At 39.9% G+C, this 56,699-nt stretch overlaps 1 protein-coding gene across 1 annotated transcript; it reads right to left on the bottom strand.

Moving 5' to 3' along the window:
- Positions 1-4,010: 4,010 nt before the first annotated feature.
- On the bottom strand, positions 4,011-55,513 carry WDR20 (WD repeat domain 20). Its single transcript, XM_063118068.1, has 4 exons — positions 55,208-55,513; positions 20,954-21,136; positions 16,208-17,488; positions 4,011-5,423 (listed from the first exon to the last, which is right to left on the bottom strand). Exons 1-4 carry the CDS (start codon positions 55,469-55,471, stop codon positions 5,370-5,372), a joined length of 1,782 nt encoding a protein of 593 aa, XP_062974138.1. The 5' UTR covers positions 55,472-55,513; the 3' UTR covers positions 4,011-5,369.
- Positions 55,514-56,699: the final 1,186 nt, after the last annotated feature.

The following is a 56,699-nucleotide window of genomic DNA, read 5'->3' as shown; positions in this document are numbered from 1 at the left end:
AATCTCTGTAACAAGGAAAATAGTTTGTGCATTTCTTAATTTTTATGGTACAACTTAAACTTTTCAGAGGATGAAATGTTAATGGACCTTGTCTGATCAACAATGCTATACCAATTGAATAGCTAGATGTCTGTATCCATCAACAAAAGCATTAGAAGTGAAAAACTGTCATACAATTAGACTCACAGATCCAAAGAATAAATCTTTTTATAAATCAATAATCTTACAGGAGTTAGATGGTACAAGAATAGCCAAGACCTTACCTTTTTCAAGCCTGGAGGCTGCAGAAAAGCCACAGAAACATTCAAAGGGAGCATGAACTAGAACATAATCCATGTAAACTTTATATTACATAAGTGCTGTATTTCTTCTGTTTTATGGGAGTGACAGTTCTCTTGGGCATTTGGAAGAAGTTGTAAAATGCTATGGATTGGATTCAGACCTGCTTTTCCATGAACAGCATGGTTTCTTTCGTTTTTGGTTGGAACTAAATTCCGGGGAAGGATTTTCACCAACTCTCCCTTCCCCTCCTTTTGGGGAGGGAGGGGGTCTCAGTGACAAGGAACTGGCAAAAGTAATCTCTCCTGCACACCCTCTTCCTTTAGCAGGAATGGCTTGTGAGCAGAGTTCCACTCATGTAGCCTAGAGCTCAGTTTATAAAATGCTATTGATTGATTGCATTTTTATACCACCCAATAGCTGAAGCTCTCTAAAAGGTTTCCATTCCATGAGTGGAAAAGTATCTTTTAGCAGCTTGAAGCCAATCACGCAGCAGCTTTAATATATCACAAGTGTGATGGCTTTATTCAAAGCCCGAATGTTGGGCGCAAGATCCTGGGTTGAGTTCCTGTTAAAAGACAGACACACAGACTCCACTTGGAGAAAGTGCAATGCATTTCGAAAAGCAAAGGGGTATAAATACTTTAAATCGTCTCAACCTGATTTCCATTCCAAATTTATGAAAGGATATTAATACTTTGCAGGGCTACATGCTATATTCACCCGGTAAAAAGCAGCCAGGTTCTGGCTTTCCAAGATTCTGAAGGTTCCTTCCAGTCAGACAAAACTTGGAGGGATTTAATATCGACAACACTTTAGGAGAACCCCACGGTCAAGCGTCACATATCTGTACCGAATTCATTCCCTGGCATTTCCAGTTTGGACAGTTTCAGGTAGCAGGTAATGGGAAAGGCCTTTTTCTGCCTGATATCCTGGAGAGTCACTGCTACTCAAGAGTAGAAAATACTGGATGGATGAAGTAGTCTGACTTGGTATAAGGCAGTTTCTGTTCACGCGTGCATAAACGACTGCAGTAAGACCTCGCATGTAATTATTCCCATCCAGCAGAAGCTCTGCACTGCATGAGAAACTACTTCTCATGTTTCTCCCACCCCACTGGCATCTTGAAGTTAACTTACCTGGCAGGTGCTTTTAGAAAGGGGAGGGGCAGCTCAGAAATCCTGCTGCTTTGAGGTATGCATAAGCAATGTGGGTTAATAATGACACACACAGCCCCTATTCCTCTAGCATGGCTCTTTCTTTCTTGTGCAATAAAAGTTAATGTAAGTTGCATCACATGGTATCAACTAAAAGGCACGGAAGGTAGCTCAGGGCTGGATTGTGTATGTGTTCAGCATTTGCATGCAAGTGTAGAAGAAAGTTGGCTGATTTCAGCTTCTAGGTTTTTGTTGTTTGTTTTTGTTTTTTAAGTTTCTAGCCTGCAAAGTTAGGTCTACCCTAAATACCCTGCATTTAATTTCTTACAGCTGAGATGGGACTCCAGAGTCCTGCACATGCGTTTTGACAGCTCCCTTATAACTAGCAGAAATAGAATGCCATACACAGTGAGCACAAACATACAAGTTTGCTCTCTTCTTACAGGTCACCGTTCGGGTTTTGAGTAGAATGTTTGCTGTCTGCAGCAAGGATGATTTATCTCAGCCTTCACCAGCATGGCACCCTCCAGTCTTGTTGGACTGCAACTCCCACAATTCCCCACCAACAAGAGCTGTGCCTGCTGGGAATTATGGAAGTTGCAGTCCAACCTGTCTAGAGGGTGCCAGGTTGGGGAAGGCTGATTTAACCACTTAGTAAGAATCTAAGGGATTTCTTTTTGAAAGGCCATTTTTCATGGTTGCTCTCCATCAGCTGAGAACTCCGTTCAGCAAATACAAAGGCTAGCATAGGCAGGGGCTTGCCTTTGACACACCACCATGATTCAGATAGAGGCTTTTAAGGAAGGGATAGGATTCCCAGGCACAAACATCTAACTCAGCCTTCCCCAATCTGGTGCCTTGGACTTCAATGCCCATCAGCCCCCCTCAGGAATGGTGAGAGTTATAGTCAAACACTGGAGGGTACCCAAGTTGAGGAAAGCTGCTCTAGTTCCTTGTCTGAAGCACATGGATTCCCATGCATTTGAGATGACCTGCACTCCCAACTTCTCCATTTCATCTCCTAAGAACTTAAATCCCATCACAGGCCTGTTCTTCACTGCAAAACTCTGTCTCTAAACTTCTTTAACTTGGTTACCAAATTGTAGAGATACTTTGTGAATGGTTCACCTAAACCCTTTCCTTAACTACTACATGCTCACACAATTAAAATGAAATGTATGTGTACATATGCACACAGAAATTATTTCAGAAGTGACTATGCAAAACAAACCTTCCTTATATTTGGGTTACATGTAAGTTTATACTTCTGTGTTCTTAAACATGACTGTTAGTACTTGCCTGAGGCAAGTAAGAATCTGCTCAAGTTATCAGGTAAGGAAGATTTTGTAAGTTAAGAATCTGCATTCTTCCTCTCCCTACTCCACCCCTCTCAGGGTATCACCATGCCACAAATGACCAATTAAATCAAATATTGGCAGGTAGGCCTGTGAACACAAATTTTTGGATCTAGGCTTTGTTCCCACCAGTGGAAATGGGGAGTGGGGTGGGGGGAACTTGCTAGTCTGGGGACCTCCCAAACAAGGTTTTGTAGGGCACAGGGGAAATTGCCTTCTCACCTTCTGTCAACTGGATTCTTCCACAGAAATGACTCCTGTGAAGAGAAGCAACCATTCATCTAACACAAAGCCTAGATCCAATCCAATGTGTGGCAGCTGAAATAGCTTTGTCGTTGAAAACTTGGATTATGCAAAGTATCGTGATGCTGTTGTTTCCCTATTTAAAACTCAAAACTGATTTTAAAAATGCCCTTGATTACAATCCAGAGAGCTCCTTTGGGCATGTGAACGGGCTGACTTCCAGGGCAATGTATGTCCACAATCTGTTTTTGAAATTGGGTTAAAAAATGATTCACCCTACTGTAAGAAGCAGGGTCTTAAAAGATGTAGATCTAGCTGCAGAAGTCTGGATCCAGCAAGCAGAATGACTCATTGCAATTCTGACTTTAAACCCTTACAGCACACATATCTATGGACCTGTTCAGACAAGACGCTAAGCCATGATGGTTAAACGTTTGAGCTAACCATGATGCCTTAGAGTGTTGTGTGAATGGCATTTTTTCCTAAACATGGTGGCTGCATAACTACGCTTTAACCATGCTCACTAACCAATTGCTGCAAAGGGGTTAGCGGCCCTATCCATGTCTTAGTGTGTTGTCTGAACAGGCCCCAGATATGACAAGCTACTTTTGAAGAAGTCCAAAGCCTTGGAAGAGTTATATATACCTAAACATGCTCTCTGAATTGTAGCCTTTGTGGTCCAGCATTTTTTCAAGGGGAGGAGAACGTTGCAACCACAGGTATTCAGATCATTCTACTTCTTTCCCAGTTATGCCTCAGAGCTTGCTGCCATGTTATTTACACAAAGGGACTGATGGGAGAGAAGAGGGGAAATGATTTTGTCTTATGAGGAAGTAGCTAGGAAAGGCTTAATGCCTCTGCCTGTAAGTCAGAAAGACAGGGATTTTGATATCAGGAGAGAAATATCCTGCCCCATAGTTCCTGTTATCAAACAGACAGCATTTTCTTCAATGAAAAACTGGAGGGGATTCTACAATTTTTAGTGTGTTCAAAATCAGTTTAATAGGAACTAATCAAGCAGCAGTTAAGATTATGTAGATTTTCAAATCTATCCTCCAACACAAGGCATCAATTTTTCTTTGAAACAGGAAAATTGCATACTTTGGCACATTATTCTGTAGTATCAGCCTATTGCATTGTGTTACAATAATTTTAAACCAACATTTAAGTGTCTCTACTAGCATTAACATATGCTAAACTATGCATTCCTAGGATATGAAAATGGCTAGTACCACTGTTGAATGACTAACATATATTAAAAAAAACCCTAGGCTTATTTTAAGAATTCATGTAGTGTTCTAAAGATTTTAGTCAGAGGAAAAAACTTTATAATAAAGTGCAGGGGAATCACATTTCCTAATAAAGATAAGCCCAGTTAAATAACTAGTGAACCTGACCTGAGTGTTTTCAAAAGGAATATCTTCTACAAGGATTAAACCATGTCCATACCAAAAGTATTACATTCAAGAAGTTACATCAAAGTTGATTTAATTTAAACAGAACGTAAACAAAACTGCATATTCAAGATAGTTTAATATGTATTTTTTTTCTGGATTAGAAATATCACTTTCTTAAATGATGAAAATTACTAGTGTAATGACTGATTTCCCCCCAAATTGCTGAATTACATTATTTACACATATAATACAGATTGATTGTAGTTGAAAACATTATTAAAATAATCTTTTTAATAGATACAAAGGATCTCTTTTCTCCATAACATAGCTTTAGAGGATGTCCAAAAACATCCATTTAAAAGTAATTCTCTACTAGCATTAAGCTATTTAAGTGCAAACAATCTTTTTAGAAAAAAAACCCTATGATTGCAGCATCCATCTTCCTGAATTACATTTGTAAAGCCAGAAAGTAATGACTTTCATTTCCCATGAGAGCATTCCAGGCTAACCATCTCTGGTTAAAAAAAAAAAAAAATCAGTGCAAAAAAACCCAACAGTGAAATTCTAATTTATAACACCATTAAACTTACTTGGATTTAAGAAACATTTTATTTTACACGTGTATGTGTTTGTATGTATATGATTAAATTACACTGAGAATTATAAAGAAACTGGAAAAGGTTTTACTACTTTTAATGGCAACACCAAAAGAAGCATTTTTAAGCAAAATTCTTCTTTGGGCGAGCAGCCTAAAAATATTAGCTGTAAAAAGAACTCATTACATTATTATTTTGTAAAACACTATGTGATTCACATAACTTCAAGTTTACATTCTGCCTTTAAGAACTGTGGTGCTCTCTGGCTGAACAGCAGCTCCTGGTTCCATTGTCATTACTTCTTGTTCTGTGTTCAAAGATTTGCTAGCAGGAGTGTGATGGCTATACTACAGTTCCACTTGGAGAATTGGCCTGGTTTTGGGATGGCAATAAACCCTGCAAACAAAGCAATTTACATTAATCCAGCAAGAGAACCCAACATTTACTTTTCTAAACAATTAAGTTTGCAGAACTTTTACTGCACCGTGTATTGACATACGGTACTTATAACTGATAGATCACACTGTTCAAAAGTCTTATGTCAATGATTTCACTCTTCATCTGGTAGCTTTTTAGTACAAACCAACTTCCAAGTTTTCCCACATGATAATAATTCCAAGGGAGTAGCAGTTGTAGTACATTGCAGCAAAACCAGGAATCCTGTGACACCTTGGAAACGAACCCTTACTGTGGCTTGAACTTTCATGAGCTAAAGCTCACTTTAGATGCATGAAGTATTCTTATGCATCTGACAAAATGGACTGTAGTCCACAGAAGCCTATGCTATATTAAGTGTTCATTTTTAAGATGCCATGAGACTCTTGGGTGTTTTCACACTATTAGAGAATGTGACAGGAATATACTGCAAGGATTATATTTTAGCTTGTATCATACAAAACTTCTGAATTATGTTCTAAAGCTATTCTATTAAAACACTAGGAAAACATAAGAGAGCTACAGCACATGTTTGCAACCAGAGTCCTTTACTGGGAGAAGATAGTTATCCACCAGTGTCACTCTTGCTTCCAGATTTCTGGTGCTCTTTGTGGTGTGTTGTTTGTACCCATAAAGCAGAGTTACTCATGAGTAATCATCCCAGATGGAGATGCTTGTTCATGAGTGGGTCTTCAGCCCGATGCCTCAAACAGAAAGCTCTCGATTGCCTCATATATTCCAGTAACAGAAATTGATGCTGCAGCCTGTTGGACATTCTTGCAAACAGAACTAAATACTCCAGACTGCTTTTTCTAACGACAAATGAAGCCTTCCAAACTTCAGGATCTATTCAGCCAGCAGATCCAACGCCAGTATGCCATTTATTTCGGACACTGCATAGAAAATCCCAGGGAATTAGTTTGTCTTTAGTGAGGAATTCACTTTTGTTCTAATAAACCTCACTGAGAAGAGCTCTAACATGCAACTTCACTAAGATTTGATGCAAACGGTACTGGCAGCCCAATCATTTCCCATCAATATTTTAAAACCAAGTTTTAGTAATCACAGATATTTCACATATTCCTTTATCAATGTAATTTGTCTTCAGTGTATAGCTCAAATTTGGTTTGCAGACCTTTTTCTTAGTATCCTGCAAATCAGGTAAAGTCAACCTCAAGATCCAAGTCCTATTGAAATGTAGAATTATATCTTCAGAGTCTACAGGAGCTCTTTCTGGCTCTGACCCAAATATCGAGAAAGGGCTAATGAAAAACACTTCCTGCTCTTGAAACAGGAACCTGTAAAAGGAGCACCTGTATTGGAGAAGACAAGTCATCAGAACCTGATCTGACATTTTCGTTCTCGACAAACCTCTAAGCCAATTTTAGCCAAGAGGATATTTGTGGTAGAGGCACAGAAAAGATAGCTGTTCCACACCATCCTCATTTTAAGTCCAGTAGCTAACATCTGTTTTATTAGGCATTCACTTGCGATATTATACCATTATTCACTACACAGGGTAGTGTGCCTTGTAGGGCCGTCACAGAACTTCAGTCACAGAGACTAATGTGTAAAACTGCTGAAATCAAGTGGCAAAATTAGTCATTAAGGAAACACTCACTCTGAACAAAAGGTATGACAATCAGAGAAGTGAAAAAGTAGCAATCAAATGTGAAGTCGAATCCAAGCCATATATAAAGTTGACATACATCATGACAGCAGCTTACAAGAATAACCTCCCCAAGGTCAGTTCATATTGGCAAAATAGATAACTGACAACCCAAATGTAGCGAAAAATGGAGGGCAATAGGGATTTTCCAATGCAAATTAGGAAAATCCCCATTCACATAGGGAAAAAATCAAATTACATCAGAAAATGTTGTGATGTTGTAGAGCTGGGGTGAGCAAGTTTTGGCTCTCCAGAAGTTTTGGCTTAGAACTATCATCATCCCTCATCATTAGCTATGCTGGCTAGAGCTGATGGAAGCTGTGAGTCAAAACTTCTGGAGGGCCACAAGTTGCCCACCCCTACCCTAGGGAGATTAATTTAGCATGTTTGTCTTGTATTTAGTAAACAAAGCTTTTAAAAAGTACCCCATTTTTTTGACCCAATACACCACAAGTATTTGTCCATCTACCTTAGCATTCTAATTGCCAGCACGCCCAAAGCCTTTCCTATCTCTGCTGCCTGAGATCCTTTTACCAGAGATACTTGCCAGGGATTACACCTGTAAGTTCTACCATTATGTAGAGTGAGACAGTCACCTCAGGCAGATGACTTTGGACATCACGAAAAGGCAAGCAAATTATTATTTAATGTTTTATTATAGTATTTTTTAAGCCAGAGAGGAGAGATCCTGGTGAGATTTTCTGCCTCAAGTGCCAAAATAACATGGCTGGCCTTGGGTACTCTACACCTTGACATGGTGCTATTTGCTCTCCGTCTTTGGCAGCAAAATGTCTTGGGCCCAGGCCAGTCTGCCACTAAGCTATGGGCTTGCACTTGTGGAACACTCAACACAGCCACAATCCATAACAGCCGTTGTAGGCCGGTCCTCCATGGTGAGTTTTTTTATAGTCAGCTGCCAATGACTATAGTCACTGCCATAGTAATGAGGAATAAAGCTTCCATATTCAAACGCAATAACAGATGCTTGGGCACAAGGATAATTCAGCGAACAGTGAACAAATTTCAATGACATTCTGATTTCATTGTTTCTATTACCTGCCAAAAGCCTTTGGGATGGGGTGAGCTGTGAGTTGTCCAGGCAAAGATATAGTCAACCCAGTCAGCACAAAGCACCATATTCCCACGGTTGTGTAATTCATCTAGATGTCCATCCCATTTTTGCAATATGATTTTAAACACTAGGCTTGGATCCATACGACTGTGTGACTATTTTACAGCTCAAAGGACTTGCATTATTCCGACATTCCCACTCTGACCACACACCTTACAACTTGGGGCGAGGGGTGGCCAAACAAAGTGTGCAATAAGCCATGGGTGAGGTTGCCTATTTAAAGGAAATAAAATTCTCCTAGTTACTCGCTGACTCATTTTTTACAGGCATGTCAGATGAGCATTTGAAAATTGAGAACTCCTGATACTCAAAACTTATTTTAGACTCATTCAGCCAAGTAGTTCAAATATTATGAGCTGCCTCCCCTCACTTTTCCATATAAGTATTATAAGATTGTTTTTTATTGAACCTAAGCAATTTATTCACTCGGTGGAGCACGCAAATAATAGATGAGTAACTGTGTTGTATAAGGTAAAACTATTCAAGATAGCCAACTATTTTATGAAATAATTGTGTAAGTGTAGAGATGTGATAAAGGCCAGGGGAAAGGTTGTAAAGATTTTCCTGAGGCCTTTCCCCCCCACCCCCATTTTTCCTGTGCAAAAATATTGGATGGGAGGGGGGGGATTTAAAAAAAAATCTTACTAACTTTTAAAGTATTGAGTGAAAAGCTTTTTAAGGGCAAAGTTTTAAAATATTGTTTTAGTGGCCCTTTACTTCCTCAAAACAGTTTCTAATAATTGAAGAATCTACAGTATTAGGTATTAGATAATTGCCTAATACTGTTAAGCGAGAGACAAACATTACTTTTTAAAGAGAACTGTAAAGAGTTTGGGATTGTATATAGTCAGTTGTACAGTCATCTTACTGTGGCTTCACTTTGTTCCAATTTTTGTTTGTATTGTTTCATCTTTTTCTTGGTAATGCTACACTGCAGACAGGAGACTGTTTCCAAGATAAAATAATAAAAGCATCATTTTGTTCATTACATGTTGTTTCTTTTTTAAGCTCTATTTCTCACCAGCAAAATCAAGGTTGTTTGATACCTTAAGATGCAGCGGCTTGGTGCTCCACTGAATATAGCCATTGTTTGATTAAACTGATGGATTTATACTTTTACATTTAAGAAATGTAGCAAATAGCATCTTAAGTTATACATAATGCATTTTATGTTCCTAGTTTTAGAACAGATAGGAAAATGAAGCCAGTATCCAGTACTGCTGCTGCACCTCAGCTCATTCCTTTGCACCCACAGAACCAGCTGTCATAGAATCATAGAATCAAAGACTAGCTGAGTTGGAAGGGGCCTACAAGGCCATCGAGTCCAACCCCCTGCTCAATGCAGAAATCCACCCTAAAGCATCCCTGACAGATGGTTGTCCAGCTGCCTCTTTAATGCCTCTAGTCTGTGAGCACTTCGTAAAGCAACCAGGGGAAATGAACAGAAATGCTCATTTCTGGAATGGGACAGTCTGGCGGAGTTCCCTTCTGAGAGCTCTGCTAACATACCTTGTTCCAGATGTCAGCATTTCTGCTCATTTGCAATTTTTGTGAACCGCCCAGAGAGCTTCAGCTATTGGGCGGTATAGAAATGCAATAAATAAATAAGCATGCCCAAGATATTTCAAAAAGCAGTCAGGTGCTCTCGCTCTCAATCACATGCACACACCAACCATATGCATGGCAATACCTTTCATTGGTGCAACTTTATTTATTTAACACATAGGCAGCCTTTCAAATTTTTACCTGGTAGAATAAAAAGCTAGCCGTTTATGTCAAAGAACATAATACAATTTGAATCTGTTCACTGTGACAGTAACTTAAGTCTTCAGATGCATTCCTTTGCACATGCACAGAGCTGCAGTGCTTGAGGAGATTCTTTGACTCAATAAAGTTTGCAGGAATGGAAGTGGATCATTCCCTTGTTTAAGGAAAATATAACAGGTTGTACAATGAAACAATATCAAAATGTTTTATGCTTTGAAAATCACTGTTAACTATTTCTTTTCAAATGCTTGGCAAATAAGGACATGAAAGCGATATGTTCAGAATAACTCAAGTATTCTTTTTTTTGGGCAAAACAAACTAATACTTAAAGGTTGAAAAAACAGCAAGATTCAGACAAAAACAACAACACCTGTGCAATAACACACAGCAACCAACCTGGAGATAGTGAGGGGCTTATTCAGCTATCTGAACAAAACGATAGGGGCTAACTGCTATAAAGAGATAGTATTCTGTAAAAGTTTTTTTTAATACTATCTTTACAAAAATTAGGAATCCTAAAATCCCATACATTTACATGTAAAGTAATTTATTCTTCCAGACTTCCTGAAGAAGTCTGTCCCACTCCAGCCCCAGAATCCACTCACTTTCCCATTTGCAATAAACACTCCTATCTAGTAGTAGCTGGGACACTACGTTCTAGCTATGTTCAGTGGATAAGGAATGTGTTGTATGACACTTCTACTAAAAGGTCTAAACCCACAGGATGAATGGATATATAAACATATTCTACCTCAACCAGTAATACCATTCACATGTCCAAAGCATATATATTCATGTAGGATATCACCAAGGCATGGTTAAATTTAAATAAATATTGGGATGGTGCTTCTGAGTACAAGTGTTTCTGCTAAACACTTGTACTCAGAAGCACCATCCCAATATTTATAGAGATGAGCTTTTTCCTCTTGTTTGTTAACCTGGTTTTCCTATTTCAAAACTAGGAATGATCAATCTAAGAATTAAACCGAAGCCAGAACAGAGAATCTTTATATAGTTTCGGCTATGGGGCAGTATATAAATGTAATAAATAAATAAATATGCCCTTCCTGAGTAATGCAGACTGGAAACACAAATTATTTGGCTGTGAATAGGCTGAAGACAAGGTTCCATCTAAAAGTCAGCAGGTCTTAGAGAAGGAACTTCATTTAGCTGCCTTCACTTCGTGCATTTTGATACTGCCTCCTTAAAACACACAGCTAGCATTTAACACTACTTGCACACACCACAATATTAGAAAGCAAAGGAACTGGGTAACTAGAAAACTGAACAGAACAGGAGGTATGGCTTTGGAAACAAAAGTAGATTAATTTTAAAACTCATCTTGAAAGTACCAACTTGGGGAAGACACCTTCAAACCACTACACTGCATGTTTCAGATGTAAGATATGGTCTTGCTTAGGAGAGAACACTGAACCCAACTGGTCCAACCTAATTGGAATTAAAGTGTGGCAGAAACATTTTTAAGTATTTGCAACCTGCCTGACCAAATGGGTATAACTGGTCTTGGATTTTCTATTTAGGCACCTGATTAAAGCAAGGTGTTGGCAAATGAAAGAGCTCCTGTAGAATCCAAAAGGGATCAATTCTCCATTCCAATGGCTCTTTAATGGGTTTACATAACCACCTTAACCCTTGTTATTTTATCCAAAAACACCACTTTAACCAAATCCACAGCATATTCTTTCAGCTAAGTATAGTTTAACAATCCAGCATGGAATTTATGACAGTTCAAAACAACATGCGTTATGATGATAGATCAATTGTAGAAGAACTCTAAGCCAACATTTGAAGTAGGTATGAAATACCCAAGTTATCTACATTTTACTGTTCAGTCAGACTTTTTATTTAATGTCAGTATACAGAGGACAACCCCAGTAAATTATTCTGTAATGTCAAGTATTTAGTAGGGTTCTTCAGCTGAAACAATGACATAAAACACTAAAAAATAAGCAGTATGAAACCAACATGATTTTTTTAAAATTATAAATATACCAACAATACTTATTAAAGCTTCATTATTATTGCAACAGTCAATTTAGTTTAACAATTTGTCATGTTAGAAAGGCTCTTATGAAATTTATTCAAGTTGTCAAGAAATTAGATGGACGTTTATAAAGAAAATACATATGAGTTTTACTGTTGATTTTTCACTATATTATTACAATTTTGTACAGTATCACCTAATGTGTCAATCTTAACAAATTCATGTATACAGATTCATAAATGCAGGGAAAAAAACCTTGCTTTTAAACTTTACACAAGTTATGTGACAGTAAATCAGCTGTTTTTTCTTTCTTTCTTTTAGCACAAGCAGGCCAGGAGTTACTCTAAATGCAAATTTAGTAGCTTGAATGTGATAGAAGGGAGACATATATATTTTTTCAAGTACATAACTGAGTTCCAAAAGATCAAGCAGTACTGAAAACTCTTTAGTAAGAATCTTCCCCTCTTAATTTGGGCACCCACATTATAAGGCAACCACTCGCTCCTGGCTTCACAGAAGTAACCGGACCATTCTTGACCAAGCACTTTCTTAAAATGGTATAAATAAGCTATATCCATATTTCAACAAATTACAAAACTCCTGATTGCAGTGTGTTTGTATTTCAAGATGTTTCCTTTTATAATACCAAACTAAAGATATTGAATTCTCCCAAACCATCCCTGAATTCAAAATAATGTCAAATCATATAGGATAGTAGTTCCCAACTACACTTTATGCTTCAATTGCATCCAATAAAATGCCCTTTGCCATCGAAAATGTAGTAGTAAGTGTAACCTCCTCCCATTTACAAATATAGTAGCATAAAGTGTCTGTTAAATATTTTAGCCAAGACAAAACTCATTTAAACATGATGCTGTACTACAGTTGCTATTTATTGGAAAACTGAAGGATGTTCTATAACTGAATTCTAGATTTTCTTTGTACAATGTAGTTCAAATCAATTTTCTAAATTCCATGTGCATTTTGTTGTACAAATTGGTAACACATTATTCTGGAAAGGGTATACGCTGACATTTCATTCAACTATTCTTTTGTAGTTGGCCCACTCTTACCATGGGTTTTCAGGAGAAGTAATGGCAATTTTCCCTGAAGTTATAACAAGTGGTTGTTGAATGTAGATGACCTGGGTAGATGTCCCAATGAAGGTAACACCCTTCTGCCAATGAAGATTTAGCTGTAAGTGCAACCTCATCCCATTTTCTGACAGAAATCTAGGTATGACTACCATTACAAAAGAAATGCAAGAGACTGCTGTCTCTTCCAAACTAACAATGTAATTGGGGAGGAAATGGACAAGAGATTTATATGCATCCCAGTAGTACAACATAGACTTTTACAAAGTTATCTGAGAAGTTTTGATGCCTGCAGAGTAGGCTGTTCTAATTTTTTGCTGTAATATTAATACGCAACATGGGCTTCTCCCACATTATCTACTGAACACAGTACTTTACATTTGAAAGGACACAAGGAAGCTCAAGACATGATGTGAATATTAAGGAGGAAGTCCTAAGGCTTGTAGTGTGAGTCTTCTTACTCCAAATTGGCAGTATATCCCTCTGCCCTATGGGTTCCCGATACTGAAACTACGTTTAGATACTCCAGCCAAGGCAAGTAGCAGCCAAACAAAAAAACTTATTCTAAGAATTGAGTGTCTATTCTAACCCTATTCTTCTGTAGAAACATACCACTTGCTATCCTGACTGCTACAGTCTAGGCCAAAGACAGATAGGAGAAGGAATATGGTAGGGCTGGCTCAGTAGCAGTAAGGTTTCAGACTGCCCAACTGGTTGTGTCTCTGACCCATTCTTTCCTCAACCTGGACATTTGTGACCCTCCTATCCAACTTAGATCTTCTGGCAAAGGTGGAAAACCATTTTTAGCAGAGGAAAATGGCAATGGAAGCTGTTTGGAGGATTTGTCAGAGACAAAATGGCAACACAAAAATAGCAGCTTTAAACTCTTTAAAAACTTAACTATAGGGTTAGGTAAGACAAAATATGCAGTGTATAACCCAGGAGAAAGAAATATGTTACCATGTATGTTTCTGGAGATTCATTAAATAGGTATAGAGTTTAGTTAAGTGCTTTCCTATAAAACAAAAAGGATGCTTATTAACACCTTTCCGGCACAAAGACCTCCTCGGCTAGAGCCCTGTAAACATAACTTGCTAGTTTAGGCCAGCTGAGTCAGCTCACCAACTGCAAAAATAACAAATAATAATAATAATAATAATAATAATAATAATAATAATAATCCCATTCTAAGTAAATACATCCTAAACAAAATGGCATTTACATCAGTGTGCGATATTAGTTTTCAAAGACCTAGTGAATAGCATCAGCATGAAACTTACCTTTAATTAAAGATTTCCGCATTGGCCAAATATAGAAATCCTAGCTTTTGGTACTGCATACTCTATCTCTGAAATATTTGAAATGTGTTCCAAATCAAATTCACTGCATGCAAGTTGTGCTTTACTGGCACAACTCCATTATAGAACCTTTAACTTAATTAATAGAAATGGAAATAGCCCAGAGGCTAGTATTATGTTACTTTGGAATACCATACTGATTAAGCAGAGGAGCAATATTTTTGCTCCATGCATAGCCCACTTCATCAATGCACATGTTTAATGTTACTGCCAATACTGTCTGCCCGCTGCACAGACTGATAAATATACAAACATTTCCATGATTCTACCAAATAGGAACAAATAACAGTTTTGTCATTTATCCTTACAATTTGCTTCCCTCACTCCATGAAAAACAATGCCATATATTTCCCGATTGTCTATCCACGATAAGGCATACAGGAGAAACCATATTTTAGAACAAGTTTATAAAACATCACTGAAATGTTGAATTTTTATTACATTTTAGAGAAGTTGTGAAACCTTGCAGTCATATTGGGCTTTGATTTCTAGTTGAAGATCTCTTCTTGCATTAATTTCCCAAAATCTGTGCACCCTGGGAACTCTCAGTGACACCTTTCAAATACCTTTAGGGCTGACCTTCAGGAAAATATCAAAAAAGTGTCCATTCTACACCTCCAAAAAAAGACAACCACCAGCCATTAAAGATACCATCACTAGTTTATCTACCAGTTCCCATGTGCCTGCCTAAAACATTCCCATGCATACATCAGTCTTTGTTTCCAGCTCCAGCCCCACTGTGTTGGATTCTGTACCAAAGGATCCCCCAAAGCCTTACAGGTAGCTTATTCTCTGAGGAGGATGAGCCCAAGACGACAAAGTGCATGAGAAGAAGCCACCTCAAGGTTCTTTTGATCTTGGCCATAGACTGCAAATCGCTAATAAATACTGAAAGCAAACCAAACATTGTCAGCATAAAGTGCTAAAAATTAAATAGCTAATGTCAGTTTTGTTCAACAGGAAAGAAAACGTTACTACTGCCACATTTAAGCCTGTGGATTTAATGGAAAATGCATGAGTTAAAAAATACTTTTTAACATGAAAGTACTTTAAAGTGACAGGGGGAAATTAGTAAGGGATACATTCCACTAGGGGACTTTAAAATGACCTTACACATAGAAATGGTTGGAGTAGATTGATATTAAAAGTCAGAATATTACAATGCATATTTAATACCAGTTTATTCAAATTTTAAATGGAGACACTACAAATTGTCTTGATGATCACTGAAGGAGAATTAAAAGTTTTCAGTACTATGACTAGTTTTTGAAAAAAGTGAGAATACATCCTGCTTTATGGATTCCTGCCAGATAAACGTTCTAAATCAACTGCCCAAATGCATTACAGCTTACCCAAGCTGTGAACGTATTATATTCCTGAATGCCCTTACAATTTAACCCTCACTAATTGATTTTTAGATTTGTCTCAATCATGTATTACAAAAATAGCTTTGAAAATATAGGAAAACTATCACTGACACTTTGGATACACAACACATCTCCGGCTGGAAGGCAACTGTATTTCAAAAGGACTTTACCCGGGCCAGACACTTCAAATCGTTCAGAAATATGGCATGCAGTATCCAAAAGTATGGCTCTGAGGAAATAATTTTTTACATTAAGCATAAAGAAATTTTATATTCAACATTCAGTTATGTTTTGAGAAAAACTACCTATTCAAGTTCTACTTCTTTGATGCAGCATTAAGGATTAAAACTTACCCCTTTACCAGGCCTTGCCCATGTGCAAATAAATCCCTCCTGACAAGCAGTGACTATACAGTCTTCAAGAAAAATTAACACAGTCAGTCTTTCGTGTGCTATCTTTTTACAGATAAGAGGCTCTAACAAAGGAACATCCTCCATTCTGGGACACAGAGACGTTCCCAAAGTTTTTGCTGGGTCTGTTTTGGTTTTAGTAACTAGGTTCAGTTTGTCACTGCTCTTACTAGATATATGTCCCATACTATGGTTTCTCTTGTGATCTTTTTCGTGGTGTCTTTCCTTCCGGTCATGTAGTGATAAGGTTGCAAACTTACTAACACCAGAGGCAATGGCACCATCCATGACACTGCTTTTACTGCCAGAATTGGAGACTGTAGAATGTGGAAGGCTATTTGATCTTGGAAGAGGAGGGGGCACAGAGTTTCCAGGTGTTGTGATGCTGTTTCCATTACTTCCTGGGTTAGCTCCACCACTTCCTGCAGGAGGACTTGTGGCATTCATGACATTTGTGTGTGTCCTTGCCCTTGAGAGGGGCTGATGTGGGAAGAGGATATCTTCTGTTAGGTCCCATAAACATAGCTGTGTGTCTTGGCCTACTGAACCAAACCTGTATGTTACACTTACTGGGCGACTGTCTGTAGAGTTCCTTTTTGATAACCTAGACTGCGTGCTATTTGCTCGATCTCTTCCAAAATGAAGAAGATCTTGGAAATCCTCATCACTGCCACTAAATTCCATTGGATCACTTTCTTCTACACTAGTGGTATATGGATCAAAGGCCACAACACTGACCCAGGATTTGTGTCCATGGCCTCTAGCTATCACTCGACAGTCCACAAAAGACCAGACAGTCACCAAATCATCCTCTCCACCTGTTACAATGTATTTTCCATCTGGGCTCCAACACGCACATAGCAGTCCTCCGAAGTAGCTTTTCATTGTACCGTGCAGTTCTACTGAATCAAAGTTAAACACACGAAGAAAGCCATCCTGGCTTACGCACGCCAAGAATTTCCCATCTGGGGAAAAAGCAAATTCATTCAGGGCACCCTCACCTACTGTCCATTTAAGCAAAGGGTTTCGTGTAGATTTGCTCTTGCATGTGTGGACTGCAAAACTTTCTCCTTGTTTAAGTAGCTGATAGTGTGGGGCTGTGGTACCACAATTGTGTTCCACATTATACAAGTACATATTGCCGCTGGAATGAGCTACTAGGAAGAGACTTTCTGAGCCCGGCACCCATTTTACACAAGTTACTCTGGACTTGTCTATTAGTCTCTGAAAAACAAAGGAAAGAAAGGTACACATTAGAATTATCTTAGTTTTGTAATTTCACTTATTATTAATTTTGTGCAACTCTGCATTTAAAATATGAAACTATTCTACTTACAGAAAAGAACCTTTTAAAACTTACCCATTTACCAGGAGTTGTCCAAGTGCAAATAAATCCCTCCAATAACAATTTTAATAATAAAGCTATTGTTAAAAAGTGTACTTTTTTAGCATATGGAGTAAAAATAAAAGATTCAGCCAGATTTGTGGTAAGCCTCCCTTTAACACAGTTTAACAAAAAGAAGTAAGTCAAGCTCAGGGAACTACATTCTGCAAATAAAAACTACCCACCTCTTAAAAATCTGACTTGGATGTAGAATATGTTATTTTTTAAAACCAACTTAAGACATTCACTGAATTCAACCTTGGAAAAAGGGAACCTAGTTTGAAAGATCCACAATTTAGTACATTTGCTGTACTAAGATATAATGACTTTACTATACTGAAGAGATAATGGGGGGAAACAAGTTATTGCAATAGAAATAATTGTGATTTTAAAACTGAGCATACTTTGCAAGAAAATTACTTTGAGATTTGACTGGAGGTTGGAGTGAAATAAGATCCAATATTTGGATAAGTCAAAATCTTTGAGCCAATTAACACATATTATATTGCTTTTGTCTAGAATGAAGAATCTAGACATTCAAGGTAATAAGTTACAACTGATAGCAGAAAAGATTTTGGAGTTTCCGATTCTACCTTCCATTACCTGTTCTGGGTTCTTATGAACAAATATTGGAATTTGGCTTGCATTCTCATTATTTTAGCTTATAATAATGGTATTTCAAGTGGATTTTAATCATTATTCTGCTAACCCAAGACATTCCAAGTATAACAAAGGGGAGAAAACTAATGACAGTAATACCAGTTTCTTGTGACCAGCTATAAAACTATGTCCTTCCCACTCCAGAATACTGGGATGCAATGATAGTTGGTTGTACTACTGTGGACGGTTTTTGATACAGAGGCTTCATTTGGGGCAAATAATAATTTACTATAATCATTGGATATAAAAAGCTAAATTTAAGAATGAAATGTGACAACCCCATCTCAGCTCTTATCCTCTTTTGTCTTATTTGATATAGGATATACAGAAACATGACAGGTTGTGCACAATGCACAACATCATTGAGAGATACAGCAAAAACATGCTGCATTTGTACAAGTGGGAGTTGGTAATACAGATACCGGCATCATGTCTTGGAAGAAGACATGATCCTAATTTGGTGTGATGTGGAGGAACACATAGCAAATAGAAGTGTGTGATAAGAAAGTCAAATAGAAATACGAGATAAGGAGCCATAAAGACAAGTTTGGACGGGACTGTTCTGAATTGTACTCCAAAAAGCAGACTGTAAATATGTTAATATAGAAGCTGCAAGAGTCTGTGAAACAAATCAGTCTTATGACCCGAGCAAGAGTTATGACCAGGGAGGCAGGAAACAATTTTAGATCTCTACAAATGTGCAGGGCTTTCGCTATGAGAAGCCAGTGTACCTTGAAACTCCTCCAAAAGAGAAACTAATTTGTGAAAGAGTGTTTATTCTCATGTGGGTAGAAGATAGAGCTTAATTTCTACAGTCATATTAGGTGGACAGTGGTGGTTTATACTGTGTTTTACTTGCTCACTCTCTTGAGAGCACTTCTTGGAAAGGCAGTGGCTTAGATTATAGGATAACCTAAGGAAGTTCAAGGAAATAAAGGTTTCCATCCCCTCTTTCATCCGGCAGTCACTCCCTGAAAAGCCTCTCCATAGGGTAGGAGGAGGAAGGGATGGGTACAACTTTCTTTCACGAATTTCCTTAAGTTAACTTCTTACAATCCACCCCAATGACCTGGTTTGCATGATCACTATGGCTTAAGCAAGCTACGGCGGCTTGTTTTAGTTGCAGTACGTGCCAGGTACAATTTGCATAATCATAGCCCGAGTGCAACTTGTCATGTCATTCGAAGCAGGCAGCATGGCTTGTTGGAAGGTTAAACATCCCTCAAATAATCCATGGATTGTTGTTAGGTTGTTTGAGGGATGTGTAACCCTTCAACAAGCCATACTGCCTGGGTAGGACAACATGACAAGCCACACCCAAGCAATGATTATAGAAATTCTGCCTAGTACGCACGATGACTTGTTTAAGCCCAGTGATAGTGCAAATCCGCTCACTATGTTTATATATTTTATAAATAGATAGAATACTATACTCTTATCTAAGGCAATGCCCATGAAAAACCTTGCCTGCCCCAAAGTCCACTGCTCATTCAACTGCACTATGACAACTCTTTTGTCTATCTAAAGCAAGTTCTGGCATTCTTTGGTTTAGATTGAACTATGGGGAATCTATGGGGAAACTGATGATTCCGGCTTGCATTTTGGAAAAGGCAGAGGAAGGAGTTTGGTCATAATTGCCTTATATTTCTGATTAAAACTCCTTTGCAGTAGATCATCATTCAGTGGATAGGATTAAAAATCACTTTTAAATAGTACTCTGTGTGTGTTGAACAAGAGCCTCTCCATATTGCATGGCAAAAAAACTTTTGAAATTGAAGGGTTGCAAAGACGAGTGTGCTTGTTCAACCTAAGAGATCGAAGAACTCACTGAGTTCAAGCTGATGGGCTTGTGTAAAGGAGCTCGTTGCAGGCAAACGTCTGCGAACTTAAGCGAAGGAGCTCAAAATTAAACCTACTCTGCAAATACAATAGCTTCAAAGTAAACTACTGGTATCTGACGCAAGAGAAGCGCAAATTGGATAATGGTTTCATTCCTTGATTTTGCTATTTTAAGGAATGCTCAGGCTAAGAGAATAGTCATCTTTGCTTCTTTACTGACTTCCTTCAGTTTTGGAGCAGACAAAATGTCCAAGCACCACTCATTTTTTCTCATGCAGGCCCTCCCAATTTCTTTTCAATCTGAGTTAACTAGGATTCATATGGAATTTACACCAGCATAGTTTGCAAACATGCCCCTAACTATAGTTTCAAACTGTGGTTTGGCATGAACTACTGTTAGTGAAAAAACAGGTGCACACAGAACGTTGACTATAGTTAGCTCTGAAAGCTAAAGGGGGGAAGAGAATTAGAATGTGCACAAGAGAGGAAGAACATGCAAGTGCATGAGTTTAGGAGATGGTGCGGATCTAATGAAGCTCAAAGGCAGAATGTACTATTGTATACAACACCATACAGGTCTCCTGCACCTAACATTAAGCGAAGGGTGAGAGGCTGGGGAGTAGAGAGAATCACATTACAGTGAAACAATATGTAAATTAGAAGTATTTTCCTATTCAAAGGATTTTCCTGTATCCCTCCAAGCAAACTACTTCTAAGAGTGGAAAAATAAGTTAATACGTACACGGGGAACTTAGAAAAAGTATACAAGTATGTCTGCATGCACCAATATTAAAATATCAACTTACTTCCTCATTAAATAGTTTGCTAGTTTCTTTTTTAATAGGGTCTATAAGTTGCACCTGGCCCGCAGAGAAGCCCACTAGTAAAGAAACACTTTCTGCTGTGGCTGTTAAATGATTGAAGTCATGACACGTAGGTTGTGTTCCTTTGTATATCCTTTTATCTATTGGTTTACTCAAGTCAGCAGCCTGCAAAAAAGAGTGAAAATAAGATTAGAAGTGAGAATACTGTATTCCAGGGTGCTTTATAATAGAACAAGTATAATGTTCGTAGCACATATGGCAACGCTACAGTTTTAGAAAATGCTTGAAAGCCAACTTTAAGTAGACTGTTTGTAATCATGTCCTAGGGATGGCAAAGTCTAGTATTCTCATGCATCACTACTTTTCAGATCATCAGAAGGCTAGAATGTATTTTGCTAGACACAGACTGACCTCACAAGCAGTCAGGGTTCATAAAAATATTGTCAACCAATTACAGAGCACATTCATTTAGGGAAAGAATGCATACTAATATATAAACTGACATTACATGCAAAATCAAAAGAGTTTCAACATGGTGTGGGATATCTCTACACCTTGCAAGAACATTTGTTCATGTAAAAACTAATGGACAAGTATTTTACTACACCTTGATAAAACATTTGGTACAGGATCCAGATGACCTATGAAGTTGCTGGCAGGTGGCCACCCTTGATTTACTGCATAATGCAAAATGTCCCAAGAATGTGTTGCACCAGTGTTTTAAATGCTGTGCCAATAAACTTCACACCCCTTACCAAATACACTGGTGATATAATCTCTGGCCTTTAGAGTCATTCTGAATAATCAGCAATGAAATAAATAGAGCTTTTGTTTGGACAAGGGAGACCTGTGGGTTTCAATATGTACTGCTATGAACTTCACTGGGTACTCTTGGTAGGTCACTCCCTTTGTCTAATGACCACTGGCCATGCTGTCTGGGGAATACTACCAAATACTGCTCACAATGATCAAATTTTGACATCAAAGATAAACACAAATTAAAAGCTGAAATTAAATCATACCCAGAAAAGAAAAGTATTTTAATGGTTCTTGAGCTTTTTCATTCCAATAAATAATAAAAGACTCCACTTTTCTATAAATTGAACCTCTATTAATCTCCCTTCTCCAATTCTTATATTAGTCAACCTAACCATAGTAATATATGACCCTAAGACATCAATCATTAATTGAAGGTGGGTTGACCTTCTTCCCCTTTTCATTACCCTCACAAGCAGCTATGCCCACAAGATTGAGGGGGGGAGAACTACTAATGGGTCCTTAGGGAGTGCATAGCCCAAAATTATACTGATATTCAGCACTGATGACCAAAATCTTATAATCTTAGGCAAGTCCAAAAGATATGCAAAATGTCTGCTCGCTCCAAACCATACCTCCAGCATTTATCCACAGCATGCTTATAGATCTTATTTAGTCTAATGTTGTTAAGTACCATCTAAACATATGCTTATAAAAACTTTCCTTAATGTTCATGAATAGTGTGCTTTTGAGGTTGATCTTCCAAATCCACTACATTACCATCTGCTAATATTGCTAAGGGTGCAATACTAAGCATGTTTAGATAGAAAAAAGTCCTACAATTCCCAGCATCCCCAAGCCATTGTATTGTCAAATAATATGCATTATAATTTATTGATGTTAATGGCAAAAAACCCACACCCAGCTCTTAGTTTACTTTTAAATATTTGCACTAATTCGTACCTGTGCAATTGTGCACTTTGGGCTATGGGGAAATGCACATTTTGGGCTGTTTTATTTTTGATTATTTTGTAGACATTTATTTGTGCCACCCCTTTTTGATGCACCCGTTTTTCCCTCTTCTGGGTATAACTGTGCAAGATTTGGAAGGTAGATCAGTGTCTCCCCACTAGGGGGAACTATGTATGAACTTTGGTCCCGATCCTGGAAACTTCCAAGGGTTTATTAGTGCCATCCTCTTTTTGGTGCACCTGGGATTTTCCTTCATCCAGGTTTAATTATGCCAGGTTTTGTTGTTGGATCAGGTACCTCTTGATTAGGAGAGGTTGTATGTTAAGCGTTGTCTCAATCCTGCAAAGTCCCAAAGTTTTATAGCCACTTCCCCTTTGGAGTGCACTTGGGATTTTCACTCCTCTGGGGTAACTGAAATTGTTATGTGTTTGCGTGTATATGTGTGTGTACGATTCAGCATTTTAAAAGGTCTTAAGAATCAAATGTGTCACAGATCAATCACAGTTGAATTACAGTAAAAAAAATGGAAACATGTCATGGGTATAAGCCTAAATTAGTTAGTTTCCTAAGAGTTAGTATATATAGGAAACGTGCAAACATCAGAAAAGCTGCCCAGATAACAGCTAATTAAGTGTTACTCTGATTTTTGTGAGACATTCAATTCAGCATGGATACATTAAGCTTTTTAACAAGGTTAAAAGAGAAGCCATTCATTTGCTTAATTTAAACATGTTTACATTCTCCTAAAATGCAATACAAACTGCCAACAATTTATTTCGAACAAATTAATGCTGATATGATTGGCCTAGGAAATTATAGCTTATTTTGCACTACAGAATCAATAGCAAAATATCTGAATGGCTGCAGGGTATAGTCTGAAGGCACATAATATAACTACCTTGCTACAGATAAGAAGGTCTGGTCAGTGCATGGATAGGAGATCACCAGGAAACCCCTTGTTTCCTATATGTGATCAAACACGGACCTTAAGTGACCAGATACTGGGAGCCAGCAAGTTGGTAAACACATCACAGGCACTGTGATTTAATATCTAATTTGAGGAAAAGGATAATCAAATATTTACTCTGTAGACAGCATTTCCTTCTACTTTATTGACTCAGGCTCAAGCCATGCCTAAGCTACATAGGACCTGTGTACATTTACTTTTCCCTCCCCCAACATGTGCATTGGTCATGCCAGTTGGGGATGGTGGAAGTTGAGCTCCAGATGTATTGGATCACACCAGATTGAGTAAGACTTACAGAGGTTTCCTCTCTACCACTTTCAGCTCCACCCAGGTTTATTTTAAGCTTTTGTGAACTGTGCAATTTCAGATTTTGTTGATAGAGTATGAGGACTGACAACCTATTTTCAAGATACCATGTAATTAATAAGGTTTCGGTATGGGAATTCTTCTTCACTATTTGAAGCAATCTCTAACTTTCTTACAAGTTGGATCTGATGGTTCCTCGTGAGGATAGAAATGTGTTTGTTTGCTCAAGATGCCCTCTTGAATTACCATTCTACAGCAACCCACAACACTCCATCCCATGCTGTATGTAGGGCCCCTGACACTCAATAGTAGATGGGAGGAACGAAGGAGCTGCAGTGAAGAGGGAGCAAGAAAACCCCATTTCATGAATAGAACTCTACTCATGCTTCTGGCTCCAGCCCTAGGACTTTTGATAGCAAGAGTTGGATTAGAAGCACTGGATGTTTCATTATGTCTAAATGGTCGAAATAGGGTTTTCAAAAGCTCCAAATTACAAAGCCTTTATGCCCTCTTTCCCAGGGCCAGTGCCAGACTATTTTGCGCCCTAGGCAGGTGAGCTGCTTTCACCCACCCACACCCACCCCAGCGTACCTGGGCACTGGATGCCATCTCGCCCGCCCAGCCGAAGTGAAGCCAAGACGCTGGGGGGGCGGCTGGGGGGGGCGGCAGGGGCGGCTTCGGAACGGCGTGCCCAGCCGGAAGCTGCTCTGGGAGAGTGACTTCCGGGTGTGCTGTTCCGAAGCTGCCGCCCCCGCCCCCATACCCCAGAATTCTGGCTTCGCTTCAGTGCCCACCCAGCCGAAGTGAAGCCAGGATGCTGGGGCGGGCGGGCGGCTTCGGAACAGCGCACCCGGAAGCCGCCCTCTCAGAGCCGCTGTGGGAGAGCGGCTTCCGGGTGCGGCATGCGGCGCTCCCCTTACCTTGGCACTCTAGGCGGCCGCCTGAGTGGCCTCTATGGTAGCACCGGCCCTGCTCTTTCCTGTTCCATAATACAGCAGTGACTGTTTTAGCTTGGTGTCTGAGTCCAAGCTGAAAACATAGTTTACTTCTGAATTGCTGTGTATGTGACAGTAGATAATATATTAAAAGACCAAAAATTAGGAGTCTGTTATAGCTAGACACACAGAAGGCAAGCCTTAAGTAGAACAGAGGCAGCAAATGAATGTAATTAACAGTTGGCTTTTACTGCAGTAAAATCAGTACTATTTTATTGCAGTATTATTTTCCACCTTTCCAAATAAATTTCTGAACAATGACAATTTTATCAGATAGCAGGAGGAAAGGACAGATAGACCTGGCTTTCGTAACCATTGTGGGAGCTGAAACAACTTTCATCCATCACTTTTGCCATGCTGAAGAAGTCAGCCTCCATATAGACCAGTTAGTCCACTACAATCTTCAGGAGAAGCCTTGCTGCAGAGTTCCATCTGACATCCTGCAGAGTTCCATCTGACAGCAAGAAGGCAATGGGCCTTCTTCCTGGTGGCACCGTCCCTCTGGAATGACCTCCCTCCTGTCTGCAATACATCAGGCAGTGATGATAATGTGTTTTCAACATTTATTAAAAACTTACTTGTTTGCTCTTGACTTTTACCCACCATTAATCTGTCTAAATGCTGTGTGCTTTTACAACAATGTGTTGTTTTATAATTTGCTGTAAAACTGCTTTGAGATTTTTTAAAAATGGGAAGCAGTATATAAATATTCTTAAATAAATGAATAAAACCTGGCCATTTACTTGAAATAATTTTTAATCACAACTTTAGTTGTGAGTACATACCTCACCCCAGTTCGTTCACACACTTCAGTTTCTAGGCCTCATATTAAGGGGCGAAGTTATTTTGAATGTGTAAATCAGCTTTGTATCTAAACACTAACCTAGCAGCCACAAGTGAGAATGCTGCAGGAGGAACAGAGCATTCAAACTCTCGTCTGACAGCTCCCAGTAGGCTAGTAATTTTTTTATTTGTATTGTGCAGGCTTGTAACTTGTGAACTTATAAGGCTGGTTTAAATCTACCAGTACCAGGGGTCTTCATTGCTACAGGGCAAGTGGTTGGAAAATTCTGTTCTATGACAGAACTTCACTGAATTTGTGAACATTTAATGCAAATCATGTGCAAAGAAGCTGCAGCTTTCTGACTCATTACATACTTCCAGCATTGACCTCTGAGTAATTATCTGGACTCACTGATCCAGACAAAATTAATATTTACAGAAGAACAACCTCTCTCATTAAGATATTTTGCCAGAATTTATATACCACTTTCCAGTGACACAATTGGTTGGCAAATGTACTGTATGTAAATATTGGTACATAGTGGATGAAAGAAATCTTAATACATTCTTTAGAAGTATCAACACAAATTCTCTCAATTGCCACAACTTGCTTTGCACTATGTTTACCTAACTTTTGGATTAGACTACTTTTCCATCCACATTTACAAAGCCTTGGCTCAATTAACCATTTTTCTTTCGGGATTCAGGTGGTACCCTTGAAAACAAAGACGTCTTCTCCTTTGTTTTACATTCTTCTGCACTATTATTTGTTTAAGTCATGGGTCATAACAAAATTCTAATGCCCCTTAACACAATTCAAGCTGTTGAGTCTTTTTGCCAGAGATCTGCACAACTTCAGATAAGTGGAGATGGAGAGCGCTAGCATCATCCAAAATGCATTCTTTCAATACACATACCACCACTGTCTGTTTATTACGTCAACTTCTATCTTTTGACTAAGCACTTCAGATGGCAATTCAGCAGTGGGCACCATGCAATTGTGCTATATGAATGCATAAAGATTTTCATTCTTTTTGTCCGGTGCAATATTACAACTGATTTGTTTCTCTGACAATTATCACTATGGTTGTACAAGGATGACATCTCCGTATAAAGACAGTTTCCCCGCTCATCTCCAACAGACTAAGCTGGATACTTGCTGTATGGAAGAGACACAACTCACTAGAAATGCTTTCCACTAACTGGAAGCTCATGTTCAATGATGCTGTTAGTCACTTTCTATAAATAATCCTTAACTGATCTTAGCCCACTTCAAATGAGAAATTCCACTTTAAATGCATTTTACGGCCAAATTAGACATTATATTCAAGTGTGTGTGAGTGTGTGTGTGTGTGTAATATTACTATAAAAAAGGGGGTCACTAAGAACAAATGAATCAAAAGGTACCAACAATACACGAAAAACCCATTTTTGTATATGTAATAACTATGCTGTTCTTTAGAAAAATCAGAATCTGGATCTGGGCTGATTAGATGTAGAAAAGCAGCAGGAAGGGTGCTTAATCCTTTCCTTAGTGGCTGGTCTACTCAATCGCCCCTCCCAAGGATTTTCAAATGCAAGTTTTGGGTGGGGGAGAATAGACTGGGGAGGATTTGATTTGAAGCAGGAAAAACAGCCACTAAGAATGATTAAGCATCCCTCCACCCACTGTTCTTTCATTCCCAATCATCCCCTCCCAATGCTGCTTTTGATTATTGTATTTTATTTTCAGGTTGCTATGGGAATGTTACACAAATGTGCATACAATGTCTACTTTGGCCCTCAAACATTGGGGGGGGGGAGTGTGTCCAGGTGCAAACAACTAAATATACCAGTTAATGAATACTTATACCATGCCATACAAATAGCTATACTGAGATCTAGAGTGCTTACCATCTTGGTTTATATCTGAATGCATTCATTATACAGTACGTGGCAATTCAGTTAAAAAGCTGTTCACACATTTGATACTGCCCCATAAAGCATGCAACAGAGAAGTTAAACCTGTTCATTCAAGTTTTACTTAGATGGAATCAAGTTATCTAAAAATTAAGTGCAGTTTGCATAATTGTATCTTAAGTTGCTATGGAGACATTCTAATGTGGAGAAAATGGTTAATCACTGTGCATTCTCTTCGGTCTAATGCTTGGGCAACATTCTGCCAAATTGTAGGGATGTTATTTTGACCACACTTGAGCTGCCCAATAGGTATAGGTAGGAATTAGGCTGCAATGACAAAACGTATTATTGAATATGTTTTGTCACTGCAGACCGTAAAAAATACTTCTAGCAACAAAATCCTCCAAACAGCTGATTTATGAAACATAAGGAATGCATAGAAGTCTGAATTTGCTTTTAACTTTTTACAGTACTGCTTGAATTCTAAAAATGAGACCCAGCTGGTTTATTCATGTCTTCTAAATTGATTGTCACGGCCATAAGGACCGCAGTACTATTTTAATTCTGAGGCAGCACCAGGCATAAACTCTGAACTAGTTTTACTTTGAATGGGTGAACTACTTCCTTTCCATTACAGTGATAATTCACTGTTACGGTAAAACAGATATTCTTGCTGTATAAATTACATGAGTCTACCTTACTAATGGAGTTGGCAAGCATCCCATGTAAATTAAGGACAGATTTGTTTGTTTTTCAACATACTGGCTCAGAAGCAAAGAATCCCCTGCAGGTGTTCATATCCTCTACTGCACTTCCAATTTCCATTTCTGACTAAAATTCCTTGTCAGGAACCATTTCTATGAATGCTCCCTCACAAACTTCATAGTCCATTTTACAAAACAAAGAGGACGCACGCACAGAAGCCATGAGAAAGTCTTTTAAATCCCATCCACTGTTCTGCTCAATTTATTTATATGTGGCATTTCTATCACATTTTATAACAAGTTCTCAGTGCTAACCATCAAAATACATAAAATATAAACCAATGAAAATGCAAATGAAGGCTGAAATCACAGGGCTGAGATAAGATCTGAAGCTAAAATAAGTTAAAAGGCGTGAGAAAATAAAAAGGCTTTTGCTTGGTGCTAAGAGGAGCCAGTGTGGTGTAGCAGCTAAAGTGTTGGTCTTGGAGTTGGGAGATCTGGGTTCTAGTCCCCACTCAGCCATGGAAACCCACTGGGTGACTTTGGGCCAGTCACGGACTCTCAGCTCAACCTATCTCACTGGGTTGTTGTTGCGAGGATAAAATGGAGGAGAGGAGAAGGATTATGTACGCCGCCTTGGGTTTCATGGAGGAAAAAAGGCAGGCTATAAAGGCAATAATAAATAAATAAATAAACAAATAAACGGACATCAAAGGAAGTGACAAGTAAAGCCTTTCCGGAAAGAACATTCTAGAGTTGGAAGACCCACAACTGAAAAAGCTTTCCTCGGTATCTACCCACACCACCTAGGGCTTGGGAGGGGAAAAATCAGAAGCATTTAGGTTTTTCCCTGTTCTTTTCCAATGACTTTTTTGCTGTTGTTTTCTGAAAAAAATGATTTTATTTGTTTGTTTATTACATTTCTATACTGCCCAAAAGCCAAAACTCTCTGGGCAGTTCACTAAAATTAAAACCACAGAATAGAGTATAAAATACAATATAAAACTCAAACACTTAAAGCTACATTATAATTAGCCAGTTTTTTGTTATCAGTCTGTATTAGAAAGACTGAACAATTTGGGATTATGATTTTTTTTCTTTTGCAATTATAAATATAAAACAATGAAGACACGGTGCTCATATGGTGCTACCTGGTCTTTACTCCCCTGAAATGACTTCTAAAATGATGTAATAGGAAGATGTTTATATACTAGAGATGTACAAGTTTAGACATTTTGAAGCCATGTACATTTTTTAATCCTCTAAGATTCCTAGCATAGTTATTTCTTGCATTCCTTATTAAAATTATTGATCTAAACATATATTTTACTTACATACATCTCGGGGATACTCCAAGTCATGTGCAGCTTCCAAACATGTGACTAAAGTCACTATTTCATAATATGTTGGGGAAATGTGCATTCTTGACAGTTTGGGTTTTGAACTATAGAGGCCTGAGTTTCTGGGTTTGTTCTGGTTAGATGCTATAGCAAATCAATGAATATATTTCTAAATCCCATACGTGAGAAAAACACTGTACATTATTTTCCCACTGCCACCACATGTAATGGAACAAAGTGTGTATTATCCGAACCTTGTTTCTTTCTTTAATTTTTAAAAAAAACTTTGAGGCCTGGGTCTCTGAAACTCAATGACGCCGTTTTTAATAAACTTCCCAATTAGACTACATCATTAGGGAATGCTGCCTCAACTATAACATCTTTAACTGCTGCCACTGAAATGATCCCTCTATACCTAAAAGAAACTCTCTAGCATAGGTATGGGACTGACACCACAGCTAGAGACAAACTTTCTAAATAAATAAAAATTAAGATGTTTATTAGGGGGAATTATATACAAAAGATAATAAAATGCCATTCTTCAAATAATAGTCTGATAACGCTTAAAGGCTCTTCTACATTAAATATGCTTGGCCACCAATTTGGATGGCTTTAAAAGAGGGTTGGATAAATTGCTGGAGAAGGCTGTCAATGTCTAGCTATGTGCTTCCTCCAGTATCTGAGGCAGTAAGCCTATATGCACCAGTTGCTGGGGAACATGGGTGGGAGGCTGCTGTTGCACTGTGTCCTGCTTTGTTGGTCACCATGTGAACAGAGTGCTGGACTAGATGGACCCTTGGTCTGATCCAGCCTGGCACAGCACTTATGTTCTTACCATTCCTAATATGTACAAGAGTCTTCTCAAGCTAAATAAGTTCTCAATAGCTTTTCCTTCAGATCAGATTTCCGTCAACTACATCCCAATCAATGCTTCAAACTGGAACAGTTGCTGTATACTAGTCTTCCCCTGCCTCCAGGTCTATGCTGGAAATCACCTGTGCTTCTGACAATAATGAAACAAGCGCTCCCAAACTGCAAACCTGATTCTTCTGACAAAAATGAAACAAGCACTCCCAAACTACAAACCTGAATCAGCCCAAATATGAAAACTACCATTCATCTGAGTCACTAATACTACTCCTATCTAGTTTGGATTGAATATCAGTTTATTGGCCCTCATCCAGAAACAGATTTAGCACTCCTAATACGTAATCTGAATTAGAGGGGAGAAATATTGATGGCAGCTCACCTTCATGTCTCCAAAGACTTCACTCAGAGGTTTCATGTCAAAGCTGAAAAGCATAGAGGACCAAATGGAATTCTGAAGAGTATAAATGCCAAATTGTGGGCAACTCAAAGAAGATTAGCTTAAGTAGATGAACTTCAAACAGAACTGCACTTCTCAATGAGACAGAGGAAATAAAGAAAAAGACATGGCAAATAGAGCAGAGGATCATCTCCACGCAGACATGGCAGGGTTATAGACCACCTTACATCTAAGATTAAGAAATCTGAAGCCAGCACACTGTGCCTTCTTGTTAAGACTACCAATCTTTTACATACACACTGACTCAGTTCAGACAACACGTTAGTCAACAGTGGCCTATTTAAACAACCGTTGCTTAAATAGTCCCACGTCTACTAATGTGTCGTCCATCAGGCAAATAACCATGGTGTGGGAAATAACCCCATCCTGGGAAGCGCTTGGGGAGCCACCTGGGTAGGGCACTGCCAAGCATCCCATGTGTTTCCAGGGACATCCATGTACCTTGCCCCGCCCCACAATCCTGATGATCAGCTTGAGGAGATAAGAGCCCCTTCCATCCCCTCAAGCCAGTCTCCAAATGGTTCGCAGGGCGGGGGGGGGGGGAGGATGTCTCCTGCAGCTGGACGTGTAATATCAAACCAAAGGAGAAATTCATCCGCCAATATCGAGGAGGAGGAGAATCCTTTGCTGTGGTAGGAGGAATGCTTGCACGTCCAATTCCCCTGCATCCCTGCTGTTGCAGCAAAAGGATTCCCCTTCTGTTCTGGTAAATGAGCAGGTATTCTGTCCTGCTCATTACAGCTGCAGGATGGATTCTTGCACTGCTGTGATGCACCTCCTTGCTCATCGGGGCCATGGCAGCAGGGAAGGGGGCAGCTGCCCACTTCCCTGTTGCCATGGCCCCCATGGGGAAGGGCGCATCAGCACCAAGCAACATCATCCCTGCCAGGGGATCAGATGGCTCGGGGGTGGATGGCTCTGGTGCCCTGATATGTGAGGAGACCTTTCCAAAGCTTCTGCAGTGGGGGGCAGCGCGTGTTTCTCCATATGTGGCTGGAGCAGAAGCAAGAGGCTTTAGAATGGCCTCCTCGCTTGTCAAGGCACCAGGTGCATCCGCTGGTGAAAGACATGTTGGCACCGAGCGATGTCCCTGTTGCCTGATCCTGCGCGGCCGCTGCAGCGAGAACCGGCAACCGCATCACCTTCAATGACAAGGGAGTTGATGCATCCGCCATCATTCCAGCAACGTCCGCTCCGCTGCGTGTCTCCATGTGTTACTTCTCCCCTTCCCCCCACTCCCTACAGAATGGCAGCACCCCAATAAGGTAAGCATGAACCAGCGCCGCCATTCAGTGGGGAGGACAGAGAGATGGGGAGGGGGAGAAAGACTATTCCATGGAGCACTACTTCCATGTCACCCAAGTGCGGCACACAAATAGTCATCCGTGGAGTGAAGTATTCACACTCTGTGGACTAAAATGTCATCTGAAAGCACCCACTATCTCTAGAATTTTTTAACCAATTTACTTTTGAATGACAAGCACAGATCAGGATATTATAGCAAAAACATGTTTTGACTATCAGGAACATGACAGGAGTGGAGTGAGCCAATGGCAAGTCTCATCTTTACTTCTTCATTTTCAATAAACATAGTTTCCCATGTCATCTGAATTAGGCCAACTATGGTTACTACCAACTAGTATGCTTCCAAGACAGAATTAGAAGCCATGATCAGTTGTAACCATTGTCTCCACATTTCAGATGTTACAATAAACTATGGTTAATGTAAGCCAGGAGATGGAAGGGAAAGGAAAAATCCAAGTGTCCTAGTCCACATGCAACAATAAGCCAGTGTTCTGGAGGAACCATAGCTTATCATTTATGAGCAGCGTGTTCATAAGTACTGTTCAATCACTCCCACTCCAAGCATGAATAGCTAAACAAATCATCAACCTTGCATCTGCAGTTTGTTTAGCATTACACACAAACCAGTGTGGTATAGTGGCTAAAGTGTCAGACTGGGAGTCGGGAGATCTGGGTTCTAGTCCCCACTCGGCTATGGAAACCCACTGGGTGACTTTGGGCCAGTCACAGACTCTCAGCCCAATCTACCTCACAGGGTTGTTGTTGTTGTGAGGGTAAAATGGAGAGGAGGATTATGTACGCCACCTTGGGTTCCTTGGAGGAAAGAAGGAGGGATATAAATGTAATACATTAATAATAAATAAATAAATAAACCAGGAACTCTGGATTACCTTTCTTCCGACAAGCCACAATCATAAGGAAACAACAAACAATGGCCAAGAACTTTGGCCTGTCAGGTCAGGGACAATACAGAGTTCCTGATTTGCATGTATTGTTAACTGCAGATAAAAGATCTGTATGTGGTTCATTTAGCCACTCCTGCTTGCAGCAGGTGCAACCAGGCAGTTTGCACAAGGATATTATTCGTAAACAATAAGCAAAGGTTTCCCTGGAGCCCTGGTTTAATGTTACATGCAAATCAGGCCAGTTAATAAACCTCTAGCAGAACTACAGACCAGTCAGTCTGACAACCATCCCTGGGAAAATTCTGGAGCAGATTATAAAGAAGTCAACCTGTAAACACCTTGAAATCAATGCAGTGATTACTAGAAGCCAACATGGATTTGTCAGGAACAAATCCTGTCAGACTAATTTGATCTCATTTTTTAATAGGGTAACCTCCCTTGTGGACTGTGGGAATGCTGTGGATGTCATATATCTTGACTTCAGCAAAGCTTTTGACAAAGTACAACATGACATTCTGATTAACAAACTAGCTAAAAGTGGGCTAGATGGAACAACTATTAGGTGGATTCACAGTTGGCTGCAGAATCGGACTCAAAGAGTACTTATCAATGGAACCTTCTCAAACTGGAGAGAGGCAACGAGTGGGGTACCGCAGGGCTCAGTCCGGGGCCCAGTGCTCTTCAACATTTTTATTAATGATTTGGATGAGGAGGTGCAGGGAACGCTTATCAAATTTGCAGATGACACAAAACTGGGTGGGATAGCTAATACCCTGGAAGACAGAAACAAACTTCAAAGTGATCTTGATAGGCTAGAGTGCTGGGCTGAAAACAGAACGAAATTTAATAGGGATAAATGCCAAGTTCTACATTTAGGAAATAGAAACCAAATGCACAGTTATAAGATGGGGGATACTTGGCTCAGCAATACTACAAACGAGAAGGATCTTGGAATTGTTGTAGATCACAAGTTGAATATAAGCCAACAGTGTGATAGGGCTGCAAGAAAGGCAAATGCTATTTTGGGCTGCATTAATAGAAGTATAGCTTCCAAATCACGTGAGGTACTGGTTCCTCTCTATTCGGCCCTGGTTAGGCCTCATCTAGAGTATTGTGTCCAGTTCTGGGCTCCACAATTCAAGAAGGACGCAGACAAGCTGGAGCGTGTTCAGAGGAGGGCAACCAGGATGATCAGAGGTCTGGAAACAAAGCCCTATGAAGAGAGACTGAAAGAACTGGGCATGTTTAGCCTGGAGAAGAGAAGGTTGAGGGGAGACATGATAGCATTCTTCAAATACTTGAAAGGTTGTCACACAGAGGAGGGCCAGGATCTCTTCTCGATCCTCCCAGAGTGCAGGACACGGAATAATGGACTCAAGTTGAAGGAAGCCAGATTCCAGCTGGACATCAGGAAAAACTTCCTGACTGTTAGAGCAGTACGACAATGGAATCAGTTACCTAGGGAGGTTGTGGGCTCTCCCACACTAGAGGCATTCAAGAGGCAGCTGGACAATTATCTGTCAGAGATGCTTTAGGGTGGCTTTCTACATTGAGCAGGGGGTTGGACTTGATGGGCTTGTAGGCCCCTTCCAACTCTGCTATTCTATGATTCTATGGCTGGAGCAATGGAAAAAGGCAAACAAAAGAACGGAGGTGATGGCAGTTCTACGAGCACAAGGATGGAGCTGGTGGAGCTTCTCTGCCCCAGTGACAAAACATCAAGGTAAACAGTTATGTAGACGAGTTCAACAACAGGGGGAGGAGGCCAGGGCTGTAAACCTTTCTTTTATTAATCATACACATCACAACTTTCCAAGTGAATACGCCAACAAACGAGTTATAAAAGTAGATAACAAGCAGACATGTAATCCAGTGTATTTTACAGAGTTAAGCATGAACAACTATCTGCCCATGGGAAAAAGTCACTGCAAAACGCCTTAACATTCCTGATATGGAAGGTATTCCATATCAAATGGGGCAGGGGGAGATAGTCCAAACCACACGAACAAGATTACTATTCCTCTTGCTCATACACAAGTTCTTAAGTTTCCCTCCCTTAGCAGGTGTTTTTTCCTGCTGGCAGTGGTGATGGGGAGAACAAGAGGACTGGAGGGATGAGATATTGCTCCAAAAGTATCTCTGTAATTCAATTTCAGTAGCCCTCCTAAAATGATTTCTGCTCAGGGCTTCTCCCTTCCCTAGGGTCAAATTGAAACAATTAAAATATGCGCCCCAGCAGCACAACAAACGTGAAAGCAATTAGCCTTGTTTCATAACCATGAAACTTGTTAATCTGGTTTAGTAACATTTGGAAGTTTGGCTTCACTATCAGAAGCCAACAGAAAAGCACTCAATGTTTTCTCAAAATGGCATCTTCACCATATACAGTCTAACCACTCAGATTGCAGGCAGGTGTCTCCCTTCGCAACAGGGAGAAAGGCACAGAACATTATTGCAGGTGGGGGAAAGAGAATGAATGCTGGGATTTTGGAGGAACTGGCAGCCACTGCTAGATGACAAGGTGTTGGTCTAAAGTGTTTCCTGGTGGAGCTTCCTCTCCCACCTCATAAAATTGTCAAGGCTTCTAGCAATGATGTTGCGTGGAAAATTTTCCAGTGCTATTTTTTTTTCTAAAAATGGAATTTTTTTTATATAAAATGTACAACAATGAATGGAAGCAATATCACTGGGCAGTCTAATAAGATTTTTTTTTCAGGTAATTATGGTCTTTTCCTCATGTTTCATCCACACATGGAAAGAAGCAGGATTGTGGGTGCTGGTGCCACCCCAGCTCACCATGCATCCACTAGCCCTACCAAGAACCTCTGCACGTTCCGCAGAAAAGAATAAGCGGTAAGTACACAGGATCTTATGACTGGTAATCCTGATGCAACCAGGGTTCCAAATCACATTATATACATACCACTGCCTTCTGCTGAACATGCAGAAGTCAGGTGCAGAGCCAGTAAACAGAAGCCTGCTCCCCCTCCAGGCATTGACTGAACATGTGTGGACAAAACATAAGAGAATTAAGAGAAGGGTGGGCTGGTTCTCGTTGTAGAGGTGCTCCAACAAGTACTTTCCTGGGCAAGGTGCTTGAGCAGGTGGTTGCAGGACAACTCCAGGCACTCTTGAATGAAACGGATTATCTAGATCCATTTCAATCGGGTTTCAGGCCTGGTTTTGGAACGGAAACTGCCTTGGTCGCCCTGTGGGATGACCTCTGTCGGGAGAGAGACAGGGGGAGTACGAGCCTGTTGGTTCTCCTGGACCTCTCAGCGGCCTTCGATACCATCGACCATGGTATCCTTCTGGATAGGTTGTCTGAGTTGGGAGTGGGAGGTACTGCGTTGCAGTGGTTCCGCTCCTACTTGGATGGCCGATTCCAGAAGGTGGTGCTGGGGGATTATTGCTCTGTGCTGTGGCTCCTAAGCCATGGGGTTCCACAGGGCTCTATCTTATCCCCTATGCTGTTTAACATATACATGAAGCCGCTGGGGGAGGTTATCCGGAGATGTGGACTGAAGTGTCGTCAATACGCGGATGATACCCAGCTCTACCTTTCCTTTTCATCAAACCCAGGTGAGGCAGTGACTGTTCTGAACCAGTGCCTGGGCACGGTAATGGACTGGATGAGGGCTAACAAACTGAGACTCAATCCAGACAAGACGGAGGTACTGTTAGCGGGTGGTTCATCTGTCCAGCGAAGTATGTTTGCCCTGTCCTGGACTGGGTTGCACTCTCCCTAAAGGATCGGGTCCGTAGTTTGGGGGTTCTCTTGGATCCAGAACTGTCCCTTGAGGCACAGGTGAACTCGGTGGCAAAGAGCAGCTTTTATCAGCTTAGGCTGATATACCAACTACACCCTTATCTGGACAGAGATAGCCTAGCTACAGTTATCCATGCTCTGATAACCTCTCGTTTGGATTACTGCAATGCGTGAGGCTGCCTTTGAAAACGGTCCGGAAGCTTCGGCTGGTACAAAACAGGGCAGCCCGTTTACTAACAGGGACTGGCCGGCGAGATCACATTAAGCCAGTCCTTTTACAACTTCATTGGCTGCCAGTCCAGGTCCGGGCCCGATTCAAAGTGCTGGTATTAACATTTAAAACCCTAAACGGTTTGGGGCCAGGTTATTTGAAGGAACGCCTCCTCCCATATGTACCTGCCCAGACCTTAAGATCATCTACAGGGGCCCTTCTCCGTGAGCCCCTGCCAAAGGAAGTGAGGCAGGTGGCTACTAGAAGGAGGGCTTTCTCCGCTGTGGCACCCCGGTTGTGGAATGAGATCCCCAGAGAGGTCCGCCTGGCGCCTACACTGTACTGCTTTCGTCGCCAGCTGAAGACCTTTTTATTCTCTCAGTATTTTAACATTTAATTTTAACTTAAATTTAATTTTTACTGTTTTAATTCTGTATTTTAATCTTATATCAATTTTGTTGAGTGGTTTTATCCTGGTTGTGCTTTTTATACTGTATTTTGTAATTGTGCTTTTAACATGTTGGTTGTTTTATTATGGTTTTAACTTTTGTGAACCGCCCAGAGAGCTTCGGCTATTGGGTGGTATAAAAATGTAATAAATAAATAAATACTTGAGCCCATGGCAAGCTTCAGGGATGGCCAGCCTTCCTCCCAACTCAGAAATTGCAGGGGTGGGCAGAAATCCTTCTAGCAGGTGCACAGGGATCCCCAGCACCTCCCCACCGTTGGAAGGAAAGCTGGGAGTTACTTTGCAGTTGTGTGGCCCTTTACTCTCTTCCTCGGATGGACTCTGTAGGTGACTTAAGTCTGACTACAGCCAAGCAATGGGGTTGTGGTGACCAGAGTAATGAGTACTGTTAAAACAATGTTTTATCCCAACCGATTCAAGCACTGAGAAGTTCTTTGCATACAAACACCTGTATGTGAAGTTCTTTATGCATACCCCTCAATAGGAGGTTGGCAACAAAAATACTAATACTTTACCATATTCGCATACCTGCCACCAAACTCCTCAAGTAAGTCATTGTTCCCTGCTTTGATGAAGTGAACTCTTTAGACTCTAAATCATACTAACACTTCAGAAACTATGGTCAGGAAATATGATAGCTTATTATATCTGATAGCTTATGAGAAACCACAAAGACAAGAATAATCTAAATTCATTCTAGTGGAGAAAACTTAGGGGGTTAAGTCATTGTGCAGAGTTAACATTTAATAAAATATATCTGGCAATGGAAACATTAAAATAGCACATCAATAGACTATTTAGATGAAGCAATGACAATTTAAGGATTTCTGCCCATCAAAGCAACAAACTAATAGCTCCTGGAAATAAAACATAAGGTAATATAAGATATTATAAAATATGTGACTTCTATTGGAAAGTATAGGCAATAATAATGTAAACAAAGATATTTGACAGAAATGCAGGACAGGGGCTTCTCAGTTGCTGCTCCCAATGTTCTGGAACATCCTGCAAAGACAGATCAGGCTAGCTCTATTTCTATTGTCCTTCCAAAGAGATTTTTATTCTGACAGCTTTTCATTTTTAAGCTGATTGGTTTGCTGAAGTTGGTTGTAAATAATGGGTGCTGCTTATTTCTTTTTTACTGAGAAGTTTTTAAGTGGTTTGTTTATGTTTTAATTATAATTCTGTATTTTGTTGTTGTTAGCTGCCTTGAGCACTGTTTTTGTTGGAAAGGCAGGCTTTGAATTTAATAAAGAAATATAAACTCGAGTTGACAGAGGGAGGTCCTGGACAATATATTTAAAAAATCGTTTACAGATTATTTTTTCAGACATTCGTCTCAGGTCCCAATGCAACGCAAACAGAAAGAATGAGTTATAATAGTAAGTTACAAGAATTCCAGAAACAGAAAACTAAGTTTCCCATGTATGAGCAACACACTGGCTAGAAATTTAGCATGTCTCTGTCATGGTTAAAAAATGGGAACATTTAACTATCAGCTTTGATTTGTGCAGCCAACACAGCTTCTCAACTCTAAAGCCCATCATTTACTGCCACACACACAGATGCCTCCAGCAATTCCAGAAAGACTTCTATTTATGCTTGAAAATTTAATTATGTCTCCTGTGCTGTGCTGATCTGCCTTCTAATCCTGCTTTCTCAGCTACTTTAACAAAAGTACTATAGCTACTTTAACTATAAAAAGGGTGTAGCAGGAATCCTATTTCCTAGCCCCCTTCTCCATGTAGTTACATCAATTCCTCTGCTTTCTTTTATGTATTCTTTGCACTTTAAAATGAAAGACTGAATGTCTGATCACTACTCCCTTGGACAGATCTTCCCTGAGCAACAGGTACCCATCTCTCCTTACATTGCTCCGTCAAGTTTTGGTGCCTTGCTTGTTTGGGCAGGGAGAGAACAGCAGCTAGCTGCTCTTATCCTGAAAATTCTACCTACAGATGTACAGGTGGAGATGGGGGTCATCTGAATTATTTTCTTCCCATTCAGAATGAAGTCAGGGAGGCAGACTTTAACAATGCAATTTAGAATATCAAAATATGTTGTTTCTCTTAATTTTCTAAGAGCTGTTCCCACCTCCAAGCCAAAGGTATAAGCAGGATAGAAGGTTAGGCAGCTTGCTTGAAACAACTAAATGAGAAGCCACATGCCTTGAAATCTGGCAAGTAATCATTTCTTCCATGCAAGTACTTTGCAAGACCCACAGGCTTAAGTTACCCTGCTGAATAGATATAACATTTGTAGGCTGGCAAAATGGTTTATTGCTAGAGAGAAATTCTATAAAGTTGTTCATCTCTCTTAAGTCATGAGGATTTAAGCAGAAAGGAGGAAAACCTCTCTCAAGAGATTGCCAAAAACATAGATCCAATTCAAATTTCACACTAAACCAAGAAAACGTGCAATGCAGTCCTGATCTCCAGCAACACCAGCTGAAGCACTTTAAGATTTGACCTAAATCCCTTGGTGCTAATATATCTTGGATATACACCACGTCATCATCATAATTCACAAGAGCAAATCTCCAGGGACACACCAGACTGCACAAGTGGCAGCACAGGAGTGGGCTTAGTCTGATTTCCATGCTTCCTCGGACTCCATTCCCTATGCTGGGAAAAATAGGTTGTGCAAATAAACACACCACAGTTAACTCAATGGGTAATTAAAATATATTGCCACCCCCACCTCCTCCTGTTTACATTGCTATGACAGAGCATAGACACCAACTAACTATACACCTTATCAAAGCACACCAACGCCAATACATGTACCCATGCCAAGGATCCCTTTTCAAAGAGGTCAGCGTATGACTATACCACTCTGGGCTCATATCAACTCAGATGAATTTTGATGATGAGAACTACAGTGGAAAGGCACATTGAACAAAAAGGGAGCACGCTGCACAGTCTAGCCTCAGAACAAGCTCATTGTTGGTCTTCTCACAACTCTTACTCTGCTCAGAACTCCAAACATAGGTTCTACTATGTTAGCCCAAGTATACAAGGCCAACACAAACCACACAGGTAAGCCAAGTGAGTGGAATATCACATCTCCAAGTATGACTGCTGCACCTGATCCCCACACATACACTGCAATATTGTTAACTGTAGAGGCTTAGCTACATGTCTAACACATTCCTATACTGTTGCCCAGACTGAGTTGAATGTGCAATCTACCCTCATATGCCGGTTATCCCTCTGTTCATGAGGGCCACACACAATGTTCCAATCATGGCTACCGCTGGCCAAAGATGCACATGCCCCTTTGCCTTGTAGGATCAAAACTTGGGCACAGCTATTTTGGACTTAGATCTTTGTGTATCTCCCTTTTTTACATATACTCCATTTTCCCCACAATCACATCTAGGTCTGCTGTTTTAGAACAGATCTTTTAAGAAAAACACTGTTCATTTAAATTGTTTGTAGCTGTTTACATTGTTTTACTCCTTCTGTGTTAAAAATGTAGACTATTTCATTATGTTGTATTTGTTGTAAACCACCCAGAGAGCTTTTTCTATGGGGCAGTACAGAAATGTAATAGAAAAGAAGAACATAAGAAGAGCCATGCTGGATCAGACCAAGGGTCCATCTAGTCTAGGATTCTGTTCACACTAAATGCCAATGGGAAACCCACAAGCAGGACACAAGCGCATCAGCATTCTCCCACCCATGTTCCCCACCAACTGGTAAGACTAATTAGAGGCAATGGTTGGATGAATAACAAACAACGCTGGTATCCACCCTCCAACCACAATAAAAAATTGAATCACAATAGTATTTCAATATTTTATATATTACTCTGTCCCATCTATTGGCTACTTTGTCCCAATAATCCACTTTTTTAACAATAGTTCAATAGTGACAATATTGTATATAGAAGTATAACAATAACTACAATTTCACAATATACATTGGCTACAATTCAAACACATAAACTTATATCCATATATACATAAATCAAATGTATATTGGCTTCAGTTTTTACAGTATGTCCAAATCACATTACAATCTCATCTATTTTTCTCATATATAGATAGATATAGACACATCTCAATATTATGCTTTTAGCGTGGAGGTTTCATAGCACCAACAGAAGTCTGGTACATAAATCTGTTTCGCAAGACAGTGCTTCTTCAAGAACACGCTTGTAACAGTGGGTCAAGGCTTTTCATAACAGTCTCCCATATTACATAGTTTCCCCTGTGTGTTTTTGGACAAGGATCACTGAATCTCACTCTCAAGCCTCCCAGGTACAGCTGGAAACTATTAAGTCTTATCAGTTTTCCTATAGTGTCGTTAACAAGGCTCATTTGTTATTTATGTATATTTGATTTATTATTATTATTATTATTAATTATTTATATAATTATATTTATATAAATTAATTATTTATCAATGTACATGGTGCTGTACAGAGTAAAACAGTAAATAGCAAGACCCTGCTGCATAGGCTTACATTCTAATAAAATCATAATAAAACAATAAGGAGGGGAAGAGAATGCAAACAGGCACAGGGTAGGGTAAACAGGCACTGGGTAGGGTAAAACTAACAGTACAAAGTCAGAACAAAATCAAGTTTTAAAAGCTTTAGGACAAAGAAAAGTTTTTAGCTGAGCTTTAAAAGCTGTGGTTGAACTTGTAGTTCTCAAATGTTCTGGAAGAGCGTTCCAGGCATAAGGGGCAGCAGAGGAAAATGGACGAAGCATATAAATCAAATATACATAAATAAGTATATAAAGTATATAAAGATTTGATTTATGTATATATGGATATAAGTTTATGTGTTTGAATTGTGGCCAATGTATATTGTGAAATTGTAGTTATTGTTATACTTCTATATACAATATTGTGACTATTGAACTATTGTTAAAAAGGTGGATTATTGGGACAAAGTAGCCAATAGATGGGACAGAGTAATATATAAAGTATTGAAATACTACTGCGATTCAATTTTTGATTGTTGTTGGAGGGTGGATACCCTAGTGATATTTGCTGCCCCACCAACTGGTATACATACTGCCTCTGACACTGGTGGAAGCATACAGCCATTAGGACTAGTAGCCATCTCCCATCCCATGACTTTTTCCAATCCCCTTTTAAAGCCATCCAAACTGCTGTCCATCACTACATCTTGTGATAGTGAATTCCATAGTTGAACTATGTGCTGTGTGAAGAAATACTTCCTTTTAACTGTCCTGAACCTTCCACCAATTGCTTCATGGGATGACACCACTGGTATTATGGGAGATTGAGAAGAATGTCTCCCTATCCACATTCTCCACCCCATGCATAATTTTGTATACTTCTTTCGTGTCTCCCCTTATTACTGTTCTAAGCTAAACAGTCCCAGATGTTGCAACCATTGTACATGAATCCCACTGCAATACACTACAGAGAAGGAGTAATGATTGTCTCAATCACTAATCTCCCACCCCCAAACAAGTAGAAGTAGAAACATAAAAAGAGCAGTGCTGGGTCAGACCAAAGGCCTATCCAGTCCAGCATTCTGTTCCTACAGTGACCAACCAAATACCCATGGGAAGCCTACAAGCAGAATATGGTGCAATAGGACTTTCCTGCTCATGTTCCCTAGCAGAGAGATTACTGCCTCCAATAATGGAGATACTATATAGACATCATGACTAGTAGCCATCAATTTACCTTATCCATGAATTTGTCTAATCCTCTTTTAAAGTTGTCCAAGTTGGTGGACATCACTACATCTTGTGGAAGCCAAATCCAAAGTTTAACTATGCACTGTGTAAAGTAGTACTTACTTTCAACTTCTCTGGATCTCCCACTATTCAGCCTCACTGGATGCACCCAAGGTCTAGTGAAAAGACTATGATCTGGTTCACATAAAACACGACTCCATGGTTTATTTAACCCATAATTAACCCATGGCTTCTTGCCCTATCCAGGGTTTGTTTGGCAGATGACTGAACAAACAATAGTTTATTTCCTTAATCCCTGTTCCTTCCTCCTTTGCATGCTCCTTTCCTGTATCCCAAATGTCTTTGCAGGGCTGTAGTATTGGCAGGTAGAATGTCTGGTGTTGGGTGGTTGTTGTTTTACTACTCTTGCCAGCCACCTCTGTTGCCTGAACAACCATGAACAACCAGAGTTCTGGGTTCACACATTACAACCCATGGTTTAACAATCCAGAGTTCACAATCTAACAACAAACTGTTCCATTTCTGGGTTGTCTATGGTTAAGAAATCATGATTTGTTAGCACATCTGCGTTCACACGTTAGAACAACACAGAATTCAACAACTCATGGGTTAAATAAACAGTGGGTTAGTGTAACATAAGAAAAATATAAAAGAAGCTGCCGTGCATTTTTTTGGTGGGGAGTTATTCATGAAGAATGAAGCAGTGTTCAGTGCATGCTCAGCCTCAACCTTCTCAAGAAATACTGACCAGATTTATAAAATCAGGACAAAGACCAAACAGTGAAGGGATGCAAGGCAGTATAGAAAACAAATAGATAAAAATTAAAATGGAGAACATCAGTATATTAAGCCACAGTCTTTTACCTCTCTGTGGCACTAAAAATCGAGCTAAAGAAATCTTAGAAATGTAAGCAGTGATTTTAAAAGATTATAGGACAGAAGGAAGATCTTAAGAGTAAGGACAGTTTACATCATTTGTTTGTAAAGAAGGCAGAAAAGCATGCAGTTTCTAGGAATGTATTAAATTACAGGCAGTTTGTAAGCATTGGGAATCAGTATGTAGTAAGCTATTTCTTTTTTAATCATGCCAAATCAATCTTTAGTTTTCTTCTGAGGGAATATTAGCTACAGTAAATGAGAAATATGAGATATATAGTATATCCCAAATTTACATGCTGAAAAATTTAAGGTGTCATGGTATGGGTAGAGTAAGAGAGGCTGGAAGAGAAGAGAGCTTCAACAAGCATCTGCAATGAGTGAAGAGAAATAAGGAGTAAGCATGAGGCATGGTATATATTTACATCAAACTAAAGAATCTTAATAGAGACCAAGGCTGTGCTGAAGTGGAGTTCATAGAATCATAGAATAGCAGAATTGGAAGGGGCCTACAAGGCCATCGAGTCCAACCCCCTGCTCAATGCAGGAATCCACCCTAAAGCATCCCTGACAGATGGTTGTCCAGCTGCCTCTTGCTCAGGTGTTTCAGTGGTAGCATTGCTAAAACTGTTTCCAGGGAGGCCTGCCAGGTTGCACCTCTTCATAGGTTCCAATGCCAGGTTAAAACATTTTTATTCCCACACGTTTTAGTTCTCCTACAATGTTTGGCTACCACCATTCCAAAGGCACTGTACTGTATACTGTAACATTCATTTAATTTTTGACTGCTTTTAAATTTCATGGCCTTGAAATCTGATAGGAATACAAAACTCTACACAACTTGAATAAACAAAATGGTACAAAGCTAGGAGTGGCCAGGGCAAAGAAACACAAGATCAGACTGTAGGTGGCATCAAGGAACTTGTAGTTTTAATCCTTCTCCTATCCTCAAATCATAAAATGCAACATGGGGGAGAGCAGTGGTAGTGACCTGATCTGGAATTGGTTGTAAACAGAGCTAAGCATGTCTCAGGAGTACAGAAATATTTCTTCACTTCATCCTCCCTCCCCTACCTGCTCATATGCACACCCACATAAGGGCAGGCCTCACCTCCATCAGGGACTTTGCCTCCTGGGAGAAGTTCTTAAAAGCAGCTGCTGGAACCACCAGCTGTAGTTAACAAAGCTGCTGTGCCAATCTCCAGGGCCTGTTCCAATGAGACTGAGGATAAGTACGCACCCTTCTACCCACAATAATCTCTTACGATTTCTCTGAGCCATTTCCCCAATAGCAGCTCGCTCACACACTGCAATACCTGCATGTAAACGAAGGGGTTCATTCTTGTGAGCAAACCTACAGCAATATTCAAAGCCAAGCATAACTATTCAAAGGCTAGTTTGCTTTTATACTTAATGTCATTTAAATCTAGAAAGACGTGATGGAGTGTTGTTTCATGAGTGAACTCTGTTAAGAAAAGATATAGGGAAATGGAGGATAGAGGGGACCATTTTTCTATGACAGTAAACAGGTAATGTTTTAGCAAAGTCTGAAATGTCACCAGCAAGGTTACAACATCATAGCCAAGCCACATAAGCTTCTTGCATGCTTCTTTCTCCCTTTCCTAGTTTATTCAAGCCATAATTTACTACAAGGCCCAACCTGGACAAAATATGATTACTCCTAACCAGGAATTGCCCTTCAACCAAAATGTGGAAACATGGTTTGGAAGCCATTCCTAGCTACCTGCCTACCCAATTCAAATGTCATGATACACATGAAAGCATTTTTTTTAATCCTACTTTGAGTGAACCAGGAAAAGTAGGTTGGGGGATGCTCTCTCATGGGGCACTCTGTCCCCAAACCACAGCTTGGGCCATGATTGTCCAAATTGAGCCATCATTTTAGTGATTGTGCTCAATGTGATAGTAAAAATTAGGCTTAGAGTTGGTAACTAAATAGACAACTGCATAGCAAATAGAGCAAGGGATCATCTCCACGCAGAATGACTGCACCACAAATTTATGATGGTTGCGCTATCACAATCTATTCTTGCTTAGTGGTTATGGTACCAAGCAGTGATAATTATTCTGAAAGGCAGCTAAGAAATGTTTTAAGTCACTCTGTTGATCCTCATTGAGCTCTGTGGTTTTGATACCATTGACCAGTTTTCTTTTGGATTATTTCCGTGAGCTGGAAGTACTTTTTTACAGTAGTTCCATTCCTATGTACAGATTGGTTCCAGAAAGTAGTATTGGGCGACTGCGCCTCAGCACCTTAGCAATTGTACTTGTCCCAGGTGCTATTTAATATCTAGATGAACTGGTGGAGAGCAGTCATTAAGATATCTGGAGTGAGGTGTTATCAGTATACTAACAACCCCCAGCTCTATTTCTCTGTGACCTCTGAATCAGGAGAAGTGTGACATTGAATGCAGTGATGGGTTGATGAGGATCAGCCAACTGAGATGGGGTTGCACTCTCTCAGAAATAACAGACACTATGGGGGTGTGCCTGGGGGTACACCTGGATTCATCATCGTCATTAGAAACCCAAGGAACTATTTTGGTAAGAAGCACCAAGTATCAGCTTCAGTTGGTATGCCAACTATGCCCTTTCCTGAACAGGGATAACCTGGCCACTGTAGTCCATGCATTGATAACCCCATTTTTAGATTATTATAATGCACTTTATGTGCAATTCTTCTGCTTGGTATGGAAGCTGTAGCTGTTGCAGAATGCTGCGGCCAGGGTGCTAAGTGGGGCACCTGGCCATACACAAATTACATCATTGTTGAAGCCCTTACATGGCTACCTATTAACCATTGAACCAAGTTCAAGGACTTGCTGGTTGCATATAAAAGCCCTAATGGATCACCTTTCACAATACAGACCTGAGTAATCATGAAATTAATCAGAAGAGGCCTTGTTGGTTGTACCATGACTTACAAATTGCAATCCAGCAGCAATCAGCAGCCCTTCTCCATAGTGGCACCCACCTTAAGGGATACCCTCCCCATTGGTATTCAGGAGGTGCCAACTATGGTATGTTTTAGCCAACTGTTGAAGACCCATGTCTTTTTCCAGGTCTTCCCTGACTGATTGTGCTCCCTTGTTTGTTTTTGTGTTTTGAGGGTTTTGGTTTTAAACGTTTAAACTTGACGGTATTTGTATCTATTAAGAACTTGTATTTTTATGTCTGATTCTGTAAACTGTTTCAGGATTTTTGTTTCTAAAACAATTATATAAAGGCGTGTTTGCGGAGGGAGGGGGGAATCATTCTTACCTAGCAAAACAAAATCCTCTGCCTGAAAGCTGCAATTTCTAGGTTCAAGGACAAGGCTGCTGTGAGAAATTTGTACTGTTACAATAGCCTCACTTAAAACAGTTTGTTAAAAATCAAAGGTTTCAAGTGCATGTCCATTACTACCAGTGTTAAAAGGATCCCAAGCTGCAGTTGGGACCTGCACTTTGCTCATTCCCATTTTTCGGTGTCTGTGAAGCCTAGAATGTTTACACAAGTGGTGCATCTAATTTGTATTACATTGTTTGTTTATACAAGCCTCAGCTATAGACAGCACCATGGCCTGCTATTTTGCACATTTGTAAATGCCATTTTCCCAATATTTGGAATGGACAAGGGGAGATTAGCAGCCAAGATCAAGGAAATCATTTCTCTAATTGTACCCAGGTTAAAAAAGTAACAACCTTTTCCCAAAGAGAAGGAATTTGCCTATGTATCTTTAGTTTGCACAGTAATTCATTTCCAGGATTTAAAGTTAAAAAGGCATATTGGCTTGTTTCGGATAGACAACAGATTCTCTCTTCCAGCCAAGAGAGAAACATTTGGAAACAGTGACCATAGTGCTATCAAATTTAATTTACTTTTAAGTGGAAAATTGCCAAAGAAGTCCAACACACCCACATTTGACTTCAAAAGAGAAAACTTCTCAAAAATTGAGGTGGGATGGGGAGAGAAATTAAAAGGAAAAGTCAGGAGGGTCATATCTCTCCAGACTTGGTGGTTACTCAAACCACAAAATTGGAAGCTGAGGTAGAATTTATACCTCAGATCAAGAAAGGTGCCACAATTTCATCATTGGTTAACGAGCTGTGTCAACTAAGCTATTAGAGAAAAGAACACTTCCTTCAGAAAATAGAAGTCTTGCCCAAATGAGAACAAAAATTAGAATAAGCTTGCATAAATGAAATGCAAGCAGACACAAAAAGGATTGAGGTGCATATTGTATTACATAGGAGCTCTAGATGTGCAGAATCTCTAGGCTTAACTGGCATTGCCCTGACACCTTGCTTCAATAATCCATTTTGTTTCAGAAGGCATAGCCTGAGAACTAACATGAATATCCTTGAGGTTCTGCAACCACCACAAAGGCAAAGGAGCCACCGAATATGCCTGCATCCTCAATTAAATTTAAAAAGGTTGTAAATGCCTGCCTGATTGCTACACTATCACTCCCCCCAACTAATCCACAAGGCTACCACTGAATGGCCAATCAAAAGCCCTAGTGGAAAAAATAGTCCAGTCTTGAAGTGTACCCATCTTTCAGCCAGCTCAGCCATACCAAGCACTACCTGAGCACCCTTGATGGCACCTTTTCATTTTGAAGCTTGCGCTATGCTATTGGATGCAGCGAGCTAGATGAAAAAATAGTCAAGAGACAAAGAACCTCCCTGTGCCTTCTGTTCAATGGCAAGAAACCAAACTAGCGTTTCCTTTGTTTTAATCGTTCCTGGGTCCAGACTCTGAGCCATTGATCTCTTTGTTGCCTTTGTTTTGAACCCTCTAACTGCCTTGGAACTTAAGACAGTCAGTGTTCATTCTTTCAATTCCAACATCCTTCACGTTGGCATACCTCAGCTCTGAGAATAGAACTAGGTTGACTGACTGACTTTTAGTATCATTATTTGCAACTCTGTCCTAGCATGAATCCCCTTTTGACTCTGGGCCCTATCCCTTGCTTCCAGGATCTGAATCCCCCACTCACCTGCTCCAGTTGCCTCAGATAGATCCATTTGACTGGCGTACCCAGAAAACTCTGCTCCCTGGTAAAAAGTCTCACTAACCCTTTAGAATTTTCTGAGAGTGTCAACAATCATGTGGGTAGTGGCAGGGTGGATTTGATTTAAATCACTACTCAGAAAGACTCAATTTAATCATGTGACGCCCCCCCCCCCAAAAAAGTGCACTCTTCCTCGCTATATTTTACACATCTCAGAGTTACCAAAGACTTTTGCAGCAAATGGTTAGTGAGCATGTTTAAACTGTGATTATGTAGCCACTGTGGTTAGGAATGGTTCACACAACACACTAAGCCATAACGTTTAGCCCAAAATGCTAAACCACCATGGCTTAGCATGTCATGTGAACAGGGTTAATATATTTTACAGATTTAAGATATGAATTAAGGAAGCAGTCCTGTGCTTATTTACTTATAAGTTAGCCCCAATTAATAGTTGGAACTTTCTTCTTAGTTAACATGCACAGAATCATGCTGCAAAACCTTTATACCTACAGCAGATGCCTGCAGATGTGTTGAACTACAACTTCCGAAATTCTTAATCACTGGCAATTCCGGATGAAGATTATGTGAGTTGTAATCCAAAACACCCCAACATCTTGCTTTTCAAGTCAATCAAGACCAGATACTACACACTTTAGCCAGTGTCTATCATGAACACAAGATCATTAGTCAGTTTTCCTAGAGACCCATTGCTTACATGAACCGTAAATAATCCAAACATAACTAATCCAATGGAAGAAAAAAGCCATAAAGTACAACATTCTAGAAGCCAGAGAGCCTGTACATTTCTGTTAGCCACTTTAACTGCAGCCTGGAATCCTATGGGCCTCATCAAGTGGGAGACCATCAGTCTCTGAACCCAAGAGCAAGTGCCTTATTAGGAGGCAACTCATTATTTCATGTTAAGCCTGTTATCCTCTACACAAAAAGCCAAGACAATTAAACAATTACTATTAAGTCTCAGTGCAAGTCAGAAAGCTCAAATGATTAAGTCATAATTGTTAACCCTACCACACTATTGATAATGTACTTTAAAAAAGAGTATCAAACTAGCTGGGGATTTGGCATGAACACCACTCTGGGAAAGTTTATAGTTTAAATGCCCTTTTTTAAAAAAAACTTTTGTTTTCTAGAAGGCATCCAGTAATTCAAAGGTGGGCAGAAAATAGACTGTGGTCCATTGGTGAACAACTGGCCAATTCAGGATGCTGCTGGCGTGCGCGTGTGCAAGAGAGAGAGAGAAACTGTATTCCCAGGGATGGAAAAACAAGTACCTGGATTTCCTACCTCCTCTCTATTTATGACACACATAATCATCTTGAAGTCCAGAGTACTCACAAATAAGGTGCAAGGTTGGTTTCATAAAAATGCACTTCCACCTGGGCTGATGGACACTTCTAGGTTCCAAGGCAGAAAAGAGGCAAGCATAATAGAAGCATTGCACTTCTACAAATACCTGTCTTCATGTATCATTAAAGATGCTGTGGCAGAAGAGATTAAAGTTTCAAATATTTTGCAAGAACAAGATTCACACCCATTTCCCTGCTTATCAGATGTAAGTTCAACAGTCACTATTTATCAACAGATTATCTCAACAGGGACAGATTCCTCAGTAAGAAGAGACATCTTACAGCACGTCTGTAATGCCTGAATTCCCTGTAACATTCTGTTTGGCTGCTTATTACATGCATTTAAAGGCATTCTACATTTTAGCAAGGCCATGTGTTCTCTGCAATACACCTGAGGTCAATGCCAATACATTTCCATGAAAAAGCACCTACTTTGTTCAGACTAATCAAAGTTAAAACTAATGTATGCATAAGATAATACCTGTATTATTTGAGTTGGAATAATTAGAATGTGCATAGATTACAAAATCCACCACACATGATACTAATTAAGTGGAAGGAAAATTTATCCTTGCTTTGTTAAGATCACTTGGTAAATATAGAGATTCAAAGTATAGCTAATCCACCTAAAGTGATCTTTACAGTGCAATCCTATAGAGGTCTATTCAAAGTAAACCCCACTGAATCAATTGGACTTATTCCCAGGTAGGAGAGTATAGGTCTTAGTATATGCCCTAGAATGCCAATACTTCCTACAGTCAATGGATTTGCCACAAATAATTACAAAGGATATCTGTCAAAAGTAGATTATGCAGGTACCAGAAACCGAATACAAATTTACACACATTTAGTGGCACTCAGAAGACCACTGTAGCCTAGCAATGGCTCTAACCTACAGTAGCATGTGATCTTCAGTTGTTCTCAGCAATTAGTGCTAGCAGTTAGTACCCCACAAAAAACACTGTGAACTCTCAACTCCTGAGTATTTAACAAGCTTGAATTTATCACCATGTTGCCTACTTTGAGTGCAATGCATTATTAATACTTGACTAGCCTAAAATAATCTACAGAAATTATGGAAAAGGCTGGGATCCAAAACAGCTCACAAATACCATGTACTCAAAAAACATTTGGACTGCGTCTCTCAATCAGCAGTTTATCACCACACCACCCAGCATACCTTATATTGATTTTAAAGTGAAGTTTCAGTATCAGCATCATCAATACACATAGCGCTTTAAAGAACAAAAGTAGTCATCCCTGCCCTGAGGAGCTTATAATTTAAAATATTTAAAATATGAATATTTTTTGCATGCTCAAGGACTTGCAAAGACCCAGTGAAATTTTTGCCTTTTCCCTTTCTACAGCAAACCACCACGGTTTGTGATATGTGGTAATTTGCTGTACAAAGGAAAAAGAGAAAAATTTCACCAAGTCTTGTAAGCCCCTGAGCCCACTTAAAGCAGCTCTCTGTATTGTATTTATAATGTAAATATTTTAAGTCATAATCTCCCTGGGCCTAGACTTCTTTTATTGCTCTATAAAGTGCTGCGCATATTGATGGCACTACATTAATATTAGTAATAATAAAGACTATAAAATAAAATTATAAGTAGTTCTTAATATCCCAGTCACAAAGGCTGGAACACTGGTGGTGAAGTGAAAAATCTTAGGCTTACAAACTGCAAACAAATATGGTACGCATAATCAATATGATTTTGGGTATGGGGGCCAAGTTAAACAAGTTCACACATAGCTGAAGCTCCCCAAATACAAGACAGTAACCTATCACATAAGTCTATATATCAATACAAAGAAGTCCCACTATCTTCCATGGTCATTGCTCCCTAGTAAGGGATTAGAATTGCAGCATCAGAACAAAGAATTTGCATGCATTTACCTGAAACTGACTAACTGCTAAGTGAAAACCAGCCTTACAGTTATAAACATGAAGATAAATAAAATTACAAAGGACTAATGCTACAGTTTTATTAAGAATAAAAACCAGAATTTGCTTAGTAGATCTTTGCCTGAATAGTATACATTCTAACTGAAATTAATGTTCAGAAGTTACATTAATGTTTCAAGTTTTCTTTTTTCTTGCACCGATTTCTTCAGGAAAATCACACCTTAGGTTTCTTTGAAAAGTTGTCTAACGTTCTGTAAGTTATCACCTTAACAAGCAAAAATAATCTCACACAATAAAAACTTTTCTTAGAGACAATAAAACAATAAAACAAAATTCATTAAAGTTCTAGACATAAATCACCTGATGCATCAAGTATTACAGCCTTCTAAATAAATTCACAAAAACATTCAATGGTCCATGCATACCAATATAGGTATCCATAGCACACTGGCAGCCAAGTTTCTGCTCGTGAACTTGAGTACCACCACCTTAAATACTAGTTTTGATTCAAGCACTTGTAAGGTTCCCTGGTGGTCTAGCAGTTAAAATTCCATGGTAATTCAGTGGGTAGAGGTAAATGTGCACAGGATTGCAGCCTTAGTGCATTAAAGTATTATTTGACTCCTACAGTATCTTTTAATATAGTATGCAACCATATCTGAAAGGTAAGTTTCTCAGAAGTTATTCTTGGTCATGTAGTATAAAACACTCCTCTTCAGTGAAAAGGAGATACTGAGCTACTACAAGAAACAAATAAAATATAATGGCTGTACTGTTGACTTTTTAGTTGTAAGATGACACTCAAAGATCTGCGTCCTACTTCCACACTGTTTTTCCTCCTACTGTTTTCTACAGTTGTGATAGCTAGCGCTACAGGCAGACAAGGCCCTACTGAACATTTGTTCCTATGAGATGCACATGGTTGTAAATATTCCATACAAAACACTTCTGAATATAGTACAGACCAGACAGTTGAGCAAAGATGAACGTATGTTTTAATAAATTACTTGAATAATCAGGGCACAGCAAGCCGCCCAGAGGAGCCATAAAAGCTATAAATTTTAAACAATTATGATTTGGTAATACTTTTCACCAAGCTATGAAACACAAGTCCACTAAATTTAATTGTTCAATATTAGTTAGCATGCCCCTTATATACAAACACAAAACTTCAACAGTGAATTCTCTCTTTGAAGTGAATGGTTCACATAAAAGTAGAATTGATACATTGTACACAGGATGTGGGCTTTACTTCATTTAAGTGAATGCTTAACTGGGTCTGCAGGGCTACTCATTACCCACTGATTCTCAGAGCTATCCACATTTTGCTGGCAATTTAACTTATCATGTTACTACTGAGTAAGAAACATGCATTTCAGTTTAATTTTGCAGAACCCAGATTTGTTATGACTACATTTTTAAAAACACAACAACACTAAGATACACAACACAAAATGAAAGTGCAAAAGTATTCCTAATCTAAATTAGCAAGTAAGGTAAACTGATTATATGTTTAAAGTCTGGAGAAGGGCTGGGAGTCCCGTTTCTATTAGACATAAATATCTACCCACTTACATGAAATGCACAAGCACCTTCACTACTTTGAGAACATTTCTCAACAAAAAAAAGCCTTTCCTTTCTCTCCCACCCCCATGGCACTATTGTAACTTCTCATTTTTAATGGTAAGATACCCAGTCTTTCTAACAGAAGCCAGGACTTAAAAGATGCATACATTTTAATGAGCATTGCCATCGTGTAAACATTTCCTTGTTTAATACCCTGCCATTACAATGCAGTAGAAACAGATCAATATATCAGGGCTTCACCTGCCCTTTAAAGTGAGGACTAGAAGAGTTTCTATAGTACAGGCAATCAACTTCCTTTTTTAAGGGGAAACACCTCTTAGGGAAGAATGCTATGTGTCTTTAAATAGAAAAAGGTCCTACTACTCCCAGTTCACATAATGCTGGAAGTTGTAGGACTTTTGTCCTGTCTAATCATGCACAGGATTGCACCTTTCAGGATTAAACATTCCTGGAACACCAAACTAAAAACCAAGGGAAAGGAGTGTTAAATAAACAACCCAGCAGAAGAATAGGAGCTCCATCCAGTCCTCTCATCTTTCCACTCTCAGCAGCATGAGAAAAACAAACAACTTTTCTGATACCTAACGTTCAGGCCTCACACACTTCCAGAGGGACCATTTGTGCTCCCTGTGAGCGTCGAATACCTTAAAACTTTCCGAGGCAAGGGTCTACCCACCCCTACTTAAAAACAATTTTTTTAAAAAGTGAATTCAATAGTAGTCAGAATCCCGAGTAGCCTGCGCCATTGATTTGAATAAAAACAACTCCACCCTCCTCAAAAGCCAACCGAAGGAATCATATGAGTTACCTCCCACCTTACCCCATCCAAAAGAAGAAGCCACAAGAAAGAGGACCCTTGAGCGTATAATAACAGGTTGAGAAGAAGCCTTGTTGACAACTACGGCGTTCCTGAAGGCTGTTACACATCAGCCAGGCAGCTTCTTCCCAAGGTTGAGCCCAGCCACAGGGCCGGTGCCTCCTCAGCCGCCCCCTCAGCGTCGAGCTATCCTCACGCTAGCCCCTTCCTCAACCCGGCCAGCAGCCCTGCCAAACGACGCTCGCCTCTCCTCGGCGCGTTACCTTGCGGACCCCCTTGTAAATGTAGAAGTAGAGCTCCCGGCCCACATTGAAGCAGAGCCGGTCGCCGTTGCCACTCTGGTCGTTGACGTTGACGAAGGAGACGCGGACGGGGTTGGAGCCCTGCGAATTGAAGGGCACCCGGTTGGGCCGGCTGTACTCCGAGTGGCTCAGCAGCTTGTACAGCCCCTCGCGGGTGGTAAACTGGGTCTTAATCTCGTTCATCTCCTTCCCTCCTCCCTCCGCCGCCATCTTGGAAAGGAGCATTCATCCTGCCCCAGTGCCCGGATGTAAGGCCGGCGCGCAGGCGCACCCGAGCAGGAGGGGTAGACTTCTTCTGCCCGAAAGGGAAAGAAGGGAAGCCCACAAAACGTTCACGCCGTAGAGTGGGAGGAGTCAAGCCCTTCCCCTGTTTACCGCGGCGCCGCGCATGCGTCAGCTCTGCCTGGCACGATGGTATTGGGGCGGGGCAAAGCTTCAGGTAGGAAGAGAAAATAGGGAGGAACCTTCTGAGTGAAGGGGGTGAGGAAAAGCATGGAGCATGCGCAGAAGGAGGAAACATTTTCCTGATGGTTGTTAGTGGGTATGAGAAGCTGGCTGATTTCGGACGACACCCTAATCAACTGGTGAGGGGGGGCCGGTAATAGGAACAGAATGGGAAACAACCGTTGATTAGCGTGTTGTCTGAACTCAGCCTGTGTGTGTGTGTGTGAGAGAGAGAGAGGCTGGGTTGGGATGACATGCTAATCAATGCGCGGAGGTGGAGTGGGGGTGGGGGGTAGTGATAGGAACAAAATGGAAAACAACTGTTGTTTAGTGTGTTGTCTGAACCCGGCCAAAGAGAGAGAGATTCATTGATTCAGAAGGACAGGAAATAGACTGGACATGTGTGAGGAATGCACTCTGCACATGCTCTTTGTTACTTAATGAAGATGTTCTACCTTGTTTTATTTATCGCATTTTTATCCAATCTCCAAAGAGCTTGGGGCAGTGTATATGGTTCTTCCTCCACTTTTAATTTTTCATCATCACAAGGACATTTCATTCAGCCTACATATTTGCTACTAGGCCAGGTTTAAGTCATTATCTATCTTGATAATGATAGATTATCAAGAGCCCCCTCCATCCTGCTACCAACTGTCTCTGCAGAGGCCACCAGTGAGAGCCCCCTCCCTCCTGTCACCTGTAGCTGCTGAACTTTCCAACTAAGATTGTAGTGCCTGAATTTACTTTCCTTTTCCCCCTCCTCCTCCTCCCTCCCAATCCCCTTTCCTTTTGTGTCATGTCTTTTAGATTGTAAGCCTGTGGGCAGGGACTGTCAAGAAATACTTTTGTAAGCCGCCATGAGAGCCTTTTTTGGCTGAATGGCGGCATAAAAATCCTTAAATAAATAAATAAATAAATAAATCTTTCTATAAGAGGAAGTGTTTGTATGAACTTGAAAACCATACTTCCGATTGTTATGAGATTTATAAGATTTGTTCTACCTCTATCT

Source organism: Elgaria multicarinata, chromosome 2, assembly GCF_023053635.1.
Source record: "Elgaria multicarinata webbii isolate HBS135686 ecotype San Diego chromosome 2, rElgMul1.1.pri, whole genome shotgun sequence".
In the NCBI taxonomy this organism is placed as follows: domain Eukaryota; kingdom Metazoa; phylum Chordata; class Lepidosauria; order Squamata; family Anguidae; genus Elgaria; species Elgaria multicarinata.
This window is presented reverse-complemented; position numbering and strand designations above follow the sequence as displayed.

What these genes read in the sequence shown, in the direction of transcription:
- WDR20 (XM_063118068.1), bottom strand. Translation starts at nt 55,471, where the DNA reads ATGCTCCTTTCCAAGATGGCGGCGGAGGGAGGAGGGAAGGAGATGAAC. An exon ending in GCAAACTATTTAATGAGGAA is followed by an intron (nt 17,489 to 20,953) that starts GTAAGTTGATAT and finishes TTTGTTTTTCAG; the next exon opens with AGACTAATAGACAAGTCCAG. An exon ending in GGGCAAGGCCTGGTAAAGGG is followed by an intron (nt 5,424 to 16,207) that starts GTAAGTTTTAAT and finishes CTTTGTTTGCAG; the next exon opens with GGTTTATTGCCATCCCAAAA.